Genomic DNA, 60,948 nt, shown 5'->3' on the forward strand with positions numbered 1-60,948 from the left:
AGCTAGAGCGCTTTGGCAAAAAGTGCTTCATGGCCTGCGACGTCTTTTGTACCTCAGCGAATCTGTCCGCGAAATCTTTGACGGACGATCCAAAGAGGCCAGTAGCAGAAACGGGGGTGTCGAGGAACACAGAGCGCTCCGAGTCCGGCATTTCTGAAAGCGTCAGCCAGAGGTGTCTCTCAGCAACGGTGAGAGAGGCCATGTTCCGCCCTATGGCCTGTGCAGCGGATTTCGTAGCGCGGAGAGCGAGGTCCGTAGCGCTCCTTAAATCCGCCACGTTGACTGCTTCCGTGCCTTCCTCGTCCAGCTTTCGGAGAAGGTTAGCTTGGAAGATCTGGAGAGTGGCCATAGTGTGTAGCGCTGATGCAGCCTGCCCAGCGGCGGTGTAAGCGCGACTGTGCAGGGTGGAAGTAGCGCGGCAGGCTTTTGAAGGTAGCGCCGTCTTAGTCCGCCGTCCAGCAGAGGGCGGGCAAAGATGGGCTGCTACTGCCTCCTCAACTAGAGGGAGAGCGAGGTATCCTCTGTCTTTGGCACCGTCCACCACGGAGAATGCCGCCGAAGCAGAGGAACGTAGCCTGGCTGAAAAAGGGGCGCTCCAAGACTTTGCCAGTTCTTCATGAAGCTCAGGAAGAAACGGGGCGGGTCTTGAGGGCGTGGAAACGCGGTCCCCTTGTAGAAAACAGCCGTCCAGACGGTTGCGTGTAGGCTCGGCGGGCGCGGACCACTCGAGGCCGAGGCTCTCTGTGGCCTGTGTGAGCAGACGCATCAGCTCAGCTTCAATGCTTGCCCGTTTTCCTGACGACTCGCGGGCAGAAGAAGGGGCGAGGTCCACAGAGCTCGCCCAATCCTCGCTGTCCGAAGCCAGGATAGAGCAGTTGTCCTCCTCGAAAACTGCCGCTTCTTCCTTGTCATCTCCGGCGGAAGCGGCGGCCAGCGGCGGCCACTGTCCGGGAGTGAGAGACTCGAGAGAAGCAGACGGCGAAGCTGGCAGGCGCACCGGCGAGCTTTTCTCGGTGGGAGGCTCAGGGATCCGCTGAGCACGGCGCTTTTTACGGCGCGGCGTCGAAGCGGGAGGTGCAGGCTCGTGGAAAGTTGCCATGCGAGTCCTCAGAGTCGCCATAGGCATAAGCTCGCAGTGAGGGCATCCGCCGTCAGCGAGCGCTAGAGCCGCATGTCCTTCACCCAGGCAGGAAACGCAGATGACATGGCGGTCCCCGTCGCTGAGTGGGGCTCGGCACGAGCCACAGGATGGACGAGACATCTTGAAAAAGACGCTCTGCTCTTTTAGAGAAGGAGTGTGAGTCGCGGCGGCGAACACACACAATGCAATAAAAGGATATAACGCCGGATAGCGTAGCAGGAACGGTGGTTGAAGGCGGCGCGGCCAGCGACTCCAGGTACCGGACTCGTCCCGCTGAAATGCTGTTTCCACGGCGCGGCTTCTTCTCTCTGGATCCAGCGATGCGTGAGCTCCGCTGAAGAGATGAAAAATCGGTAAGCTAGCCTTTCGATGCTATATTTATAGCCCCAGGCCACGCCCGTTTCGGCGGGACGTGACGTATGGGGCGCGAAGCGCCCCCATTGGTGATGACGTCACGATAGGGCCTTATCGATAGGCTGCTGCAGTTGCCGCAGGGCAGCCAATAGGCGCGCGAGCTGTCTCGCCTATGTCTGCATGCTGCCGCAACGCGTTTTACATTATTTCAAAATTAAGGATAATTTTTGGGCTTCAGTATCTCGCGGAAAAGAGATTTCCCCTAGCGTAAGATATTACGCAGTACGAGAGTACCTCTCGTAAGAGAACAGTAGGATTCGAAACAAAAACGACTCATATATGCTCAGAGTCAATTATTTATTTTGGGAGACAATAACTTTATTTATAGTGCACTTTCGACTTTACAACTTTGCAGAACGTTTACATTCACAAACAACTATAGACCTAGGGGAGCGCGGGGCACAACCTAACGCGGGGCTAGTTGTAACACGCTTGTTTTAAATACTTCCGCACATGCTTGGATGACGAAACTTTGTGTATTTACTAGTTGCCATATCAACACTATATAGGAATATATATATTTTTTTTTTTTTGGAAGATATCCATAGACATTTATTAAACCATAGCAAAAGTAAATTTCTTACTTAAGTTAATTTTTCATCTCTATTTTTTGTGTAAGACAAATCTGATATAATTTTAATCTCCAAGATGTTATTTAACAGTTGAGATAGTTCTTTAATGCTTCGCTAACTAGCAGAAGACACTAGCAGGGTTTAAATCCCAGTTGTGCAGGCGGGGGCATGTTGTAACACTGCGTTACAATGTGCCCCTATTAGAAATATGCTATTATATTATATACTTTTATTAATTTTATTGAGAAAACGTGAGAAAAAGGTGAATAAAGACTGAGAGTCAATGTTCAGAAATTACTAATTATTTATTTGTTTTTGAACTATGTTGTATAGCTGTTTTCATGTGTTCGTAGTCAAAACTCAAAAATGAGTTTATATTTAATTATTAAAAATTGCCATTATTTTATATGAAAAAGTTTTTTAATTGTATTTTATTTAGAAAATATTTTAGTTTGTTTTGTATATTTTTTTATTAGATCAGATAACATTTTAAGCTGTCATATGTAATGTTACAATGTGCCCCACACATGTTACAATGTACCCCACATGGGGCATGTTGTCACATTTCACTTCCATTCTTTCGGGGTATATCAAGAAAAAAGTATATACTGTATTAATAAAACAAAAACACATAATTGTACTAGACATGTGGGGAAAAATAAATATTCTGAACCATAAGTAGATTTACACAAACTGAGAAAGTCAAAAAGCGTTACTTTGTGCCCCGCTCTCCCCTATTACACACAGCATGAAATGGAATATCCGAAAAAACATAATTAAAGATTTAAAACGTGATTTGGCCTGAAACTTATGAAAAATACCCATCCATTTAAATTACAATCTAGAGCGCTTATCTGGGCTAAAAAACAACAACATTTGGGTAAAAAGAAAATCACAAAGAATTGGCCTTTTGCCGAACATAATTTCCATCACATAACAGATCGGAAAGGCATTTATTTAATTTCAATAAAAATGAAGAAAATATTCTAAAAGTGGAAATAAAGTGTCTATCGTGTGTTTAATTATAAAGTGTTTATCGGTTTGGTTAGGGGTAGGTGTAGGGAGAGCTTTTATTGTTCCAATAAGGCTGCATCCATTTAAATATTTGAATAAATATAATAATTTACACTCTATGTTATTGTTGCATACCGTTGAATGTACAACAATTAGGTGCAAATAGTAGCCCATCTGCCATTATAAATATAGCATATTTACACTTAGCCTAGTGCAAATAGCCGCTGCCAATAGTTAAACCTTTAAAAACACATCACGAGACTATTGTATTTTGCGTTCGGTTCCATTTCATTGCACCCCGTCGCCCGCGTCTTATTATATAACCCCGTTTACCTGTTCAAAGAGACGCTCAGGTGAACAGGATCACGTGACCCTGTTTTCCCCACAGTGATTCTGGCGACAGACTCCGTGTAACCGCTGCGCACCTTCCGCGTTTACACGCACTGGCAACATCTACAGTCTCTGTTTCACGGTTAAAGTGCGTTAATCAACTTCATGACAAACTATTTTACAAGTACACTCTTTCATGAAAGGATTTATCAGAGGACTGCGATGTGGCGTTGTCATTTCATTCTGTATCTGACATGTCTAGCGTTTACTCAGTCTGCGGGTAAGACCTCATTTAAATCTATCTATCTATCTATCTATCTATCTATCTATCTATCTATCTATCTATCTATCTATCTATCTATCTATCTAATGGATATTATATAGGGGAGCTTGTGACTAATTGTTAACAGTTTTTGAATATGTGTTTTTCAATTTCTGTATAGGTAAACTTAAAAGTTTTTTTTCTGCACAATTATATTTGTATTTTTACTGCTATTGCCCCTGTAAAAATATTTGGTTCATTTTACACATTGATGTTTTAGTGGGTGAAATAGTAAAAATACAAAAGTGCAAAAATGTCAAACAATTTTTTGACTTGCAAATATTGCAAATAATCAATTAGCCTATGTAAATGTAGGCTATTCCATTTAAAACACATGACAACTTGCCCTGACATGAAAATACTCTTCAACCTTTATATCACCGTTGTGTTATTGTTTTCATTTGTTTATACAACAAAAATATGATGATGTCCTGATGACCCTGTATACGTTTAAGTTGTTTTTCCGGTTAATAATGTTCATGCTGTACAATTATTCAGCGCCTTGTTCGTCTACCAGAATAAACCTGTAACGTGAACTTTGTACCTTTAACACAGCTGCTCCTGTTTAATGATTGAATGAAGTTACTGGCTGCTGTGCAGAACAATAATCTCACTCAAATATTACACAGATCTTAATACTGGCTCCATAGTGACTATTCAATATGGACAGATCAATTCTTATATCCAAAGGCATTAGTACTCAGCCTGAAAGTAATTAATAATGAACCTGTTATAACAGGTTTTTTAGACTGTAAAGTCCTATCGAGTGCATTCAAACAGCTTTTGTCAAACCTGTTGTCAATATGATACACAAATCACCCTTCCGCCTATATGAGCATACAGCATGTTGACTTTTTGGTGTGTGTTTGTGTATGTAAAGCACCTCAAATGACCATCTTATGATGAACCTGCACGGGTAAAAGTGGCCATAGAAAGAGCAATCCAGTGTAAATTTGTTCTGGAACAAGAGAATGTTCTGGAACAGTCAATATTTGCTCTTATAGCATTGTTGTTTTCCCCCCTCTGCCACTCCTTTCCTCCCTAACTCTGAATCATTGGTATTTACATGTATTAGTTTACTTCATATTTGTGTCTAAAGCTATACTTACAGTATATTATAGATAGTTATTACTATATGAATTGCCTTGGAATTGAATCTTTGACATTTAAAGCACCGAGCTCTACCAGTTGAGTTATAGGAACTAGTTATTTCTACCTGATTTGAATACACAAATTTTGCTCTACACTCTTATTTTCATACTTGTTTACTTTATATCTAGCTGCATATCAAATATATGAACTGTTGAATGTAACAAATTTCCAATGGATGAACAGCTGATTTCATATTTTATTAGATTGTTTAACAGAGTGATTGGCACTAAGGCCTAAAACTCAAGGACACAAATGCTGGGTTTGCACATTGCAAGAGCTGGTCCCATTCTACACACTTAAACTACTAAACCTAGTGTATACTAAATAGGGATGCAACAATAATAAAATTGTGGTCGACTGATATAAGTCAGTGTTATTTTCATCTTATAACCAATAAATGGGCGACATTAAAAAACACTAAAAACTAAATTCATCACACATTTACAAAAAATGAAAAAATTGTTATTCATTTTGAGATTTGCTAAAGATACATTTAAAGGTGCGGTCACATTTATTGTTGTTTGGCCAATCATTTCAATAGGGATCCATGTAATTATGATTTCCGTGTGAATTCAGTGAGTTAAATTCAAGTCAAGTCAAGTCAAGTTTATTTGTATAGCGCTTTTCACAATACAGATTGTATCAAAGCAGCTTCACAGTATTAAATTTAAATAATAAAACAAAGTTTATTTCAAGAGGAATTTATTGATTGATAAAATTAAATTAAATATCCCCAAAATATCCCCAACTGAGCAAGCCAAAGGCAACAGTGGCAAGGAACCGAAAAACTCCATCAAGTGACCTAATGGTGTCCTAAAACTCCATCAGGTGACCTAATGGAGAGAAAAAAACCTTGGGAGAACCCAGGCTCAGTCGGGGGCCAGTTCTCCTCTGGCATTTATGAGCTAGAGGCCGGATTGTAGTTTGAACTGTGGGATTATATGAATGCCTGGCTGAAGAGATGCGACTTTAATCTAGTTTTAAACTGGGAGAGCGAGTCTGAGCAACGAACAGTATCAGGAAGACTATTCCAGAGTTTTGGAGCCAAATGTGAAAATGCTCTCCCTCCTTTGGTGGTTCTGGATATCCTAGGTATGACCAAAAGCCTTGAATTTAGTGATCTTAAAGAGCGCGATGGATTATAGGGCGATAGAAGATCCGTTAAATAGACTGGAGCTAAGCCGTTTAGGGCTTTATAAGTCAGTAGCAATACCTTGTAATTAATTCGGAACTTTATAGGTAACCAATGCAGTGATGATAAAATCGGTGTTATATGATCATATTTTCTTGATCTCGTAAGAACTCTAGCGGCGGCATTTTGGACTAACTGTAGCTTGTTTATTGAGGATGCAGGACAACCAGCTAATAAAGCATTACAGTAATCCAGTCTCGAGGTCATGAATGCATGAACTAACTTTTCTGCATCAGAAACTGATAGCATATTACGTAGCTTAGCAATGTTTCTAAGGTGGAAAAAGGCTGTTTTTGTAACATATGAAATATGATTTTCAAAAGACAGGTTGCAATCGAGTATAACACCCAGGTCTTTTACTGTAGCGGATAAAGTAACAGGACATCCTATGATGTTAAAGTTGTATTGTGCGAGGTTTTGTGGGCGGTTTTTTGAACCGATAAGTATTACCTCTGTCTTGTCTGGATTTAATAAAAGAAAATTACGCGTCATCCAATCTTTTATATCTTTAACACACTCTGTCAATTTGGAAAATTTAGCGTTTTCATCCGGCCTTGATGAAATATATATTTGAGTGTCATCAGCATAACAATGGAAACTAATTCCATGTTTCCTTATAATATTTCCAAGTGGCATCATATATATTGAAAATAACAGAGGGCCTAACACAGATCCCTGCGGCACTCCATAGTTTACTGGAGTTATGATCGATTTTTCTCCATTTAAATAGACAAAATGGTAGCGGTCAGATAGGTATGATTTGAACCAGCTTAGTGCTTGTCCTTGAACACCAGTATAATTTTGTAGTCGATCTAAGAGTATTGTGTGATCTATAGTATCGAACGCAGCACTAAGATCAAGTAAAACTAGTATTGAGATACAGCCTTGGTCAGAAGCTAAAAGTAAATCATTTGTGATTTTAACGAGCGCAGTTTCAGTGCTATGATGCGGTCTGAATCCAGACTGAAACTTTTCATAGATATCATTTTGTTGCAAGAAAGAGCCCAGTTGAGCGGACACCACTTTTTCTAATATTTTAGACATAAATGGAAGATTTGAAATGGGTCTATAATTTGCTAGATTATTATGATCTAATTGTGGTTTCTTAATGAGAGGTTTTATAACTGCCAGTTTAAATGTTCTTGGAACATGACCTAAAGATAAAGACGAGTTAATAATATTGAGGAGAGGCTCTTCCACTACAGGTAACACTTCTTTCAGTAGTTTAGTTGGTATAGGATCTAATAAACATGTTGTTGTTTTAGATGAAGTGATAAGTTTATTTAACTCTTTTTGTTCTATAGTTGTAAAGCACTGTAATTGTTCTTGCGGGGTGATAATTGAAGCTGAATTATAAGGCGCGATTGAAGATTGAACGTTTACAATTGTGGTTCTGATGCTTTCTATTTTCTCAGTGAAGAAGTTCATGAAATCATTACTACTGAACTGTAACGGGATATTTTGTTCGGGTGACGTCTGTTTATTTGTTAGTTTAGCCACGGTGTTAAATAAAAACCTTGGATTATTTTGGTTGTTTTCTATTAGTTTGCGGAGGTGCTCAGCCCTGGCCGCTTTTAGGGCCTTTTTATAACGTGACATACTGTCTTTCCACGCGATTCTAAAGACCTCTAAATTAGTTTGTTTCCATTTACGCTCTAAAATACGGGTTTCTCTCTTTAAAACATGCGTAGTATTGTTATACCATGGTGCTTTATTTTTCTCTCTGACCTTTTTTAATTTAATAGGTGCAACCACATCCAATGTTCTAGAGAGAATGGTGCTCATAGTGCTAGTTAGTTCTTCTAGTTCATCTGTTTGTTTGTTAATTCAGTGTTAAATTATCAGTTTTAAAAAAAAATAATTTGAATCAGGGATGATGGGAAAGGTTTTCTAAAAATGTACAGTGTGTTCAACTACATGCCCGATATTGACCAATAAATTAAAAGAAAAAAATCTAAAATCTGATATGGTGCCGATATATTTTAAAGGTGAACTAAGTAACCTTTTTTACCTTAACTGAACAGCTTCGGAGTCATTGGAATGGTTATATTACTTATTTCGGGTTGAATGGTGGTCGTTTCGCACCCCCCTGGTGCCCGTGAGCGGAAAATACGCACTTGCAACTTTGAGCCGGCGGGCCGCCGGCCGCTGCGTCAGGAAGTCTCGCGTGATATCAGGTCTCGCGATGTAAACAATTGCTTTACGGCCAAAAGAAATCTGCTAAAATGCTGTCATTATTGCGCTCCCTCACGCTGTCCGAACCCGAATGAAGAAGACGTTTTAAAGAATGTCCCATCTGCTTTGATGTCGTTGATCTATAGCCTCTGGTGTCACCAGAGTTTTTCACCAACGAGTTTTTACAACAGTGTTGTCAAATATCTATTCCGAAGCTGTGGGGGGAGCTCTAGAGAGAAACCTGCGAGCAAAAAGCGAGAATACAGCGAAGAAATCCCGAAGCTACTGAGTGCTGCTTTAAATCCCATTACTTTGAGGACTTAAAGGGACAGTTCACCCAAAAATGAAAATTCTATCATTTACTCGCTCTCAAGTTGTTCCAAACCTGTACGAGTTTCTTTATTGTTGAACACAAAAGAAGATATTTTAAAGAATGTTGGTAACCAGACAGTTGACGTTAGCCATTGACTTCCATAGTATGTATAAAAAAACTAAAAAAAACTATGTACAGGCATTTCTTGAAAATGTTTTTCCATCATGTCACATAGAAACAAATTAACAACTGTCTTACCTCGAGTCCTGAGATTATGTGTACAGTGGACTTCAGATAAAGTGTTTGGTAAAGGTCAAACCAAATGACCATCTGACCAGCACAGCATGTCCAAAGTTTGTTGGTTGAAGGATTTATGGACCTTCTCCCAAACTCTGCCTACGTTGAAGTTTTCCAACCATTTCCCCGGAAATCTACAGTACATGTACAATATTTATGTAGGCAGTGATTTCTATTAAACATCAGTGTCCTTAATGGATCCATCACCAACTGAGCTTTCAAATGAATCTTCATAATGAAGGCCCATTAAATACATTTTTAATGAACCCATTTCCATTTATTTATTTATTTTTTGCATAAAATACCATATCCATGAGGGCAGATGAAGAACATTTTGCTCAAACATGGGAATATGAAGCAGTGCTGATGAGAAAGCCTCACCTGTGCATCAGAATAGAGTTTCACTCATCTCTCTTGAGATTAGATATCCTCCACAAGACTCAAGCTAGGTTACGCTAATAAAGAAGTCATTGTTTTTAGCTGAGAGCCTTTCAGGTGTGCTCATTTCATAAAGCTCTAACTGGATTCAGAATCTGGCAGTTTAGTTGTGACGCAACTTATAAAAAGTCACATTTTATACATCGTAAAGGCCCGTTCACACTAAGGAAAACAGCTATTACCAATAATGATAAAGATCTACAGCATTTTTTTTATTTTATTTTTTTATAATAGCACAGTCCACACCACAACTATAACGATAATGGCACAGATGAATGATATCATTGGAATCTCTTTCACAAAGTTTTTTTTTCTAGCTGATAAACAATAAAAACCTTGACAGCCAATCAGAATCCTTTCTGCTTTGAATGTTGAATGGCATTTAAAGTGGCAAACGACAAAACTGCAGAGCATGCTACAATAAATAAACAGATTGGTATTGTGCGTTGGTGTGGATACAAATATTGTTATCATTATAGATATCTTTGTTCTTGGTATGAATGGGCCTTAACACACTGATGCTCACATATTTCGAATTTTTCTCTCTCAAAACAAAGATCTGCTTTGTAGCAGCGTTCCAGACTTCAAGCATGATCAAACTCAGTCGGTTTCTGGGACGCTTGGCCACAGCGTGGTCCTCCAATGCAAAGCCTCCATGGGTTTGAACCGCACAGGTTCAGACTGTAAAGACCACCTGGAGTGGATGAAAGACGGCACACCGCTTACCAACCTCACCATCTACCCTCAAAATATACAAAACTGGTGGGTATATGATGCAATATAATGCTCAGCACTGGGGACATGTAGTGTATCAGTTATTCAAATTTGAATATTGTAATGTGGCCCAATAAACTGAAAATATAGAAGAAATGTAGATACTTTATGATGAAATTAATCTCTTTGACTGTGAAGTACTGACTAGCGTACTGCATCATGCAGTACGTAGTGTAGTATACACTATATACTCTATATACATACTAGTGTAGTATACACTATATATCTAGTGTAGTATACACTATATACTATACTTAAGTGCATACTATTTTTTTTTAAATAATGTGAAAGTTTAAAAAATATGTGCACTTGCTAAACATTTCAGTCAGTTGTTTTTGCACAACCTTTTTACGTTGTGCTTATTTCAGCAAATGCCAGCCAGATATGTTTCTGAATTATTTTAATTTTTTTTGTTTTAATTCGATTTTTTAACCAAATTGTCTGAAAAAGAGTCTATTTTTCATCATTCAATTAAATAATCAGTTAAGAAGGATATGTTACACATTTAGGCTATGCTGAGGTGATTTATGGCTCATTTAAAGGGTTAGTTCACCCAAAAATGAAAATTATCCCATAATTTACTCACCCCTAAGCGGTGTTTGGTGTTTTAAGCCCCCAACGGCTCCTTCCAGGCAGCGAGGGGATGGGTAGGTTTAAGGTTGAGGTTAGGGTTAGCTGCCTGGAAGGAGCCGTTGGGGGCTTAAAACACCATCGAGCCCCTTAAGCCATCCTTGGTGTATATGACTTTCTTCTTTCAGCCAAACACAATTGGAGTTATATTAAAAACTATCCAGGCTCTTCCAAGCTTTATAATGGGAGTGAATAGTAACTGATATTTTGAAGCCCCAAAAAGCGCACCCATCCAACTAACCCTTTAAGTTGAGTGTATTGAATGTGGTATAATGCATGTTATACCTCACAGCGTGCTATTTTGTATATGCCACATTTCGTAATTGTAATAGGAATAATTCAACTTAATAACAGTTTATTTACACAATATATATATATATATATATATATATATATATATATTATTTACACAGTATATTTCAATCATGACAACTCGATCATGAAGGAGTAGTTTTAGCATGTTAATGAATATGGCAACGCTGTTAGATCTGCTACGCTGCTGCGTGAATAGACATTGAACCAGACTAACCAGGGAACACCAGAAAACACTGAACCAGACTATTTAAATGCCAGCAATCTCATTGGTTGCAGGACCAGCAGAGGCTTCAGCTTGTGCCATGTAGTAATGTTGTGATTGGTTGCAGATTGCATGTAAAAGACCTATCAGCTTGTGCCATCTAGAGTTTCATGACTATCCAAACACTTGGCAGGGTCACAGATGAGGGTCACATCATTAAGAGCAGTGATCTAACACTGACTCTGAGAGATCGGGCTGATTTTGGGGTGTATTTCTGCGTGGTGAGGAACAGCACAGCGCAATTCAACGTAAAAGAATACAGTAAGAAAAAAATGCCTTATTTAAGTCTTTTAATATTACCTCCAGATTATACTTATTGTCATATTCGTTATTATCCACCATGTAAGAATTCACATGTGACACATTTGTAAGAATTTACAAATTCCATAAACATTATAATATAAAGTGTGAAATATATTCAGATTCTTCTCTGCATTTCTGTGTATATGGTTGATAATAATAATTTAGATTTTTTTATCCCAGAATCCCCAAGTCACAGCGGGATAATAATAATTTTGATTTTTTTATCCCAGAATCCCCAAGTCACAGCGGAGCAGTGGTTGCGTCGGTGGTCCTGTTGGTTGTACTCGCTCTTGCAGCGGTGGTCTATACCAAGTGTCGACTCAACTTTAAACTGTGGTATAAGAATATTTCTGGAGAGTATGAGCTTAATGGTAAGTCTGCATTCTGTTCATTAAAGCCTTTTATAATCTTTCATAACATTGCATTATCATTTCATAAAGATGTTTTTGCTGTTTCTCAGATGGCAAAATGTATGACGCCTACATCTCATATATCAACAATGAGAATGACAGGAAGTTTGTCAATTTTATCCTGAAGCCTCATTTGGAGAACAAGTACAGTCATAAACTTCTACTCAACGACACAAACATCCTTCCTGGAGCCGGTAAATCTTACAACTATATTCAGATTTATGTGGGCATAAGTTAAATCATGACTCCAGTCTTCAGTGTGATGATCATTGTAGCTGATCACAGACCTGTTGAGCGCATGAATGCAGTGATCTCATCCCTGCAAAACAATTTCTGCACTCTCAAGAATGCTTTCATCATAACTAACAGTGCAAACATGATGGAAAAAAGATATTCGTTGATTATAACCGGAGTTTTGGCGAGAGTCCTGTTTGATCGCGCTGTTTGATTGATAGCTCCAGCGATTGTAAAGGGAGCGTTCTTTGATTGCTTATATATAATTTAAAGGGATACTTCAGGATTTAGCATTAAGCTTTGTATTAGTAGAAAACCTTTAGTATTTTCGAATTACCGTGCTTTCCACCCTCATGTCCCCCTGAGATGAGAGATTTATGTATTTTTTGTCTGGAAAAAATCCTCCGATGACGCAAAAATCGTCATTTTGCGTCATTGGAGGATTTTCTGGCCAGAGGCTAAAGACTACAGCCAGCAGGAGGAGCTGTCCCACATGTGTTCAACCCGCCCATAGGAGGTGGGATCTCACTCACAGAATGTACACATATTTTCAGCCGTCTTTCTTTGGAAGCTAAGCTAGCAGGCTCTTGCTCTGTGGAGAAAGCTAAGTATTAAGAGAAAGCTGAGTAGTAGGGGTTACCATCCTCTTTTTCCCGGACATGTCCGGCCGTCGAGATCGTCCAAAATGTCCGGGATTCGGCTTTTGCTTTCTGCAGTCGCCATTCATTGTTTACATGCACACCTTTTGTTTCAATCTAACTGAATTCATTCCGATTGGTGAATCTGAATGTAGTGTTTACATGAACGCTAATTAAGTGATCGGTTGATGTGCGTTTTAACATTGCTAAGAAAATTCCCGCTCCTCCGTGAGAGATACGAGATCGGTGCGTCTCAGTAATGACGCCACCGGCCTCGCGCCGTTCTCCCGCGCCCCTCAGCCTCGTCCTGCTCGCCACAGTAAACATGATGAATGGCGACTGTAGAACGCAAAAGTCCAAAAATCGCAAAAATCCCGGACATTTTGGGCGATCTCGAAATCCCAGGCAAACTAGTCACGGAGTCTCACTAATAGCCTAACCTTGTTGTTTTCAACTGCGCTCTCTAACCGGGAGGCGTGGCTTGGGAGTGGCCTCGTAGAGCAGCGAAGCAAGTGCATTCTGGGAGTTGTTGTCTTTCATCCACATAAGCCAAAAATACATTTTCTGGCTTTTCTCAGTCTAGAAAGCTCCAAATTCAAAAATTTCTTCACATTTCTTCTACATAAATGACCTATTTTGAATACACATTCATCTTTCCAGAGGTGAAGTATCCCTTTGATCTCAGTTTAAATAACAGATTATTTTCATCCTACTAAGAGAAACAAAATGAAGTTGACCGTTTAGTCACTGGTTTGATTTACTGACGCATAGACAAAGAACATCTGACTGTACATGAATCATTACATATCAGAAATCACTGGTCACAGATCATATTAGGCATTATAATTAACACAGTTACTTACATGTTGCCGCATTACTGTCAAGTTCATATCGTAAAAGCCTGTTTGCAAAGCCTGCGCCGAAATTGCGACTGATTTACCAAAAAATCCACAGTGAAATGTACTGTATACAAAATAAATGATGCTCAACTGAGACATTCACATTGTTGAAAATAAATAACCACATTTTTAGACTAACAAGGAAACTGAGTTCTGAAACTTACAGAATATTCTTATTGTATGATGACCTCTTTTATGTGACCCTTGACCACAAAACCAGTCACAGTCTCACAGGTATATTTGTGGCAATAGCCAACAATACATTGCATGGGTCAAAATTATCGATTTTTCTTTTATTCCAAAAATCATTAGGATATTAAGTAAAGATCATGTTCCATGAAGATATTTTGTAAATTTCCTACCGTAAATATTTTTGTGAGTGGATGCAGCACAATCGCGAACATAAATGGACAACTTTAAAGGAAATTTTCTCAATGTTGCGATTTTTTTGCATCCTCAGATTCCAGTTTTTCAAATAGTCGTATCTCAGCCAAATATTGTCCTATCCTAACAAACCATACATTAATGGAAAGCTTATTCAGCTTTTTTATGTATTAAAAAAATCACACATGTGACTGGTTTTGTGGTCAAGGGTCACATGTGTCAAAAGCTCAAGGAAAATTTTATTTCTCAGTTCATGACCCCTTTAATTCATTTATGGATTTGGCAGACAAAGTAACTTACACTCCATTTAAGTTTTCTTTTTCTGCATTCACATTTTATTAGTTGCATTCCCAGGGAATCGAACCCATGACTTAGGTGTTTCTAGTGCCATGCTCTACTGTTTGAGTTACAAGAATACTATTTATGTTAAATAAAACATATTTATTACCTATTTTAAAATTATAATAATGACATATTTAACAGACAGCACCGGTTTTGTTTGTATCAAATTAAATATGGTCTCATCTTTGACTTAGGTCTATTAATAGTCTAGGAAAATACACACTTTAAAGCACAACATATTGCGTCTTATTTCCTCAGAGCCGTCTGCAGAGCTGCTGATGAACATTAGTCGCTGTCGACGGCTGATTGTGGTGCTTTCTCAGGCATACCTGGAGCAGGAGTGGTGCACCACCAACTTTAGGTGTCATGTTACTTGTTTGGACTTATATGTTTAGTTTGAGTTAGTTTCCTGTTTTGTAGTCATTACTCCCTGATTATTTGCATCTGTGTCTTGTTAATCTGGTTTTCCCTGTGCATATAAGCCCTAAGCTGCGTCCTAAAATTGTGTTTTAATGTTCAGACAGGGTCTGTGGCATCTGATGGAGCTGTCAAGGAAGCCCATTTTCATCACATTTCAGTCGCAGCAGAAGCAAATAAACCAGGACATCAGTCATCAGCTGAGACAACACCAACCTCGAATCACAACAATCACCTGGGGCGCACACTCCATGGTGAGACCCTCACACTGCTCAATAAATCTCTGAGATTTAGGATAAAACCTACCTAATCATACTCTTTCCTTTCTCACAGACCCCTTCTTCAGGGTTCTGGAAGGAGCTTGCGTTGGCAATGCCACGTAAGATGACGTTTCACAGGGAATCGGCGGGCGATCCGCAGACTTTGTTGCAAGGTGATGAAGATCCGATGCTCACGCAGCAGCCTGATTACCTGGACTGCAGACCGGACCCAGATCCCGCAGGAGACCTGGGTACGAAACGTGCTTCTTGAACCAAAAGAGTTTATCTTCTTTGAGTGTCATTACAACTCAATGATATATGATCTGGGTCAGTGCTGGATTAGGCTTCCTTTAAAGGCACAGTTCTGTGATATTTTGAAGAATGTTTGAAGAACGTTTCTTCAAATTATTTGTGATTGAACTCTCCATTTAAGACAAGCTTTACTTTGCCATACAGTTTTTAACCTTATAAAGAAAGCCTACTGCATTATATTTGATGGGAATTTCTATGGTCTAATTATCAACAAATTTGTTTTACACAATCTACGACATGTCTTCTGTCGTCTGATTAATAGTTTATACTGTTTTAATTTTATTTTTATGATTTTTATTAAGTAAATCAGGCTTTTGAGGAGCGTTCATTTGCATTGCATTATATGTTTCCCCTCCACAATAAAAACTACAGAGCTTTGATCATAAAACTAAGCATTTAAAGGGTTAGTTCACTGAAAAAAATATATATATCCCATTTTCTGACCCTCAAGCCATACTAGGTGTATATGACTTTCTTCTTTTAGCCAAACACAATCAGAGTTATATTAAAAAAATACCCTGGCTCTTCAAAGCTTTATAATGGGTGTGAATGGTAACTTCGATTTTGAAGCGCAAAAAAGTGCATCCATCCATCATAAAAGTAATCCATAGTGTAATCCATAACCCATAGCTCCAGGGTGTTAACAAAGGCCTTCTGAAGCCAAGCGAAGCGATGCGTTTTGTAAGAAAATATACATATTTATAACTTTATAAGCTATAATCACTGGCTTCCGGTAATGGCCGTACGCGAGTCGAGATCTGGCGGAACAGTGACCTCTGACCCGCCACATGACTCGTAACGTATAACGCATTGCTTCGCGTCACTTCAGAAGGTCTTTATTAATCCCCATGAAGCCGTATGGATTACTTTTATGTTAGACGGATGCGCTTATGAAGCCAGAATATTTTTTTATATAACTCTGTTTAGCTGTTAGAAGAAAGTCATATACACCTATGATGGCTTGAAGGTGAGTAAATTATGGGATAATTAAAATTTTTGGGTGAACTATCCCTTTAAACATCATCTATATGTATTGTCTAAAGATTCAATAAAAATAAATTAGGTTCCATTACAATTTTTTTTTTTTTTTTTTACTATCATTTCATGTGTCAGGCTTTACAGGATTTACAATATAAAGGGTTACAACATTATATTGTACATATACAATGTGTTTACCTCACAGGTTTGCGTTTGCCCATCTACAAAACCTTTCCCTCCAAAGCTCCAGTGCTTCCTGCAGGTCCAGGTGAGACGAATGAACCCAGACCCCCAGAGATAGATGTATCTGACCTCGGCTCGAGGAACTACGCCGCCCGCACAGACTTTTACTGCCTGGTCTCAGAGGACGATATATGAGACACACACTCCTGTTCCTTTTTGCACTTTTAAGTCACTTTCCCCTCAATGATTTCATGTTACTGTTTTTTTTTTTAAAGTTTTTTAATCTACACCTGTACAGTTTTGCATGCACACTTCTAAATGTTTTTATGAAAAATGTTTAATAACATTTCATGTATAGTCATAGGTATGTTGGTTGTGTATATGTTTTTAATAAAAATCTGGGGTCCATGTTTTATTTGGTTTTGACTTCATTATAACACCCCTACATCTGAATATGCCTACTTCCCTACTATACAGTAGGCGAAAAACAGTATATTATAAAACAGTATGCAAACGTACCTAACGTAACCTTGGTTCCCTGAGAGGAGGGAACGAGACAATGCGGCAGTAGCTGATGCTGTGGGGAAACACTTTTCTCTGAGAAGAATGAAACCCTATGAAATATCGCAGGCGAGGATTCACCTGTCAATGGCATTCAAGAAATAATGGAACTCAAATATAATTTTTTTTTTAAATATGAATATTAAAATATTAAATTAAATACACCTACTGTATAAAACACATCAGTATCTGAGATAATCATTGAACTGTCAACCACGACGTTACAGAAATATTTGTTTAAATAAATAAAATCCCGTCAGTTACAACATATAATTTTGACTTTGTAACTATATTAATATTGTAAAACAGCTATCATTAAATGTAAAAAGATGCCAAATCTGTTTCTTGAAAATGAATTTACTTTTCAAAAATTACTTAACTAGATCTGTTAAAGATCACTTCGTGTGGAAAGCATCTGCTGTTTACTAACATCTGATAGACGTCTTTAAGATGTCATGCTAAATCATAAACATCTTAAAAACGTTTTCTAAACGTCTTTTTGACATCTGACAGGAAACGTCCTATAGATGTATTGCAGATCAGCAAACACTCTAAAAAACATGTCTTCCAGATGTAAAAACACACATCAAATAGACATCTCCGTGATGTACGTGTGCTATCAGGGTTATAGCCTATGGTCAAATGCTTTGAAACGATCTGTATTGAACAAAAATAAAGGTGACTTGGCTCGACTTTATTTTCAGTCATTAAACTTGATCTAGTTTGTCATCATTGTATAAATTAAACCTTGGCTATTGCAAAAAGTGTTCTGAGCTGTTAAAGTGATACTTGGTGGTCACTAAACCCCAGCAGAGAATGTTTATGGATTCTATTCGACCAGTAGAGGGCAGTATATTAACATCCATATATTAGCATGCTACTTTTGCGTTAGCAGCCTAAAACCAAAATGTTTAAACTAACACAACCTATATATCATTTAGATCCACCAATGTATTATCAAAAATTTATAAGGAAATTTACATTGACAAATCCTCATAATGCCTTTGCAGTGACACTGTATCATGCAACAACGTGCTGCAGTTTGTATAACTTTTGTTTTCACAGAATTGAGTACATAGTGTATTAGTGCATAGTCATTTGGGACACAACGTATCTCTTCAAGTTTTAAGTTCTGAATGGATGATAAATGTCATCACTGCTCAACTGCCATCAGTCAACGCTAGCAAAAGAACAGTCTGTGACACTCAGTTTGGGTGTGATGTAAACAGTGAACGTTTTGTACCCTGCAATTTTCCCTGAGCTACATATCTGCCCTCATCATCAGCCAGAGCTATGTCACGTTGAGGTCAAAATTCATAAAACGTTGAACATGCAAGACTAAGAAAGGCTTTGTTATGATTCAAATGTCACCAATACCCTCAATACACTCATCAATACTCTCAGAACTCAGACATTATTGGACGATCTGTGATTTTGATATGTTGTAGCCTAAATGTGCCGGCTCTTCGGGAAGTCATCAGGTTTGCAGGGTGTGGCAGATGACTGTTCATGTCGAAGCAGAGAGAAAGTATGTAAATAGGGGTGGGTGGGTAGAGGTAGAAACAAACGCAATGCGCAAAAGAAAAGGGCGGGGTGGGATAAAGACATTTTTAACCAATTTTGCTGACTTATGAGAAACATAAACTGGGCTGAAATCAGCAGGAATTGGAATTTTGGAAAGTTTTTTTTTTTTTTTTTACATGAATGCAAATTAGATTCCCTTAAATGTTTTTTGCACACTGTCCCTTTAACCCTCTTGTGCACCTTATTTAGGGGTCATACTCCTCATGGTCTAAGATGACCTTTTTCGGTAAAATCAATATGTATTTTTGTTCCAAAAATATTTATTTTTTATGTTATATTTTGAGGCAATTTTATGATTCTAAGTAATATTTATGCAATAATTATGATCCATTTGTTTCCAAATTTTTACAATACAATAACAATTCAAATTATTTTTTTCAATGAACTGCATTAAGGTGTGCTTTTTTCTGCATCATGGCTGATTTGTAGATTGTAGATCATTTTTGTTATTATTATTTCCCATTCATTTCTATCATTTTCTATCGTTTTAGTAATTTGAACCTTTTCGAAGTCCATGTTTTGTGTGTGTGTTTTCACATAGAAAGTGCCACAAAAGTCACCAGGGGTCATACCATTCTGATGAAGTAAAAATAAAAAAATAATAAAAAAATTGGCAAAAATGCACCATAGGATTAAGATTTCAATACAGGATCTCGACAACATGAGGTTGAAAAAAACACAAACTCACTTTATTTCCTTTTTATTGTGTATTTTACATAAACATAGATCTATGGCACTCGCGCACATGCATTTAACAATGAAACTGAATTGAACTGAATTATAAAACATACTAGACATTCGATCATCAAAGGCTTTGGAGAGAGAACATTCCATGCATTCCTTAAGGCCAGAAAGTCCAAGGCCTCTGCATGATCAACTCTTGATCCAATAAAACAAAGTCTCAGATATTTAAAGCTGCAGTCCGCAGTTTTTCCTCTTTGTCGCCATCTCTGTTCGAAATCTGCAATTGCAGTTATTTACGGAATTATCAACTTTATGTGGGTTGTGCCTCGGCACGGCACAGCGCGGATGAATCCAATGTTTTAGGAGAATGTGCGGCTGTCAGTCGCCGCGCCGGTGTGGATTCTGTCATTCGCAATCACAGATTCTACTTTTTGGAAGTATGACCAACATAAGAATTTTTACCGGAAAATGTCATCTGAACAAGTAACATCCACTTTGTTCTGACTATTACGGGAAAAAAGCATTGCAGTAAATCATGCTGATTAAATGTAACGATTGCTAATCATATCATGTCAAACCGCGCAAATTATACTTTGTTCTCAAAATGTTAATGTTAACAACATCAGCATTGCGTGACTACATTTAATGCCCTTCCGATATTATCCTTGTTTTCGCATGGGCCGGTGGCAGTCTCTTTTTTTCTGTAGCCAGTCCGAAGTCTTTTGCGTTTTACAACGGGTCTAGTTGTCACTGGTGATTGTCGTTTGAACCTTTTAGTACCATTATTACAAGCTTACCGTTTTGAATCGAGCTAAGGCAAGCAGAGAGTTTTGAACACTGACTGGTTATGTACAAATTTATTTTGGATAATTTTTAACCCCAAAAAGTTACGGACTGCAGCTTTAAAGATTGCAAATCACTCATAACAGTCTATTAGACTGTGTTAACAATTTGACAGATAAATAGAAATTGAAAACACAGCAACCCAAACCAAGCATTCAACATTTGGCAACCATGATAAAAAAAGTTGTGAATAAACAAACAAACACTACATGTGAGTAAAGTTGCTTACAGTCAAAATAATGCACATATTGCACCATATACAATTATGAAAAATAAGACATTTTTTAAATGAACAGAAATTATTTAAAAACAATCTCTGATCCCTGTGGCATCAACCATTAAGTCAATAGGTTTAAATGAAAACATTTCCATTCAAACATTCAGATGGTATTTTGCCATGTGTCCTCATATCATTATAGTTATTATTAAACCTCAAATATCATTTGTACAGGAAATAATGATACACAATTTCTGTACACACATCAAAGAACCAAAAAAAAAAAAAGAAGAAGAAAACCCATTAGAATTGAATCAGCCAAGTAACAAAATAAGCAACTCTATTATGACAAAAAGGCTGATTAACAGCCTGAATCTCTCCGGCCTGTGTTTACAATATTTATGTGTTTTATAAGACATATGACAGTCTTCTCAAATAATCTATAATATTACAATTACAATTTTCATGCAAAATTGTCTTCCCTACCATTACAATACATATATATCTATATATATTTTTTACAAATATCTAACTATTTTAAAAAGAGTGATTAAATTCCCAGGATATAATTATTATATCATGGATAGTCTGTGGTCCTATAATACAAAAAAGAAAGAAAAGAAATACAGGCAATAGCCAGTAAAAAAAAAAATAAAGACAAAAAATATTGCAATAAATCCCTGAGGATTTTGGGGGGGAAAAGGCTAAATGTGTTATCCACATTTTCATGTTTCAAAATATATGTTGCACTTCTGGCAGTATTTCGTATTTTCTTTATCCATTGTCCTTATTAAATATCTTCCTATTTCACAATCTGGTCGGTTTAGATCTCTATAAAGTCTTCTTTCACGAACCCTTTCTGTAAAACACAAGCAGAAAACACCACAGGAGTGAGTGACACTTTGAATCCAAACAGGCACATAGTTGTACCAGGTAGCAACACATGGCTACCATCCCAGATCTGAAGGTAGAAGAAAGAACATGGTTTTTTTCTTTCACCCGTGGCGTTCTATGGTGTGTTTGGACATGCTCACAAGGAAATCACCTGAAATCCCCATTTCAGGTGTGGCTGAACCTCTACCTCCCATATCAAACACAAGGTTGTTTGTGTGTTTTGGAAAAAAAGCAACTCCAATATGATAGTTTAAATAAGCAGGCTGTTTTGCTTTTGATTATTTAGTATGATAGGTGTTCGTTTGTGTGAATGTTTGTGTGCATGCTGCTTTTTAAACTGTCTGCAAATTACTGGAAAATGTCTAGAGGGCAGGGCGGGAATGACAGCAACTGTGATGTACAACTGTACTAGTACGTAACATGCTAAACACAAACAGAAACGGACACATTCTGTGGGTGGGTCTTTATAAGCTGACTGAAACGGATAGAAATACTTAAAAGTTACAATTTTGTCAAGTAAATGCGAGTAGGACTTGTGTAAGTCGCTCCTGGCATTGTGAGTGGTTTCCAGGGTGTTGCTATGTGGTTTCTAGGGTGTTCTTAGTGGTTGCTAGGGTATTGCTGACTGGCCCACATCAAAAACGTTCACTGCCATGTCTATAATATTCTGCTCTCTATTTATGGCTTTTTTACATCTTTCAATGTTAATCGATGGGATTTTCCCTCACTTTTCAAAAATCATAAGTTCGATCATTTAGAAAAGTGTGGGTTTGTCAAACCGCATGATTTGAGTCATTCATGACTAAAGCATAAATGGTGTGGAAGCAGTTATGAATCAAAGTTCAATACTTAGACTGTCCAAAATCGCCCCATATACACTTAAGTAGGCCACTATTTGATGGGACAGCGATTAGATGTTCGAAACCATAGTGGCCGTTATCGAGTGCACTCATTCAATCCCATAATGCACCGCAATAACGAGTGTATAACCGATGTACAATCAACGGCTAGAGAATACCCATATGGCACTGCGAGAGTCGCGTGACGAATTAATTCCCGCGTCTGACCAGAAGATGGCGCCCGCAGCTGAATCATCCATCTATTCATTTTCCCAACCGCTGGTCCAATGTGGCTACAGCGTAATATCATACAGGTATAAATACCGTTTTAATTGGTTATTAAATTGAATTGAATTAAGGTTTATTGATAGTTTCAATGACAGAGTTCAAGATAAATCTTTTTTTCAGTACTGGAACTCCCAGTTTGCTAAGATCCAAATATTTATTAAACAGCAAGTACGAACTATGCAAAAGCGGATACCCTTCCAGTGCACAGTGTATAGGGAGCGATTTCAGGAACAGCCATAATGTTTTGCTAGAAAATATATAAGAGGTATTGGACTTTATACTGACACCTACTGGTGTGGATGAATCATACAAAACCAAACCTTTTATAAATACAAATACCCATGTAGAAATGTTTTTTTTTTTTTTTTTTTTGCCGTATTTGTCGTCCTGATTAAAGAGAGATTAAGAGTCCACCACCAAGTCTCTATGATATTCTGGTCTGTAGATATGGCTCGAGTTGCTCTTTCAGTGTAAATAGATGGGATTTTCACACATTTCAAAAATCGTAGAAAAAGAGAATGATTTGTCAAACCACATGATTTGATTCATGAATGAAGCACTGTGTGGGTAGCCTGGTAATACCAAACTCTGCTCGTTCGCTTTGCTTCGTAGACAGAGTCTGGAATGGCATAATAGAGAAGCGTTTTCTCTCTCGCGGGGGGGGCGCTTGTCTGAAGTTTAAAATCATTGGTTACCCGTAAGCCAATCACATAACGTTTGGTTATGGCGTGTGTTATGCGCCGGCTCAGCCGCATCTAACTTCCACTGTAAACACATGTATGATGCGAAAACAAAACCATCGAGCGAAATACCGGAGTGAACATAGCTGTGAACGACTTTTGCAGATTATGTGAAGTAAATCTATGCATCCACGGTACAATCAGAGTCTACGTCACGGCTCTCAGCCCGCCCTCTGTTCGTTGATTGGCCCGGCTGTTTTCAGGCCGGAGGAAAACGGAAAGCTATGACGCTGTCTCAGACTGAGTACAGAAGCGAAATGAAATTGAGTGGAAGTACGAAGTCTGACGTAGTCATGCTACTGTGTGGGAACAGATATGCACTAAAGTTGAATATTTAGTGTTCTACTTGAAAATACAACAGTTATCTTGTACTTTATACTGACACCTACTGGCGCGGATGAATCAGTTCACAATACCATTGTAGAAATACTCAATAGATTGCAGCATTATCCGCCCCTTTTTTCAGCAGTGTTGGTTCCTGAAGTATTTTTAGTCATTCATTTTTCCCATAAGGATTTTAAAATAGTCTTTGTTGAAAAGTTATAAGCCATGAACCAAACCAATAAGCTTTGAGGTGAATCACAACACTACAAACTTTGATTTGAAGCAAAAAAAATTAAATAAAATCGGACAAAAACACAAAGGTACAAGACTGTATTAAACTTCTTTAGTTAGGGAAAGAACTACAATCCCATGAAGCAAACAGCATTATCAAATTAAAAACGATGGAGAAATATTAAACTACTCATTTACAAACGTTGATTATATGTATAAAAACTATATATTTTAAAGTTTATTGCAAAATACTTATGTATATATAAACATTTAAATATTTTGAGAGTGTAGAGAGATCAACTTAATACGTATTCGCAGTGCTTAATGGGAGTGGGCGGAGCTAAAGAGCTATTTATTTAGACTGATTTTTCTTCTCATTTTCTGTACAGCATCATGGGTAATGTAGTTTTTCACCAGGAATTCCACTGTTAAACACGATTATTTAAAAAATAAGCTGAAATAATGTGGCCTGATGTCTTCAGCAGAAGCAAATTAACAACGATGTTGTTAATCCATAACAACATCGTAGCTCACAGTAGGTCTGTCTTTAAAGGTGTATAAGTTTCAATTTCCTTTTAGAGAAAATGAGTTTTTTCTTCCGGAACCGACTGCTGCACACTATTTACAGGCGTATTTGTTGCACAAGACCCGCTCCATGTAGAATATGTGAGTGTACGTAGATTTTTTAAAAGATTTAAAAAGAAAAAATTGTATGTGTATCATTTATATGGTCATAACACTTACACTTTTGTAATCTTTGTGTAGTTTCTTGTACTGGAACATGTTGCTTAGCACTGTCGCCGCTGCTGTGGAAGCTTTACGTTTGGAAGGACTGGGTGAAAATTTAAATTGCAACGTTAGTATGGAAGTAATTTAATTTTGAGAGATTGTTGTATAGTCGGATGAATTTTTGTTTTACCTGCCGTCATGGGTGTTCTTGATGCCCATCAGTTTCGACAGACCTTCGAAGAAGGATATGTCCCGTGCCGCCACCATGCTGCTGGTCACCAGGTTGTTGAGGGCTCCACAGATGTTCATCACCACGTCACCTGACGGCTCCCTCTGGCGACCGTCGCAGGGTAGTTTGTCGACCAAGAGCTGTACCGCCTGTACAGCTAAAGTGAAAGAAATTGAGCAATGAGCTTCTCTAATGCTTCAGAGGTGCGATTGACTCCAGTTTTGTGGCTAGAGAAGGAAGCCTCACCCATATCGTTCTTGTCCTTGGCATGACGAGAGAGGTTTCTGAGGAAGCCGGTGAGAGAACGGAGCTCTGCGTCGTTGTCGGTCTTTAAGCGATCCAGAATGACAGGCAACATCCTTTTCTGCTCTAACGCCACACGACTCATAATGGACGCCCACTGAGATACAAAAAAAGAAAAAGAGAAGTTTAATAGTTGAAATGCATTTACTATAGGCGGTTGCTAGACAGACGGTTGTGCGCACTTTTCCGAAACACACACGTCTCAGACAGCGCATGAATACTAAATTGAATTCTACTTGCACTTGAACGGACAAATTCACACAAAAATCATGTCAACATGCCCCGTCTTGACATGCTAACAAAGTCGGTTATATCTTTAGTGAATTTGAAACAGTTAAGAAAGACAATGCAAGTGTATCAATGTACTGGATCTGTGCGTTATGTCTTAAAGTGACAGCCTTATATTCCTGCTGTCTGTATTTTTTTTGTTAATCAAACAACAAAAGACAAAGAAATCACTCACTGCTCTTGACTAAATAGCTTTTGTAACTTTAATAAGGATTGATCTCTATTTAATTAATAGAGAGACTTGGTGGTGGACTCTTAATCTCTCTTTAATCAGGACGACAAATACGCCAGAAAACAACAACAACAAAAAAAACATTTCTACATAGGTATTTGTATTTATAAAAGGTTTGGTTTTGTATGATTCATCCACACCAGTAGGTGTCAGTATAAAGTCCAATACCTCTCCTATATTTTCTAGCAAAACATTAAGGCTGTTCCTGAAATCGCTCCCTATACCCTCATTCACTGTTCCCTACATTAGTCCATTAGTTCACTTGAGGGAGTAAATCAAAATGAGTGAGTGAATTCGCACACTGAGTGCACTGGAAGGGTATCCGCTTTTGCATAGTTCGTACTTGCTGTTTAATAATTATTTGGATCTTAGCAAACTACCCGAAAACGGTGACCCTAAAAATGTGATAAAAACCGAACCGTGAGTAATTTGAACCGTTACACCCCTAGATGCCCCAGATGTTTGGCATTGGATGTAGGCATTTCTAGCAAGTTTCTCACATATTCTGGGTAGCTGGAGCCAACATAACTGATGAAGTGAGGTAAATGTCTTACCCTCTTCTCTCCGGCAGTGATGTTCTGCAGGGCTCCGGCTGCGGCCTCTCGTGTGGTCGAGTTGACCACACAGCGCTGAAGCACCTGATTGTACACATCCACTATATCAGGGTGCCAGAGCCACTCTATGTTTTTGGGCTGCCGCGACACTTCTTTAAATGTGCCGAGGTCCTGATTTTGTCTCTGGAAGTAAAAAATTAAATATGAGATTAAGCTTTAGTTTTTGAAATAGGAAACAGGAATTTGAAAGCAGCTTCTTCCTTACGTCTTTGGCCTTCTTGCTGTTAGGGGTGAAGCAGCCCATAGCTTCTCCTTTTGAAGAGCCCTCAGCTCGGCTTGGACCCTCCAAACGCAGCTGAACCGAGGGGGCAATCTCACTGTACAGCTGAAAGGACAGATTCCTCAACACACACACCGCGTTCTCCACACCCTGAAAGAGGAACACACACATGAATGGCCATGTAAACACATCATTTGCAAGCAGAGTCAACAACAAAGGCAGAAATTAAAAATGTGTGTTACACAATTACCTTCTCTTCCACTTTAGGGTCCAACCAGGATTTTTTAATATAGCCAACCAGAGCATCTATAAGGCCATTGGTGTCTCTCATCTGTTTTCTGGTCTTCTCGTTCACTGAGCTCAAGTTCCTGTACAAGGAAGCAGAGGATTGAAATAATGTCTTAGAAATTGAATAATTTCAATTTGAAATTGAAATATCAAATGATATATTATGCGTTATATATTCTCACTCCATTCCCATGGCTATCTGCCACACCCTGATTGCAACATACTGTATATATTTAATTTTTTTAAATACATTTATTTGTAGTCACCATTATTCTCAGTGGTAAGTCTTGTTACATTCTCTCAATTAAAGTATATTTTCAATATACTTATATATATATAGTATATTTATTTAAAATAAATAGAAATAGGCTTTATTTATTAATTTTCTAAAAATAACAGTCCCAAAAATCAGCTTTATTTTCAGTAATTTTCAAAAAAAATTATACAAATAAAAGGGTAACACTTTATTTGAAGGTGACGTTGTTATTAATTACTACAATTACTTACTATAGTAATAACAGTACATTATACATCATTACAAGTAACTAACCCTAAACCAAACCCTAACTGTATCTCTACAGTAAGTACATTTAGTTAATTAATATTACTTATTTGAGTAAGTACAATGTAACTGTCACCTTAAAATAAAGTTTAACCCAACCCAAAGTGTTAAAAAACAGGCTTTTCCAATAAAATAAAATAAAATAAAATAATAATAATAAAAATATTTTTACAAAATAACTGTCCTAAAACTAGAATTCAATTTAATAAAAATAACAGTCCTAAATATAGGCTTCATTTTCTAGAATTTTCGAAATATAACAGTCTTACATTTTTTTTTTATAACAATGGTCTAAAAATAACAATCCTAAAATTTCCTAAAATATTATTTATTTTCGGGTTGGGTTTTGGATCGAAACATGACTCTTAAGTGTTCTTGTTCTCAGGTTTCCTAGCAGTGACGTGCCTAGAGGGGATTTTCATTCACTGAAGTTGATGAAGTTCCTATAGGAACAGGAAGTAGTAAAGGGGAACTCAAAAAAGTGTGTGTGTGTGTGTTTGTGTGCGTGTGTGTACCTGAGACAGCCAGTGGTGTTGTAGAAGATGTCGGTCTCTGAGGCGCTCAGCTCAATGATGTCCTGTTCCCCAGTGCCAGAGAGAGGAATCAGAACCTTCTCCGTCAAATCGGTAAGAGTGTCCCGTGCCAACCTTTCTTTCAGGTTATCCTTAGAGGACAGATTCCACAGAATACCTACAGGGAATGAGAGCAGGAGAGAGACAGATAAAGAGGAAAAGAGCATGGGAAAGTGCCATGGGAAATAGATAAGAATTTGATAAGGAAACAAACAAAAGAGAAAAAAAAACAGATCAAAAATCACAAATTGAAATTGCATGTAAATGATTTACATCCTCCTTGACTTTCGTAATGATGTCATCCTCCTAAAAGCCCCCATGTTGTGCCCATGTAGTAGTGGTGTTCTCATAGATACATGTTTATTGATGTTCCTGCACATCCAGACACGCACAGAGCCGTAAGCACTGGCATAAACCTGACTCACGAACCTTCGCTACAGGAGTCCGCTCATTCCACGGCACATGTCGAGACAACGCTGAGCAATAATTAATGCAGCTTGATGCAACCCTGAGAGATCGGTCAACGCCCTACATATACACACATCTAGACTGACTTTGAAAAAACCTGTTGACTTCTGTGTGTGAGCTGCGCTTCATACATCGCTACACGATTAGACAATGGACCTTTTTTCCCTGCAAAATTTCTCAAATTTCACTTGTGAATCATGTGATTGCACATTGAAGGGAAAGTTCCCCCAAAAACGAAAATGCTGTCATCATTTACTCGCCCTCGTGTCGTTTCAAACCGACATCTTCGGAACACAAATGAAGGTCTTTTAGAGATTAATATTTGGAGATTAATGTTGGAGATTAATGTTTCGTAAATCAAATTTTTTATGCAAACCAAGAACTTATTTTTTGGGTGAACTATCCCTTTAACTCTCAGCTATAATCTACATAAAGTGTTGGTCACACTTTAGATTAGGGTCTAATTCTCTCTCTAAACTAAGTAATAACTATGACTTTTGCCTCAGACTCATAATTACCGCTTATTAATAGTTAGTAAGGTAATTAAGTTTAGGTATTGGGTAGGATTAGAAATGTAGAATATGGTCATGCCGAATAAGGCATTAATATGTGCTTTATACGTACTAATAAACAGCCAATATCCTATTAATATGCATGCTAATAAGCAACTAGTTGATAGTGAGAATTGGAACCTAAACTAGAGTTACAGAGTATTTTTTATGCAGGCCTGTTGTAAAAGAGGATGTGAAACAAGAGGCTGATAAACAGATCAATCCATGTGCTCAACTTGAACCTATTACGAAATCTGCATGACGAAAACTTTCATCCTTAAGCGAAATTCCTGATCGCTTGGATTTCTATTGAATCCAAAACATGTCGAAAAAAAGTAAATTTGACCGGCCCTTTAGGCTTCTCGTGTGAAAATTAAGCTTTGCTATGCAGCCCAAGAAATCAAATTCACAATCAAAGCACAGATGAAAACGTTTGCGTCATTGGCCCTGTTTACACCTGGTATTAAGATGTGTTTTGGTTGATCGGATCACAAGTAGACGGTGCTAAATACAGGTGTAAATGGGGTCTAAAACATTTTGAGCTACCACTTCCAGAGGTAGTCGAAAACACATTTGACCGGGTTGCTTTTATAGTGTAAATGCTCAAAAGACCGTCTACTCTCCGTCTATTGACCTAACGCGTAAACTTCATGGGAGGCGTGCAAGCCAGATGGGATTTAAACCAGACGGGGTCTCGGTGCGCATTCATATGTACATTTCGCAAGCTTATTTTGTATATTAGATCAGAAGATCTGAAATAACCCATACATTTACCCACCCATAGACCCTCCCCTTGAAGAAATCAGGACAGAAGTGGTTGAAAGTGGACAAAAGAGACGGATTAAAACACCAGGTGTAAATGGGTATGTGTCTCCCTCGTCTACTTATGATCCGATCAACCAAAACGCATCTTAATATCAGGTGTAAACAGGGCCAAAATAATGAAAAACACGTGTTCCAATGGCAATTATAATGGCAGTAAATTTAACTAGAACAACATGAGTGAAACGCCCACCTGTGATGTTCTTGCGGAGTTCGTCGTCTTGATCATTTAGGGCCTGTATGAGCTTGGGGATCCCGCCGGCTTCAATAAGGGCCACTTTGTTCTCCATGTTCTCATAGATGAGGTTCCTGGTGGCGCCGGTCGCGTAGCGCTGCACCTCTTGGTTCTCACTGTTGAACAACTTCACCAGGCGAGGAATTCCCTCCACTTGGTTCACCTGAAAGAAACACAGACGTTCTAGTCAAATCGAAGACACATTTACACATTTCAGTTGAATGTTTCTCCAGATGAAAAGCAACTGCATACCTGTTTCTTTGCATCATTATTATGGTAACACTCATGTTGGATGTAGGCAGCTCCCATCATCTGAAGGCCAGGATCGGACTGATCAAGATATTTAATGGCAGAAGGCATGTCCATGTTGTTGAGTCTATACAAAAAAAAAGTAACTTTTATTTAGTAAATGTGTCCTGTAAAGACGGTGATATTGCTTAGCTGTGTATGTTCATATTGTAGGTTTTCTTCAAGGACTTTAAAATTTTACCCAGCTAACAGGGACGTTTCTCAGGACTTTAGCTAACGTTCTGGCAAGGTTCTCTTAAAAGTTATGAACCAACGTTCTTCCAGTAACACTAATAAAATGTTTGCTCAAAGATATCTGGTCTTGTGTTCTCAAAACATTAGCACAAAAACGTTATTTATACGTCGTTCATTGAGTGGTTTTTTTTTTTCTGAAATGTTTTCGTTGCCATTTTTGTTACTTCTTGTTTCAGAATGTTCAGAACACCCTAAAGTAACGTTCCCATAATGTCTGAAGAGTGATCAAATGGAATGTTTGCCTTAATGTTCACATAACCAAGAAAAAATATTTAAAAAAAACTGTACGTTTTGAACGTTCAGAGACTTAATGGGAATGTTAGCAAAATGTTCTTAGCGTGTCGTAATAGCATGTGAACTTTAGCAATGAGCTTCGGAGCTTATGTAGGGAATTTGGGTTAGAATCCAAGTTTCCCAATTCTTCTACCCATCATTTCTTGTCAACGCTCTTCTCAATGTTCCCAACTATTGTTAAAGAATAACACTATTCATTGCGATTTGAGCCTAGAGTGGAGCTTGAAGAAAAAGGTTATTCCTTTGTCAAGTAATTGATAGACTAGCTAATCTTAGCTTCTTAACTAGTACTACTTCCATTTTAAGAGTCAGCATTATTTGAAAAAAACTTTTGCTTAAGAGGACATTCCTCTCTGTGTGTTTGTGTATGCTGGTGCATGTCGCTGGAGTGCTAGGAAGTGTGTGTGTTTTTTCCCAGGGTGTGTGAAGTGTGAGGTGGCTGGACTGGTTTGGGTGTGCCTGCGCAACAGACTCGCTCTTCACTTTTTACACACATATAGGCAGGGCTGGGCAACATCAAACACACACACACACACACACACACACAGTTTTAGCGCAACAAGGACAGATAAGCTAAGTGTGGGTGTACTGACAGGCTGTTAAAGCACAGTATGAATAATTTCTTGCTTCAAAGGTCAGTGCTGCACTCACTGTGGGTAATCACTGTTAGCCATACTTGCACACCTAGCTTAGTGTTTTAACGAGAATAGCTAACAGGCTAATTTGCAAACAGTAATATGCAGTGTTTGTTGTAAAACATAGTGTGGCTCAACTATAGCTATGATGCATAATTCAGGGAATTTTGACCGGCAGTAATATAGAAGCGTTTGGTAAAACATGTAATTTGTGGTTGAACACATGTTATTTGTGCATTTTAAGTAATTAGACCTACTTTTAAGTTGCGTTTTACTCTAGTGGTGCGTTACGCTAACGGTGCTAGCATACTACTTTTGCTTACATCTTTAAAGTAATTTAAAAGACAATTTCCAGATGTTTGGATACCAGACACCCTTAGTTAATAGTTACTGCTGTTAAATGAGCAGTATATTCAAAATCTTCTCTTCTCTGGGGTATATATATATATATATATATATTTATTTATTTATTTTACTATGCTACCATGACTTTTTTTTTATATAATCCAATTTGAAAATACATTTTCACATTACTTTAATTAGATTATGTTCTACTTTTTGTAATCATTAACTTGATGGGCGCAAACCAAAAGATAAGATTGTTCATAATTAAATCTGGTGTTAGCATAAAAACTTAATGACCCTTATGTAACACCTGAGTGAAAAAAACCCTCAAAACAATAAAATCAAATAAATTCTTCCTTGCCTTGACTTATTTTGGACGTTTTGCTATTTCGCTATTTTCACACACCTAAGGTAAGTGTTCTTACCCGCTTAGATTGCCTGTGCTTCCATTGAAATCCATGCCATCAAACACATCCATGCCTTTCCCAACACTATGCATACTCTTTACGGAGCCGGCACGCGACAGCCTTCCCTGTTGCACCAGCGCCAGGTTCCCCTGGGAGCCATTGAATCCTCCAACACTTCCGTACATGCCGGATGATGAGGCATTGGACGTGCGACTCGTTTGCCGATTGTTGATTCGGCTGATGGTGCGGTGGGCGGGGCCTTTGTAGGAGTGCCGGCTGATGTAGACTTCCTGCTCCATGCCTCCTCCGCCGCTAGAGGCGAGCGTCCCGCTGATGGAGCGTTTCATGGGCGGTAGCGTCATGGAGCTGACCTGCTGCTGTCCGCTTTCAAATCCGTTCACTCTAGTGGTGTACATGGACTTGCGTGGGAAGGTTTTGGCATAGCCGTTGCTCGCGGAAGCCTGTTTTGTATAAGTGGCATTACGTTCGGAAACTAGGCTGCCGTCGCAGTCATCCTGTGCCACCCAAGAAGAAGTAGCCTGGCGTGGTATGGATGCCACATGCATGGAATGCATCGACATCGTCTCCGGGTCGCCCCCCATTCGGCTGAAGGAACGAGTTATTGCACCGACCTGCTGCAGTTGAACTGGGCCACCTCCAGTTTGGTAACCGGCAGTTTGGTAACCGCCAGTTTGGTAACCACCAGCTTGGTAACCGCCAGTTTGGTAACCACCAGCTTGGTAACCGCCAGCTTGGTATCCGCCAGCCTGGTAACCGCCACCCACGACATCTTCCTCGTAATATGCCCCGCTTCCGCCGCCACCTCCTCCTCCTCCTCCTCCTCCTCCTCCTGCTCCTCCTGCTGTGTAACTCATTTTGGCTCTTGGGGCGAAATCAATGGCAGAGCGGGATGAGAAACCAGCACTAGAGTACTGGGATGGACGCTGGGCCTAGTAGAAACAAGAAAATGATGAATATTGAATATCTATAACAATATCAACTATAGCTATCGATTGATTGAAATGTTATCGAATTACATATGTTGATTCATGATTTATCAATACAAATGATATTAAAGGGTTGGTTCACCCCAAAAAATGTATTCTGTCATTATTATTTACCCTGTAAGACATTCAGTCATCTTCGAAACACAAATGAAGATCTATTTAATGAAATCTGAGTGATTTCTGATCCTCCATTGACAGTCTAAGCAACTACCACTTTCAAGCCCCAGAAAAGTAGTAAAGACAACAATAAAATAATCCATGTGACAATTTTATGAGCTCTTAACGCATTATAGTCCTTCTTGTCTATTGTGGTCTCAAAACTCTGGCCAGTTGATAATACCTAGAATATCAAAATCAGCTGCAGGTGGTAGATCCTTTTTAAGCACCTAAACTTAGGAATAGTCTTCTGTCACTTTAAATCTAGACTAAAAACACATCTCTTTAACCTGGCATACACATAGAACATTATACATTCCTATTATTCAAATCATGTAAAATGATTATTAGGCTACATAAATTAGGTCTGGGACTGGGAACACTTCCTATAACACCTGATGTACTCGCTACATCATAAGTAGAATGGCATCCACGCGAATATTAGTCTCTCTGTTTATCCGAGGTCCCTAAGTTAATAACTAATAATTTTTTACAACGGAAATCAATCAATCAAAAACTTACTTAAACTGGACAATGACTTTCTTTTAGAGCAGCCAAAACAATCTTTGTTGCATTCATTTCCTATTTTCACTGTAAAGCTGCTTTGAAGCAATCTGGATTGTAAAAAGCGCTATATAAATGAAGGTGACTTGACTTGACCTGACTTGAAATTGGTAGATGTGTAGCCTGTCAATGGAGGGACAGAAAGCTCTCAGATTTCATTAAAATATCCTCATTTGTGTTCCGAAAATGAACGAATGTATTATGGGTTTGGAATGACATGAGGGCGAGTAACTGAATTCATTTTTGGCTGAACTAACCCTTTAAATCACATTGATATTTCTGGAGAAATGCCCCAAGATTAAGATAATTCAGATATATGATAAGTGCAAAAACATTAGGGTGATATTTTAAGTTTGAATTATTGATGCTGTCCCTAACATTTCCCGTATCCCACCTCAATAGCAGCAAGAGTGTTTTACAAAACAACATGATAGTATTTAAAGACACCTAATATAAAGTGTGAGCCATACATTTAATGCAATTTTAATACATTAAATCAACAGCCCAAATTTAAACACAGTATTACTCAATAAGAAAATAACTGAAAGTGACTCTTAGCGATTTGTAAGCTTGTGACATTTCATATGAGGTTGTTGAGTAGAGCTGGCCTGTGAAATATCACACCTAACTAACACAATCTCCATTACTCATTTTCAATATTTGGACAAGATACACGTCCATACAGTCACACACACAAAAAGATTTCTTTAACTTAGCTCAATGTGTTATATGTCTTTCAAACAAGCAGACAACAATAAAATATTTATGTTTATAAGTGGGAAGAATCTTACCATCATTTGTCTGCCGAGGGAATAGGATTTAGAGCTGAAATTTGGGGTGACGTTTTGGCTCATTGTTGAAAATTTTGTCATGGTTGTATAATCTCCAGACTCTAAGAGAAGAAAAATACAGAGAATTAATAGAAATGTTCATCGGAATGGGGATTTTTGACTGTGAAAAACATAATGGACTAGTTATCCTCCCAGTGAACTTTCTCAATGTGTTATCACATTCTACAAGTTTCTGAACACAAGCGTCACACATAGCAGCTCAGCTACAGTGTATTTTAATCAGGAAAATAAATCTCATGACCTTAACTTTTCATTAAATTACCCGGTTGGCATAGACTGAAGCTATTAACTATAACCAGCTAAAATTAAAGATCCTCATTCTAAGAGGATGGCTGATCTCTAAATGTTTTGCCACTTTTTTCCTTTAGTTAAAAACAAAAACCAAAAAATTCTCCAAAACACTATGACCAATCAGGTAGCATTGACAAAGAAAATCAGCTAGATTAAACTAATGAAATTTCGTGAAACTATTAACTATCCACGCAACTATGAACAAAGCTATTGTAAGCATTGTAAACATGCATGCACATTATTTAATACAACAATTAAACAAATAACTTTGTTGTTTTGTTTCCCTTAAACCATGTTTATGACGCCTTTGTACGCAAGTTTGTACACAAACATGCATTTTTTTCTTTGATGGAACTTAATCAAACAAATGCGTTTTGATTCACTTTAGTCATGTTTACGATAGCTTTATGTAAACATGCATGTTTGTACTTTCATTGAGCAGTTAAACAAACAAATTGGTTGTTTTGTTTAAATTTAGTAATGTTTACGACAGCTTTTTGCACGCAAGTTTGTATGTATACATGCATGTCTGCTCCAATTAATTAAACAACTTTGTTTTGTTTCATGTTTTTGATGCCAGTGTGTATAAGTTTGTACATCTACTTTGTAAACTTGCACAAAAGTTATTTGATAGTTTGTTTGCTTCCTTGTTGACACCATAGTATGTACATTTGCATGTCTTGTTTGAATGGCATAACAGTCTGTGTTTATTGATAGCAGTGGGAAATAAGTTACAGAAGTTCAAATGTAAAGCCGAAGATTCGTGCCCCGTAAAGACATCGAGTCTGTAACTTTACAGCCGAGTCAGTGTGCTCAGCATATGCACTTGATGACACTGCAAGTACAATGTGAGGTTACACAAAATACTGCAGTGCAAGTTTACAACAAACTATTATGTTCTGGCTCAGCAACAGATGGGGTTGCATCTATGGGCATGCATGTACACGCGTTTGAGAACGTGAATTTGGGAGTGGTATAAGCGTTTGTTGAGTGAATAAGTGTAGAGTGAGTTGTAGACAACAGTGGCAGAATAGACAGAACCGGTCTGATGACTGGGACACTCCCGATGTCCCTACCCAAAAAACACACACCCTTTTCCCTGCCTCGCCCTGCCCTAGTGCATAGCTGATGCAAACACAAATAACTTTACTGAGTTATTTGCACCAGAAGTCAAATTTTGAATGTTCAAAATGCATTGCTTTAAAACAATCCACTTGACCTAAATGTCAAAAAAAATTTAAATAGTTTCTCTCAAACTCTTGGCGTATGCTTGGTATTCGCCATTGTCAGATCTAGTTAAGACATTCTCAAGACGTCCTCCAAGAAGCCTTGGGCCAGTAACAGGAATATGCAAGGCTGTTCGAACTTGTCAAAATGCAGGTACCTCATAAACCAGGGGTCCGCTGGTTAATGTATCCGCTAAGCACCAGAGGTTAAACCCTAAAAATAGCTGCGGCAGACCTTCATAAAGCCAGGAATTCAACCACTTTTTGTCCTAACCACTTAAATCAAGCAAATGCATTTGAGTGCATTCAATGGATGGTATACACACAAATGTATAATGAAGTTTGGGTGTATTTACAATCATATCGTTTCACTAAGGTTGTGGAATGAAACAAAGAGTTTGGCTTTCTACATTGAGAAAGAAAGGTTAAATTATTTGGCTTTTCCGTCATGGCAATTGATATTAACGGCATTATGATTGACGGCACCAAATTGTGCCTCCCTTTTGTGCGATGCTAAGCACTTTTTTGTTTAGCGTGGGTTGGGTTTTTTCAAAGGAGAGCTTTGAAACTTTCACTCTCACTTAGTCGTGTAACAGGAACTGAGATTACACTTGAACCTTGCTCAACTCGCCCCTGTAAATGATTCACATCAGACCAGAAGTATTGTATTACTGTCTGCTCTGCAAGTGCCACTTATTTATCCTTTTTGTAAAAACCTTTGCTTATATCCATTCTCATTGATGCAGAAAAAAAATCGTGAATTCAAAACTTTCCCACCCTATTTTATCCCCTTCATTTTGATCGCCATGTTCAAGAACAATGGGGAAAGCTAAATCTACCACGCCTGATGTGAACGAACCACCATTTATGACACTGTTTTTTAATATCAACTGAAACAAAGGTCGCCTGTATTCAACTTAGTTTAGCTTAAAGGTACATTCAACTTTGTCATTCTGACACGCATTATGTACAAATGCCGTGTGATGTTTTGTCTTAGTTTATTTAACAGAAATCATGTGACCACAGTTTTGCAACAGGCAGTTTTGTCTCATAAATATTTAATGTTTTGCATACACTGTAAAAGTATATTGCTGCCTTAAATTTTTAAGTACAACCAACTTGGATGTTTAAGTCATTTCAAATTAAATTACACTAAACTGACTTTGACTCTGACTGAGTTGAATCTTGTATAAGGTATTAAAAATTGCTTAACTTATTTTGATAAGTTCAAGCAAAGTAAAATCATGTGCTGTCATAACTTTTTGATCATATAGATAGATAGCTTTATTTAATGCCATGTCAGCATCTAGGCCATTTTCATGGCAAAAAAAAATCAATTACAAAAATACAAATTATTGAACATATAATTTTCTTTTACAGTGTTCTTAAGTGTAAACAACACAGTTCATACTGCGCCTGTGAATTTAATAATAATGCATTTGCTTTTGAAATCAAATCAAATCAAGGATAAATCAAAAAAAAAAAAAAAAAAAATCCCTAAAAGTTAATAAAGATGAAATTCAACTCCGGATCATTGTTAAATGAAACCGCATACTGTATAAAAGCACAGCACAAAGTCAGATGATGAGCAGATTAATAATTCAAAGGCTATTGCGTTATTGTAGCTGTAATACAATGAGATCAAAGTGCACGGGGACACACCTGAGGCTGCGTATTGTGACGAGGATCCGTTCTGGCGCGGGAGCGTGGGCTTCTCCTTCAGTCTCATGGTCACCTGCTGGTGCACGCGCTTAAATCTCGCCTCATCCTTTGCGTGAGACCCGCCGTGCGCGAGCTCGTTTTCGGACGGGACCGCGTAAGTACTGACGGTCGAATTGGGCTGCAACGCCGACAGAAAGACGTTCTCCGTGGTCACGCTCACACTCATTGCGAAGCGACGATGGTACCGAGCTGAAAAGTTACAGTCCCACCAGAGAGAGTGGAAAAAGATAGATCCCCGCAATAAAGGCGTCTTCTGTTAGTCAGCTTGTGTTTCTCTGCGCTGATGCTGGAACTGTGAGGCGACGCACTACTGACGTTTGATCTGAACTCTGAGGCTTTTTCGCAGGTGGGAGTTAAAGTGGGCGGGGCTTAGGTGAGTCATCGGTTACCTGAGCCAGGTACACTCATGAACGAACAAAAGGAGGCTCTTCTTTAGTGTTTTATTTGAGCAAGTAAAATGGAAATATACGTCCCATTTATATTTTTCCAAAATATGTTATAGGCCTATAATATATATATATATATATATATATATATATATAGCCCACTATTAACATACTGTAAAAAAGTATTGCTATATATATATATATATATATATATATAGATATATAGATAGATAGATAGATAGATAGATAGATAGATATCAATTGATATATCATTCATATATCAATTCAACTTTTTCTATAAGCTATACAAGATTCAACTAATTATTTTAAGTTAGTTTAATGTAATTTAAGTTGAAATGGCTTAAAAATCCAAGTAAACTTAAGGCAGCAATTTTTTTACAGTATGTTAATAGTGGGCTATAGGCCTTATTCTTTTCCAATTCAGTAACAAGAATGAGTTTTTTTTTATTTTATTTTTTTTACAGTATTTCGAAATAAATTATATGTTTGAATCATGAAAATAATAATAACTATTTTTAGGTTACCTGACAAACATTATTTGCAGTGTAAATTTGAAAAGTAGCCTAAAATTAAATAACATGACACGTTTTTTTCACGCATACAGCATACTTTCATTACAGTTAATACTTAAATAAATACATTTTGATTCGTTCTTGTCGTCACTGCAGCGATAGTTCGAAGAGAACGCGCTCTGACATGCAGGTGACGTATGTCTCCGTTTGAACAGGTTGTTGTTGTTGTATCGTCGCCTAGCAACGAGAGAAGCCGGGAAACGGGAGCCTTACTTTCTATGAAACTGCTCAAGCACTAATGTAAACCATCAGATGAAAAATTACGATAGGCTACTTTTCAACTGAATTTTACCAAAGGCATAAACTCGATTTAGCTTTAGATTTGAAATTAGATTTAGATTTAACAAAGAAACTCAATATAATTATTTGCAGTTCTGTGTCATTTAACACAAAAAATAATTTCAAACCTTGAATTATATATATATACTAGGCCTATTTCTTAATGCAGATGGTCATCACAGGAAACTTCATTGGAAATGTCATCATTTGTTAAAAAAAAAAAAAAAAAAAAAAAAGCTTCATTTGTAACTTTCCACACAAAGTTATCAAGCCCGTCAGTCACTGAGTCACTGCCTGTGATACTAGATTTCTGTTCAGACAGCATTTCCATGCTTGTTCACAAAACTGAATCATGCTAGGTCATAAGAGGACAAGGACAAATTTAACGCTGAAAACAAATAGAAAGTGTTTGCTTTTATCTTGTACTCACCAATCTTTGTACTCACCAATCAGCAGGATTTAGTGAGTAGTTCCAGTACTGAGAAAATGTTGTTGGGCTGTATATTTAATGATCTCTCTCTCACAGTTCGCTTGACAGAATCTGACAGATGTCACAGAGAGGCAAGAAGATATAGAATCAGCAGTGACAACGCCCTTATCACTATTAAAACAATACGTGTCTGTATTCATGATCACTATTGTGGTTACCAATCCCCTGAATTAAAGGAGGTGTGTGTGTGTGTGTGTGTGTGTGTGTGTGTGTGTGTGTGTGTGTGTGTGTGTGTGTGTGTGTGTGTGTGTGTGTGTGTGTGTGTGTGTGTGTGTGATTAGTTGACAGACACACAGTTGTAGCGAAGAGAAAAAGACAAAATGGGCGAGTCTGCAGATGTAGGTGTGATGCAGACAAGGCGTGAGCAAGGTAAAACAACCTAATAAAATACAGTTTCACAGAAATAAATAATAATACAAAATAAAAAATCGGCAGTTGTGGATACCAGAATAATTAAAACTGTAATAAAAATGTTGTTTGGTTTAACTTAAAAAAGTAAGTTGTTGCCTTCAAATTTTGAGTTTATTGAAATGAAAAATTTAAGTTACTACAATGAAGGAGATTGGTTTAATCATCAGAATCTCAAAATATTATGTTATCTAAAACCACATTATCTAAGTTGATTTGACGAAAGAAAAAAAGTTGTGATAACAAATCATGAATATATATATATTTTTTTTTTTACTGTGTGGTGGTAAAGAGAAAACCACATGATGAATCAAAGTTCATCGCAAGTAGATTTTTTCCACAAACTGATGTAATGTATCACACACAAATACTGTGTTGTTTCAACTCATGTTTGGGTAAAATATGGACAAACTATTGGTTTAAGAAGTTAATCTATAGGATAATTTAAACCAACAGTTGGGTTTGTCCATATTTGACCAAAAACATGAAACAATCTAGAATTTTTTAGAGTGTGATGTAACATAAAACTGACAAAAAAAGTAGAATCATAAATGTTCAAATTAAAAACCATCAGATGTGATGTGTCAGGGAATTCTGGGAATGTCAGTTTAAGGCTTTTCACTACATTATTGCTATTTTTTACGTCTAAAACGGTACATTTAACAGTACTTCACTGTAAAATTACATGAAACGTAAGGTTAGGTCTATTTAAATTTTCCCCCATATATATAACTTACTATTAACCAATTAACAGGTTTTTACAGTCACATTTTTACAGTCTTTTACAGTTAAAATTACAATAATGTTTTTACGGTGGCAGCTTTAGCAATGACCAAACTTATACTAATCACCAATTTTAAGCCTGACCTTTAAATACCTCTACATATTATTATGTTAGTGTGACAAAGCAAACGTACATAGAAATCTTTTGTAACATTATAAATGTCTTTTACTGTCACTTTAGTTCAATTTAACGCTAAATAAATAAACAGATATTTTGACTGATATTAACCAACCAATATAACAACGTATAACCTTATACAACTAACTTTCAGTCTGTGAATCACTACTGGCATTTGTTAGTTTGGACATAGAGTGAAATATTTTAATTTTAATTTTAATTAAAGTCTTCCATGCCATTATTTAATCATATTTATATTGAATCATATTGAATCATATTTATAAGACAATCAGTATTTCAGTGAGATGGCATCCACTAATGATGATAGTGTACAGTAAGTCCTGAAGTTCTGTGTTATCATGAGTCACTTTGAGAAGTAAAGGTGAATATTTTATAGAGATTTCCTCAGGCCAGGGCAGGTGTCAGAAGAGTCATTCAGCCAAAGACAGAATCACTTGCCCTTCCCTATGAGAAAGCATTTTCAACTGTTGTACCACCTTAATTCACCTTAGACGTGGAGTCTGACAACTCTCCAGTAAGAATATGCCCTGTGAAACGTGTACTGTTGATCAATTATGCTAATATAAACTTCTGTCACGAAGCATAAAGACACTATTTGAAATGCATAAACTACTTATATATGGTTTAACAAATTGATCATCTGCCAGTGTGATCAAATCAAAAAGTAAAAGCATAACTTGGTATAGGTTTCTTTGTCATTTTTAAAACCTTTCCTTCCTTTCTAAGTAAAGTAATTTTTTTTGTTTTTATTTTATTTTTATTTTTTTGTTTGTTTTTTGCTTTGGATTGTTTTGTTGTGTGTTTTTTGTTTTATCCTTGCTTTGTGTTGTGTTTTGAGTTATTTGTTTGTTTTGTTTGGCCTTGCCTTTTTGCTGTATTACAGTTTATGTTGTTTTGTTTTTGTGTGTTTGTTTTATCCTTGCTTTGCTTTGTGTTTTTGTGTTTTGAGTTTTTTGGTTTGTTTTGCTTTGCTTTATTTTGTTGTGTTTTTTTGTGTTTTGAGTTTTTAAGTTGCTTTGCTTTGTTGAGTGTTGTATTATGTTTTCATTTTTGCATGCTTGTTTTTGTTTTTTGCTTTGTTTGTTGTTGTGTTGTATTAGTTGTGTGTTGTTTTTTATTGTTTTTTGTTTGTTGTTTTATTTAGATTTGTTTTATTTTGTTTAGATTTTATATTGTTTTGTTGTATGTTGTGTTTTGTGTGTGTGTGTTTTGAGTTTTTTTGTTTGTTTTGCTTTGTTTTGTTGTGTCTTGTCTTGTATTAAGTGCTGTTTTAATTTCATTTTTTTAATTTTATTTAAAAAAAATGTTTTATGTGTACTGAGTTTAATTAATGTAATGCTAATTATTTTGGGGCCTATGATGTAACTGCAATGAATAGTTTCTTCAGAACTAACCACCGAATTCCATCACCATCCCAGTTATGCCACGTGATTATTGTGGTTACAAGAATCGAAGTATTAGATGTTAGACATTTTAAAGAGAACACTCTTTAAAAGTTTTTTTAGGTTCAAGAAATCATGGACAACACAAACAAGCAAAAAAAAAAAAAAAAAAGAATAATAAATAAATAACAATAAAAGCAGATGGTCTATTTGTAGAATTATTAGGATTCACTGCATTTGCAATTATGATGTACACATTATTGATTGAAACGTCTGACAAAGAGTTGTCAGTTTTGCTGTGGAGACTATATTGTATTTGTTTTTACCAAAGAGATTGAGCACAGATTATATGGCAGTGTCTACTGTCTAGAAGAGCAAACACAAAACTACTAGGCCAGAGATCTAGACAGAGATAACCATTTTTATTAACTTTAATGATGTGTGCCATAAAGACAAAAGCAGTAAAGCGACAGTAAACAGACACTTTGAACAGGCTTAGCAGCATTTATATCGACTAATTGCTCGACTAAGTGAATATAGAATGAAGCCAGATTTTTCATCAATTAAAGTAGTTTAGAAAGTAATCATTTGTAGCCTGACGTCGTCATATCAGATTCTAGTCTGAAAATGTTGTGGGCGGGGCTAAGTTCGGCTGGCATCCAGGCTAAATCATTTGGAAGATAAATAGATCAATATTGGCAAGCACAGTTGCGTCAAAATTTTAAAGTTCCCCATAAAAAAAATAATAAAAAAAAACTTATGTAGACAATTGAAACTTCCAAATGCTCACATAACATCTTTCTTTTTTTTTTTTTTTTAAGACATTTATTAGATAATAATTATCAACACACACCTAGCTTGGGGCGTTTCATCAGTGATTTAACCTGAAATTAATTCTCAATAACTGTTTACTAAGTTTCACTGGGTGTGGTTCTGTTCAAATTCACATAAAATACAAAGAAAAGACATTGCGGTATGATTACAAAATAATAATGTTGATGTTAAAATTGTTGAGGTGAAATTGCCATATCTTTAAATCATAGTATTTATCAATGAATAAATGACATAGATGTCATCAGGTTCCCGCTCATCGTTGTGACAGTGAATGTCATGGAAACCTATAAGCATATTATTCACAGTGATGAAATCTCAAGCGTGAAGTATTTTTGATGAGGGCTTTGATAACATTTGAATGACTCACACTCAGTTACTGTCACTACAGTATGGCATTTGGTACGGTACAGTATGGCATTTCCGGCCAATGACATCCAGAGAACTGGAACAGGGAGTAGACGACGACTGAGACATCAAGTTCACTTGATTCTGCGAAAAGAGGTGACACAGGGAGGGGTTTCCAGAATGGGAAGTGGGGTGATGTGTGTGTGTGTGTGTGTGTGTGTGTGTGTGTGTGTGTGTGTGTGTGTGTGTGTGTGTGTGTGTGTGTGTGTGTGTGTGTGTGTGTGTGTGTGTGTGTGTGTGTGTGTTTTAAAAATAAAGGTTCCAAAGGGGGGTTTCAGAGCGATGCCATAGAAGAACCGTTTTTGTTCCCCAAAGAACCTTCAGTAAACAGTTCTTAAAAGAAGAACCATTTAAAATTCTAATGGAATGGAAACATTCCAAAGGTTCTTCATGAACCATAGATGCCAAAAAAAATCATTGTTTTCATGTGTACAACATTCTCATTATTGGTTCTATTAAATGGAAGTGGATGGGGACCATGATAAAAATCACAAAATAGCCTATATATTTGTAGAAATATTTTTTGTGTGTGTTTCACTTAAAAAAAAAAAAAAGAGTCATAGACCTTTGAAAGACTAAAATGTGCTAAAGCTTAATGTTTAATTTGTCCATTTAGGTTGGCTGCATACAGTAGGCTTTGATTTTGAATCTGGATAATGCTTTTATGTAATATTTACTTTCTTCCACGGAACAATGGAGTTATGACTGACGGTAATTTAATCCAGTTAAGCTGTCTCATGTTTTCACTGGGAAGTGTATAGGCACTATGACAGTGTTATGTGTTACTTTAATCAGATTACATTTTCCTATAATAAATCCCATTAGTCCTGTCCATTTAAAATACCTTACTTTTGTTATGAATGTGTGACTGTAGAATTTAAGAGTTTGTTTGACTGTCTACTGACGCCATCTAGAGGCTTTATCACGACTCTCAAATTTTGTTCTCAATTTCAAAATATGCCTACTTGATTATTTATGTTGTATTTATGTATCTGGTTACAACTTACCAGAATATCAGCACAAACAACAAAATCGGTGACAGGGAAAATGTAATAAAAATATTGTGCCAATAATATAATATAATATAATATAATATAATATAATATAATATAATATAATATAATATAATATAATATAGAGGCAAATATATAATGAGATATTGCGCAAAATAGGTAATTAGTGCATATGGAGAAACAAGTAATATATAAAAAAATAACCAAAATACCAATAGCATAAAATAAAATAACAGTGCAGAGTAAACTAAGAATATATAATATAATAGCCTATAATATATAGGCTAATATAATGAGATATTGCGCATATATCAATATGTGCAAAATATCAATAGTGCATATGGAGAAATAAGTAATATAAAAAATAACAAAAATACCAATAGCATAAAATAAAATAGGCTAACAGTGCAGAGTAAACAAAAAATACTATAATATAGCATAATAGCCTATTATTTAGCATATTATATTATAATATAATATAGCATAATATAATATATAATGAGATATTGTGCAAAATAAGTAAAATAACAATAGTAGGCTACATTATGGAGAAACAAGCAATATTAAAATGTTTACAAAAATAGCCTACCAATAGCATACATTGAAATAACAGTGCAGAGTAAACTAAAAACGAAGAGATCAACGAATAATCCAACGAAAAATTATTCACAATTCTTTCTCAATATTTTTCGCAATTCAGTTTCTGTTGGTAATCCTTTATAATCGTTCTGTTATCTTCTTTTTTGTCATCCCCGCTTTAACATTTTCATATAAAAAAGTATATATTTATGCTTATTCAACAACATAGATATGTAACCTCTCTCTGTTGTTGTTTTCTTTCTTTTCTTGTTTCCTCTATTCCTTTTTATGCTTTATATTATGTATTATCCCGGAAATAGACCATGTGACTCGAGCTGAGCCAATGAGAATCGCCGCAGCTCAGCTCAAGTCACCTGAACAAAAACACTATCCATCTGTCACATGACTCGTTTTTTTGACAGTTTCAGCGCATTTCTCGTGTAGAGCGACACACACCTGCAGTCGGACACTGAAACACGACTGAAGCGACAGCAGCATGAGCATGGCTCACCCCGGCACGCACTCTCCTGGTCTGCGGGTCTGGCTCTTGCTGGTGGTGGTGAGTCGCACAGTGGAGCCGGTGTGCGGAGTCTGGCCGCTGCCGCAACAGATCCATCAGTCCCCGGACAGATACAGTCTGAGTCCGCAGCTCTTCTCCTTCACTTACGGAAAGGACTCGGCAGCTCAGACTGGATGCTCCGTCCTGGATGCTGCTTTCAAAAGATACTTCTCCATCATATTCCCTGCCTTTACAAAAGGACCAGGTTGGTTTATACCTGAAAATGAATGAAACTAATGTACTTCCGTATAGCAGTATCATCAGTGTTGGTCATTTAATTTTTTAATGCTTTCATTTTATGTAAATTGTATGCCATACAAATTATTTTACATGTTTTAAAAGGAAATTTTATGTGTAGCTATATGTGCACAAACATGTTTTTCCTGTTCTGCGGTCTGTTTAAAGGGGTGGTTGATTATGATTTCACTTTTTTAACTTTAGTTAGTGTGTAATGTTGCTGTTTGAGCATAAACAACATCTGCAAAGTCACAACGCTCAAAGTTTAAAGCAAAGGGAGATTATTTGCTTTTAAAGAAATAGCTTTTTAAGGACTACAACAAACCCCGTCCCCAGAACGGATTTATAGATTATCATGACAGAATATGCTAATCAATGACTAGAAGATAACTACACATACGTTAAATAAATTCATCAGAAAGGTTGTCTACATGTTGTCACTTCTTCTTTAGTCTCTCCATCTTTGTCTGACTCTGGTTTGAACATAAAAGGCTAAAAGTTTTTTTAATTTTCAGGACACAAGTTGTTGTAGCCCCGCCCCCTGTGCTGGGAGCAGCAGCTTATTTGCATTTAAAGGGACAGACACAAAAACGATGCGTTTTTGCTCATCCTCAAAAAGCGACAATTTTAACATGCTATATAAAAATATCTGTGGGGTATTTTGAGCTAAAACTTCACATACACACTCTGGGGACTTCAGAGACTTACTGTATTTTACATCTTGTGAAAAGGTCATTATACCACCCCTTTAAAGTAACACTTTTTGACTGAGTTCAGGCAGCTTGTGTGCGTCTAAATAGCTCTTCATAGTCAAATGAAACAATTTTGCAATACTAAATCATGTGTGTTGATATGTTGATGCTTATTTGAGCAGAAAACGGGCTTCGTTACTGGTTTGAGTCAAAACCCTTTGTGGTGTCGGTGAGTGTCAAAAGCAGAGGATGTGACGGTTACCCTGATGGAGATTCAGATGAGAGCTGTGAGTGTTTCCTGATCATTTGATCTTTTATTTACTTTGATCATTTGTGAGAAAGTCTGCTATATTAGAAGGTGTAATTACACTGTCCAGATTAAAAAAATAATATGTTTGTGCCATATTATAAAGCATATGTGATACGCTAAGACATTCCAATGAGATTCTTAACACGTTTTGTTGTTGCAGATGACCTGAGTGTTTCTGATGGCCAGGCTGTTCTGAGATCAGTGACTGTATGGGGTTCTCTGAGAGGTGTGACTCATCTTGCATTTTATGCTTATTGTTTTTTCCATTTGTGCATAATTCTTTGCTTGACAGCACTAACTATTTGTCTTTTTCAACTTATGAAACCTGAAAATCAGGTCTGGAGTCCTTCAGTCAGCTTGTGTACCAGGATGATTATGGCTCTGTAAGTTTTGTGTGACGTATTTAGTCATGTGATTGTCGCGGCATATTAGCATGTTAAATATGTTCTTTTAATCGACTTTTCCATGCAGTATTTCGTCAACAAGACAGAGATTGTAGACTTCCCACGTTTTGCATTTAGAGGACTTTTACTGGACACTTCAAGGCATTATTTACCCCTCCATGCTATTTTGAAGACCCTGGTATGTATGTATTACTGTATTTAAAAATATTTAAAATATTTTTGTACTATTATACACTAGCATTCAAAGGTTTGGGGTCGGTAAGATTTTTTAAAATGTATTTGAAAGAAGTCTCTTATGCTCTCAAAGGGGGCATGATTTATTTGATCAAAAATACAGTAATAATATAAAATAGTATTACAATTTCAAATAAGTGTTTCTATTTTAATATATTTTAAAATGTAATTTAATCCTGTGATCAAAGCTGAATTTTCAGCATCATTACTCCAGTCTTCAGTGTCACATGATCCACCAGAAATCAGTCTAATATGATGATTTGCTGCTCAATAATTTTTTTTATTATTATAATAATGATGAAAAGACAGCATTTATTTAAAAATAAACTTTTGTAACATAATAAATGTCTTTGCTGTTGCTTCTGATCAATTTAATTCCTTGCTGAATAAATGTTTTAAGTATTGTGAAATAAATCAATTAAATGTTAATTTTCCTTAGGATGCTATGGCTTACAGTAAACTCAACGTCTTTCACTGGCACATCGTGGATGATCCTTCTTTTCCGTATCAGAGCCGCACCTTTCCTGACCTCAGTAATAAGGTAAAGGGGCTGTAATTTTTGTTTAATTTTCATCGAACTTTATTTTATTTTAGCTTTATTTTAATTAACAAGTGATTTTTAAAAAGAGTTTTAGTTGCCAATAACAACACTGGCATATCATTTTCTTCTAGGGAGCTTTTCATCCGTTCACTCATATCTACACGCAGTCAGATGTGATGAGAGTGATTGAACATGCGAGAATGAGAGGCATTAGAGTCGTACCTGAGTTTGACTCGCCTGGACACACTCAGTCGTGGGGGAAAGGTACACACACACACACACACACACACACACACACACACACACACACACACACACACACACACACACACACACACACACACACACACACTGCCTCTCTGGATTACAGAAGAATAAGATGAAGGAGAAGAAATTAAACACAAATGTGATGTTCGTATAGTCGATATTGTATCATCAAGGGTAAGCAACAAAGACATTGGTTAATAAAGTGAGATTAAATACATAAAGTAGGTTATTTGTGTTATGTAGCATATTTCATTATTGCAGGTTTGCGGAATATTCAGAGTTTCCAGCTGTTTTGATAGTTTTGAGGAATACTGAATCTGTTTTTGTGCAAGTGAGATGAGTAAATCCTGCTCGCATTTAGTCTAGACCTACAATAACATCATGTTTACTCGGCACTTACACCTGATTTCTCTCAACACTGGGACAGGAGAGCTGTCAATCAATACATGGGAAAACAAAGTAACTTGTGTTACTTATTTGAAAAAGTAACTCAGATATTTTGTTGTAAATTTAAAAGTAATGCGTTACTTTACTAGTTACTTGAAAAAAGTAATCTGATTACACAACTCGCGTTACTTGTAATGCGTTAAGGCCAACACTGCACACATCCCCTAGAAGAATAAGAAAACAAATATTATAAATGATAATTTTAAAGAATTAGGGTTGTCACAATACCAAAATTTCAGTATTCGGCACCAATATCTGGTACTAATTTCGGTACCAGAGTAAAAACCGCATCACAGTCAGTCATCGCAGTTTCTGATTCAGTTCCAAATTTAAATACGGTTGTCAATCATTAAACTTTGCAGCGTACTGAGCAACATGAAAAACTAAACTTGCATTCAGATTGTGAATGGATAATAAACAGAAACCAAGAGAAGAGCGAGTTTAAGCAGATTCTGACTGACTTACTGACTAGCACCTCTGATAGGCCATTGCTTTCATGCGCTCAACAGATATGATTTTCATTGGCTACAATGCTCAACGCTTGTAACAACATGCTGTAAATAGAACCTATCACTGGGTACCTAATATGCCCGGTTTTTGTATTACCGGTACTGCAGAAATGCTGGTTCAGTCAACTTTCTTTTTTGTAAAACACCAACTGGTATCATTTGAAAACCCTACAACGAATAACAATGCTTGTCCTTTATTATCAGGACAGCCAGACCTCTTGACACCTTGTTACAGGGGAGATGTACCCTCTGGTTCATTTGGACCCGTCGATCCAACGGTAGACACCACTTATAAGTTCATGGAACGCCTCTTGAAAGAGGTGAAATATGTCTTTCCTGACTCATATGTTCACTTAGGAGGGGATGAGGTCAGTTTTGCCTGCTGGTAAGCTCTTTTGACATGTTTTGGGTGCCTGCATTAGCAAAAAGGTGGTGGGATCTTTTTATGTGAAGATTTTAACAAAGTTATTCTCTCAAACAGGCAGTCCAATCCCAATGTGCGAAAGTTTATGGCAAAGATGGGCTTTGGGAAGGATTTTACCAAACTGGAATCATTCTATATGGAGAGGTGAGTAGAATAGTGAGAGTGTTTCAAATTTCAAAAACTACACACACTATCGGTCAAAGTTTGCGGTCGGTAAGATGTTTTTTGTCTCTCATGCGCACCAAAAATACAGTAAAAACAGTAATATTGTGAAATATTATTACAATTTTAAATTACTGTTCTCAATTTTAATATATGCTAAGATTTTCAGCATCATTACTCCAGTCTTCTGTGTCAAATGATCCTTCAGAAATCTTTCTAATTTGATGATTTGCTGTTGAAAACAGTTGTGCTGGAAACCATAATGCATTTCCCCCCCAGAATTATTTGATAAATACATTAACATTAAAGTTAATAAGAGCAACATTTATTTAAAATAGAAATATTTTGTAACATTATAAATGTTTACTGTCACTTTTGATCAATTTAATGCATCCTTGCTGAATATAAGTATTAACTTTTGAAAAGTAGTGTACATATACCAGGATGCAGCTACTTATTCTTTATTATTAATATTTTTCTCGTTTTAGAATAACAGCATCACTTGTTGTCTGCTTTTCCTTCAACTGATCCTTTAATAAATAATTATAAATATATATTTAAAACATTAAATAATTTAATGAATATTTCAAGTTTAATTTTAACAAGTTTAATCCCAGATTCTAAAATTAATATTTCTAATATGTGTTAAGCCGTGTTTGAAACCATTTAAAAAAAAACTGATATAAGCACACTTGTGACTCTGCATTGATTCAATTCTGTTTTAATGTTTAATATATTAATTTTCTTGTGATCAAATTATGAACAAACTGTTTATTTTACAGATTTACTGCATAAACATAAGAAATAGAGCATTCGTGAACGCAGTGTCTATGGTTTTTCTATGTGTCTTTATGTCTCTCTTTATGTTCTTCTTTAGTATAATGAACATGACTGCCGCTCTCAACAAAACCTCCATTGTCTGGCAGGACGTGTTTGACTACCATGAGCGAGTGAGTAGAAATCTGCTCTACACTGGATGCTTTCAAACCTCACAAAGCAGGGCGTGTGGTTTAACTGGATCGAGACACTTCTCTTCTAGCCCAGATCGAAGTACGTGGTGGAGGTTTGGAAGCAGGGATGTTACCTGTGCGAGATGCGCCGGGTGACTAAAGCAGGGTTAAAGGTCATCCTGGCGGCTCCTTTCTACCTCGACCTGCCGATACCCACTCACAGCTGGGCCCGCTACTACAGCGTGCGGCCCCTAGCCTTTAGGGGTCAGAGCATGCGTGCAAAACACTAACAAGTGCTAGAGATTGCAGTGCTGTGTCAGTGCAGTGATCATTTTTCTAACATTTTAATTCAGTCCAGTGTGAAAGTGTGTTCTGTGTGAGAATAAGCATGACTTTATCTGTTATTTTATTAGTATTTATACACTATTATAGTTTGTATTCATAATTTTATTTTTAGATTCAGCTTTAATTTAAATTAACTTGAAATACATTTTTAATAGAGTAGGTTTAGTTAACAGTAACAACACTGGACTTTCTATTTTGATATTATACCCCTTTTCAATAGGAATTGCATCAAATACTTAGTAAATAAATATTTTAAGAGAAACATGAGAATGTAACATCTCATGTGCCCCGCTGCCCTCTTGCCCAGAATGCTGCATGAAATCCTGTCGTTACAATCGTTGCAAAGCACTTTCTTGCCAGAAGGTGTCAACCAAGAGTCGACTTTTGAGGTGAAACATGTCTGTGTACATGTAACACAAGACCAGCCTCCTAGAATATGTAAAGCAAAATGAAACAAAAAGTATTTTTTGTTTGTCAGAACTGTGAGCTCTGGTGCTTTTTTGGACTTTTTGAGTTTGAGTCTAGCTTGCAACATTTTTTAAATCTCGTTTCCACCTCTTCACCCCATCATTTCCTGTCCTCGCCTCACAATACTCTCCATAAAAGTGAAAAAAGCCAAAAAGTTGTGCATTTATACACACACACACACACAAAAGAAAGAAAGTCAGAACTGTGGATTAGTGTTTAAGACATTGAGCTCTGGTGCTTTTTTGGAGTTTTTAAGTTCAAGTCTAGCTTGCAACATTTTTTAAAATCTCGTTTCCACCTCTTCACCCCATCATTTCCTGTCTTCGCTTCATAGTACGCTCCATAAAATTGGTAAAAGCCCCAAAATTTTGCATTTATGCACAAAAAAAACATTTTTTTCATGTCAGAGCTGTGGATTAATGGTTCATATCCTGTCCTCGCTTCACAATTTGCGCCAATAAAATGTGTACAATTTAAAAAAATTGCGTTTATGCACAAAATTACTTTTTTTTTGTATGTCAGAGCTGTGGATTAGTGTTTAAGACGTTGAGTTCTGGGGCTTTTTTGGCCTTTTTGATTTTGAGTCGAGCTTGCAACATTTTTTAAATCTCGTTTCCACCTCTTCACCCCATCATTTCCTATCCTCGCTCCACAATAAGATTAAAAAAATTGGTAAAAGCCCAAAAACGTTGCATGTATGCACAAAATAAATTTTTTGAATGTCAGAACTGTGGATTAGTGGCAAAAAATGTTTTGCATTCATGCAGCTTGATAAAGCAGAGGTTATTGATCAATCCAAAGAGGATAAAGTGCGAAGAGTGCAATGCGTGTGACCCAGTGTTTCCTGTCTGTACACTGTCTCAGATTCCACAGGACACGGTTCTGGAGATCTGGAAGGGTAAAGGTTACCAGGCTGAACTGAGTAAGATGACCAAGGCCGGGCACAGGGTTCTGCTCTCTGCCCCCTGGTACATCAACCACATCAGCTACGGCCAGGACTGGCGTATGTCCTACGCAGTGCAGCCCCAGAATTTCTCCGGTGTGTGGAGCAGCATGTTAGGCTGGGGGTCAATATTAAATATGAAATCGAAAAGCAAACGGGCGATTAAGAACCTGATGCCGTTTCCTGGTTCAGATACAGTTGATTCTAATTTATGGGCTGGCGGTTAAGTTCATTTAGTAAATCCAGTATACAGAATTAGTCAGTTAGCTCTAATTAATGACACTGAACTATTCTAATTAATGATAAACCAACTATTTAACTTTAACTTTTAATATAATGAACTATTTTGTTTGCTTTGTTGTGGTTTGTAGTGCAGTGCTGGTGTATTTTCAGTGTGTATCTGGTTACATTTGTGCATATTCTTCCATGTTTTAGAGACAGAAGAGCAAAATAAATGTATTTTCTTTTCTTTTAACTTAAATTTTTAGTATTTTTAGTGCTTAAGCCACTTTTTTTAATCTTATTTTCAGGTAGTTGCCAATGCAGCATTTATCATTTGCATTTATTTATAATTTTTTTAAGATTAAGTTTTGAGTTTTAAACTTAAGCTATAAAGTTATAGCGGTTATACACTTAGGTTCCAAAATAAGGTTTTCACAGTGATGCCATAGAGCCTTATTTTTTATAGTGTATTTGATTAAATTTGTGCATTTTTTTTCCTATGATTTAGGGACAGAAGAGCAAAAGAAGTTGGTGATCGGTGGAGAGGTCGCCATGTGGGGTGAATACGTCGACGCCACCAATCTGAGCCCACGTCTGTGGTATGAAAAAATACACTGACTCTAAGATCATTAATGATATTATTATGATTGTCGCAAAATCTTCGATTTTCAATCTTTGTGATTGTGTTTGTGAAGGCCTAGAGCCTGTGCTGCAGCTGAGAGGTTGTGGAGCGATGAAGAAAAAACTTTGAACGCAGATCTGGCCTTCCCTCGCCTGGAAGCGTTTCGCTGTGAACTTCTAAGGTATTGAAATAGATTCTTTATCAACCTCTATTAGTCACACTGTACACACACAAAATTCATTTCATATTTTTAACCCTATGAAACCTACTGTATGATACACAAATGCCTCCAAATGATCAACATGATCAAAACTTTGCTGAATAATCTACTACATGCCTTCTGTCGTCTGATTGTTTATGCTTTTTTATCAAGTAAAATACCTTATAGATTAATTCTACAAACCTCCACCTTCAGGTTGTGGTTCACACGTCTTTTTGCTGTCAAATCTTGACTTTGAACTTTTATGTTGTTAATAATATTTCGAGACTGGACTGAAGCAACTTTGTTGATTATCCGTACATCATTTTTTATATCATATATGTCAAATATGATACATTAGGCTTTTAAATTGCATTATGTTTCCTCTCCAGAATAAAAACGATAGAGCTTTGATCATAAATATCATCTTACTAAGACATATTATTGGGAGATAAAGAGTGACAACTGATATTTATATGCATTTTATGTAAGTCGTCTATTATACTGTTATAAAAATCTCATTGATTATAAGCTATTTGAATTTCATCTTACTTTTTGGTCATATAAACATCAGAAACTGCATCAAATTGCATATTTTTGCTCAGTTTGTGCCTCTGAATAAAATGAATGCGTTTCTTTCCTCCTCGAACACGAGCTCCATATTCGAACTATACCATGTTACTGTATATAAGCCATAAAAGCCTGACATATCAGATGTGATACTCAACTAAAACACATATGCAACTTTAATTTAGAATTTTATTTTAAATATGTTGTCTAATGTTTCAATAAACTGTTACATTTAAAACATTTCTGACTATTATTTCATATATCAGGGTGAAAGTGTATTATTTAAGATTTTCAGTGAGGAAATTGAGTTTTAAATGATAAAAATGTGTTTGTGTTCCTGCAGACGGGGGATTCAGGCGGAGCCTCTGTTTGTTGGCCACTGTAAGCATGAGTATAACGGGCTGTAAGCTCACCGATGAGCCAATAAAACTGAAGAGGGATCCATTTGTGCACTGGAATATTGCTTCTGAATTTGCACAATATTTTTTTTATGATCATGTAAACTGACTTTTGCTTAAGAAAATTTTATTTTGATTAATAAAGACTTCTGCAAGAATGATTTGCAAGTTGATCTTCTTTCTTAATAATGTATTTATCCTAATGTACAATGGCCCCAAAAAGTATTTGGACACTAAAGTTGCACTTGTATAAATGTTGGTATTAAATGAATAAATGTATGATATCAAAATATTGTCATAGTGCAGATGTAAAATTAAAAACTCAGTTCATCATTTATTTCACCGAGGTTATTTTTGTTACTGACTTCCCAAATTTGGAGAGCGGGGTGAGTTGAGCCAGTTTTCACTTGAGGTGTCTTTACAGCAATGCGTCCAACTAAAATATGTGCATACATTTCAGGATGTGGTGCATCCCTGGGAATAATCTCTTTGGGTCTAAAATGAACTCTTTTCAAAACACCATTTTCCAAAAGAAAGTTGTCCCTTGGCTCAACTTACCCCCAATGAGGGGTAAGTTGAGCCACACAAGTAAATTGTGCCACTGATTATGTTGAAGCAAAACTGATCATTTTCACCTCATATGCTATATCATGGGTGTCAAACTCGGCTCCTGGAGGTCCACTGTCTCCATTGATCTGTCCAACACTACAAGAGGACTTGTTAGTCCTCTGTTTGTCTTCTGTTTAAGCGTGGCATAACGGTTTTTGGTCTAAATTTCTAAATGTCACGTCATTTCAATGATAAAATATAAGATTGAAATGTAGAATAGAGTAAAATGGTCACATGACCGATTTTTTTTTTTTTTTTTTTTGGATGGTTGTTAAGAAACAAAGGGTGGCTCAACTTCCCCACAGGTTTAAATCACCCCGTTCTCCCCCATCAGGTAAATGGCTGATGTAAAGTAGCTACACATTTAATGAAATCGCCTGGCACTACGACACCAATCCCGTCTCTCCATCCTCACGGCAGCAGATCCTATTAACTCTGATGGGGTTTAAACAGGAGCTGAAGAAGGACACTGAGGCGCGGATGTCCGAAACGACACACTGCTGTTGTTATAGGAACCAATGCCTTTTTTTTCTTTTTTTTAATGTATTTATTAATATTTTCAATTACCTTTTTTATTTATTTTTAGCTTCAACTTATATTTACTTCAGTTTTAGTAAGTTTAGTATATTAGTTCAACTTCAACTTATTTTATTTCAACTAGCTGAGAGGTAACATTTCTAAATTATAAGTTTTTTGTCTAACTTTTTTTTTTCCAGATTTGTTTCAATTAAATGATTTTTAATAGTTTTAAGTTTTAGTTAACAATAATATTACTGTCTGGAACATTATTTTAGCATCTATCTATCTATCTATCTATCTATCTATCTATCTATTCATTTTTTATTTATTATTGTGGATTTTAGGGTCTAAAATTGTCTTAAATATTTAGTAATGTTAGTTATATACATATTAGTTAAAATATTCTCTCTCTCTCTCTCTCTCACACACACACACACACACACACACACACATATATATATATATATGAAAATGACATCTAATTGTACACATTTATATAATTTAAATATTTAAATTCTAGTTTAAAAACAAAACCTACGTATTTATCTTAATTTGTTTTCTCTTTTAATTGCAGTTTAACTTTTGTTCTACAATATTTTGCATCGATATTTCAATATATTTATGCAATCACTATGTTATGTTATGCTATGTTGTTATGTTATTTAAAAAAAAGTTTATTTCAGTTAACTAAAACAACTTTCAATAGTTTCAGTTTTCGTTAACAATAACAACAGTGTCTGGAAAACTCTTTATAAATACATTTATTTTTATTATTGTGAATTTTAGGGTCTAAAATTATTTTAAATAAACATTTTTCCACTAATTACAAAATAAATAAATATTAATTATTTAATAATGATGATAATCATACACACACACACACACACACACACACACACACACACACACACACACACACACACACACACACACACACACACACACACACATACTCACTCATATACACACACACACACACACACACTCATATATACACACACACACACACACACACACACACACACACACACATATATAGTATTTATATTAAAAAAGAGTATTATTTAAAAAAAAACAATTACATTTAATTTTATATTTTATTTAAATCTATTTTTTTTTCATGTAACAAGAGATTTAGTATTTCTAGTTTAAAGACAAACGCCTCCACATTTATCAAACACTTTTTTTAAATAAATGTGAGTCTTAATTTTAGTTGTTGTCTCTGTTAATTGCATCTTGATCCTTTTTTGACGATTCAGCAGCGAGTCGCACCTAATGAATAAGCCTCCCTGTGCCTTGCTCAGCACTAACATGGTCTTTTAACTTAAGTCCTCCTAATGTTTAAGTTACTTGCCAAAATGAGCTTACATGCCTTTGATATTTACTTAGACAATTGATTTTCTCATTGACGGGATTATGCTGCCGCTAGCAGATGGTACGGATTGGCTAATCCCAGAAGGCAACAGTGCCTCCCCATTCCCACCTGCCCTTTTCTGTTCCCCTACATCCACATGTCCAGTGTGAAGGTTGGTCGACTGACCCCTACATGACCTTTGCATGTGTAGACAATAATGACCTGGAATGACTCAAAAATAGCTACTCTTACTGTGTTTATACAGCAAAAACGACTCATATTAAGCATATCTTGCACATATTGTTGAAGCGATGATAAAACATCATCTAACAAAGTTAGATATCGCATATCAAATATGTATTGTGAGCAAAAGACTAGTAGCTTAAAGACTGTGCGCAGCTGAAGAGATTTCCCGCCAAATTCTCCTCACTTGGCAAGCGACTTGCAATTTCTCTGTCGGTTAATGTCATTCGGAAATCTAGTTAATAATCTTATTAGTTAATTAGAGCTAAAACATGGCGTGTTGTTTTGTGCCAATTTTTCCTCAGTACCTCAATAACACGAGTTCAGCGTTACAGCATATGGCCACTCGCTCGTGTCCATGAATGCGTTTAATCCCGGACACAAAGATTAATCACGATGAGTCATAGATTTATAAATCGCTGGCTTCCTTCCACCATGACAGGGGGCATTAGGGGCCTTTTATGAATATGATAAATGGCCCTAATTAGATTTTAGAGCTTATTCGTTTTTATTTCACGATTAGAGCCTATTATTGGCCACTGTATACATAAGCCATTGTATAAAGGACAGCTGCATTGTTTCACTCATATAGAAGATGCTCTAAAACTATGTGTAAGTTACTTAAATGATCTAAAAAGTGTTAGATGTCATTGTTTTATATGAATAAAACTCAGCAAATAGCTATAACAAATGAGCGTTCTGGATCATAAATGGGGGGAGATGTTGGATCTCTAATTGTTCACCTTGTTTGTTTTCTTGAAAACTCGCATCCGTATCCTGAAGTGATTATCTCCGTCTCTGTCTAATTTACTTTGCTCAGTGATCTGTGTGTAGTTTGTCTAGGCAGCTTCTTCATCTCTGATTTAAGCCATAAAGCTACAGTGAACTGAGAAAAGTTCATACAGGAGGCAACAGGGCATGTTAGGTACTGGTTTCACTGGTTTCAGTCAATAGGACATTTTAAATGAAAATTGAAAATTAAACATATTCAGACTGTTTTTGCTTTGTTTCGTTATTTTAATTGAAATTAGCATCCTCCCCCATTTTCATTACTGTTAATGCTAAAATAAAATAAAATCACTTTGTAATAAAAAAAATTATATTGAAATTGTAAATATTATACAAAACATTATTGATAAATTAAATGATCCTGATGTAAACGTCAGAATTGTAAATGCCTGTAATTTTAAACATTGTAGTGCAGTAAAAACTAATTACTTATGAGAATCTAATTAGATTCATCATTGAGATTAATGGGAGTTACAAAAATAAATAAATAAATAAATAAATAAATGCATAAATAACACATGCATAAATTAGTATTTGGGGGAAATTAGTTTGATTGCTATAATTGTAATGTTTGTGTTTTTTATTTTGTTTTGTGTTTTTTTTTTCTTGTATTTTGTTTTTTAGTTGTGTTTTGTTTTGTATTATTTATTTATTTTTTAATTGTTTTGTTTTGTATTGTGTGTTTTTTTGTGTGTGTTTTGTTTTGTTTGTTTTGTTTTGACCAACTTTATATTAGGTGTCTTTATATTAACTACTGTGTATTAACATTTAAATAATTACTTGATACAATGCACTTATTGTGTTCATACATGTTTTTACATGTACTTACAATGTAATACCTGCACGTAAATACAGCAGGGCAGGCGTTACTATGATCTGTAATATCTATAATGTATAATGACACAGTTGACCCTTCCTTCACACAGTATCCCACCTCAAAAGGAGCACAAGTGTTTTGCAGTACAACAAGAACACAGTAAGTACATTGTACCTAACAATTATATGTATATATGTATTCTTGTTTTGTTTTGTTGAAATGCAATCATGCCATGTGTTTGTGAGGTGTGTAAAAAGTAAAGATACCTAAAAGTGCTATTACCATAATAAACATTTTACTGTAGTGAAATCATAATCAAACAATAATGACACCTGTAGAAGCTAAATAAATATAGATTCATGTCTAGACTGTAAGTCGCCGGCTTGTTTCAGGCACATGTTCTTGCACACTGTAAAAGTTACCCTCACTCTTTGACAAGAGCTGACATTCAAAGAGATTATACACAAAGCGCCTTATGTGATGCACGGAGATGTGAACTTCTGTCAATACGCACTCAAGGACAAACACTTCACCTGCGGAAAACACGCGGCGATTTCTGCTGCGCAGGTGCCTGTTTCTGTCCCGTCCTATTCACTTATATCCCCTATCCTACACTTAGAATTAATAGAAAGCAAAATACAATATAATTAATCAACACTACAATGCATAAATAATAATGTTGTTTCATTCATTAAACAAAATCATCAATATATTTATAAAATAACAGTCAATTGTAATGTATTGTCTACAGTATTTTACAATATTTGTACACCAATTATTCAATATATTTACACAATCATTATATGATATTATATTTATGGAAGCTTGTTCCTACCACAGAATAAAAAAATTAAAAAAATGGAAATTGCGACTTTTTTCTCTCGCAATTCTGAGTTTATAACGTGCAATTTTGACAATTCCAATTTTGGATATAAATTCGCAATTGTGAGAATAAAAAATCTGAATTGTGAGGGGAAAAAGTTTTTTTTTTTTTTTATCCACTGCGGAAACAAGCTTCCAATATAATATAATATAATATAATATAATATAATATAATATAATATAATATAATATAATATAATATAATATAATATAATATAATATAATATAATATAGGCCTAATATAATATAAAATAGGCCTAATATAATATAGGCCTAATATAATATAATATAATATAATATAATATAATATAATATAATATAATATAATATAATATAATATAATATAATATAATATAATATAGGCCTAATATAGGCCTAATATAATATAATATAATATAATATAATATAATATAATATAATATAATATAATATAATATAATATAATATAATATAATATAGGCCTGATATAATATAATATAGTTTTTTTTTTTTTTACATGTATTTATTTACATATCTGTACATTTTATCTATAATAAAAACTGGGAGATAAACAATGGCAGTCTCATAATATTCTTTAACCTTTTATGAGTATCATGGTAGCCTACATGAATATATATTAAACTATGATAATACATCAATATTTTAAAACATGCTTATATTCATTAATTAATTAATATTTCTTACAATAAATGACCATAATTCCAGACCATTCATTTTCATTAATTCAGTCCTTTACATATCTAGGCTATTTATTTACCCTCAGAATAGATTTTCACGCAAACTTAGCACAAAGTTCTAAACTTCAAATATGACATCATGGGCCCTATTTTAACGATCTAAGCGCATGGTCTAAAGCGTACAGCGCAAGTGCACTTACGGCG

At 36.3% G+C, this 60,948-nt stretch overlaps 3 protein-coding genes across 5 annotated transcripts; 2 read left to right on the top strand and 1 right to left on the bottom strand.

Annotated features, from left to right (window-relative positions):
• The first annotated feature begins 3,515 nt into the window (after positions 1-3,515).
• Positions 3,516-17,111, top strand: sigirr (single immunoglobulin and toll-interleukin 1 receptor (TIR) domain). Its single transcript, XM_082160484.1, has 9 exons — positions 3,516-3,751; positions 9,918-10,122; positions 11,475-11,602; positions 11,875-12,015; positions 12,105-12,248; positions 14,810-14,912; positions 15,072-15,222; positions 15,302-15,479; positions 16,724-17,111. Exons 1-9 carry the CDS (start codon positions 3,637-3,639, stop codon positions 16,894-16,896), a joined length of 1,338 nt encoding a protein of 445 aa, XP_082016610.1. The 5' UTR covers positions 3,516-3,636; the 3' UTR covers positions 16,897-17,111.
• Positions 17,112-19,530: 2,419 nt separating this feature from the next.
• On the bottom strand, positions 19,531-39,914 carry pkp3a (plakophilin 3a). Of its 3 annotated transcripts, none has more exons than XM_082160427.1 (13): positions 39,765-39,914; positions 34,762-34,862; positions 32,262-33,193; positions 30,272-30,395; positions 29,978-30,182; positions 27,887-28,061; positions 26,772-26,889; positions 26,507-26,671; positions 26,242-26,424; positions 25,111-25,264; positions 24,826-25,021; positions 24,651-24,738; positions 19,531-21,449 (listed from the first exon to the last, which is right to left on the bottom strand). In XM_082160427.1, the coding sequence occupies exons 2-13, from the start codon at positions 34,840-34,842 to the stop codon at positions 21,414-21,416; spliced, it is 2,457 nt and encodes an 818-aa protein (XP_082016553.1). In that variant the 5' UTR covers positions 34,843-34,862; positions 39,765-39,914; the 3' UTR covers positions 19,531-21,413. The 3 variants fall into 3 exon arrangements, with proteins under 3 accessions (XP_082016553.1, XP_082016552.1, XP_082016551.1); XM_082160426.1 differs by having other exon boundaries at positions 39,749-39,905; XM_082160425.1 differs by lacking the exon at positions 39,765-39,914 and adding an exon at positions 38,001-38,384.
• A 5,795-nt stretch (positions 39,915-45,709) lies between these two features.
• On the top strand, positions 45,710-55,015 carry hexa (hexosaminidase A (alpha polypeptide)). The gene is made up of 14 exons (XM_082160470.1): positions 45,710-46,115; positions 47,022-47,126; positions 47,310-47,375; positions 47,486-47,532; positions 47,621-47,731; positions 48,227-48,328; positions 48,460-48,592; positions 49,756-49,936; positions 50,033-50,119; positions 51,015-51,087; positions 52,765-52,939; positions 53,574-53,664; positions 53,761-53,868; positions 54,800-55,015. Exons 1-14 carry the CDS (start codon positions 45,848-45,850, stop codon positions 54,861-54,863), a joined length of 1,611 nt encoding a protein of 536 aa, XP_082016596.1. The 5' UTR covers positions 45,710-45,847; the 3' UTR covers positions 54,864-55,015.
• The last annotated feature ends 5,933 nt before the right edge of the window (positions 55,016-60,948 follow it).

Source organism: Leuciscus leuciscus (genome assembly GCF_965113295.1).
Source record: "Leuciscus leuciscus genome assembly, chromosome: 25".
NCBI lineage: Eukaryota > Metazoa > Chordata > Actinopteri > Cypriniformes > Leuciscidae > Leuciscus > Leuciscus leuciscus.

Bases quoted from the DNA above. Each gene is read 5' to 3' on its own strand.
- sigirr (XM_082160484.1), top strand. From the start codon at position 3,637: ATGACAAACTATTTTACAAGTACACTCTTTCATGAAAGGATTTATCAG. The intron at 10,123-11,474 runs GTGGGTATATGA...AACACTTGGCAG, and splicing joins CCTCAAAATATACAAAACTG to GGTCACAGATGAGGGTCACA. The intron at 15,223-15,301 runs GTGAGACCCTCA...CCTTTCTCACAG, and splicing joins CCTGGGGCGCACACTCCATG to ACCCCTTCTTCAGGGTTCTG.
- pkp3a (XM_082160425.1), bottom strand. From the start codon at position 38,226: ATGAGTGTGAGCGTGACCACGGAGAACGTCTTTCTGTCGGCGTTGCAG. The intron at 26,425-26,506 runs GTAAGGAAGAAG...TTTTACTTCCAG, and splicing joins ACAGCAAGAAGGCCAAAGAC to AGACAAAATCAGGACCTCGG. The intron at 21,450-24,650 runs GTAAGTGTTATG...TGTGTTTTACAG, and splicing joins TACACAAAGATTACAAAAGT to AAAGGGTTCGTGAAAGAAGA.
- hexa (XM_082160470.1), top strand. From the start codon at position 45,848: ATGAGCATGGCTCACCCCGGCACGCACTCTCCTGGTCTGCGGGTCTGG. The intron at 47,127-47,309 runs GTGAGTGTTTCC...TTGTTGTTGCAG, and splicing joins TGGAGATTCAGATGAGAGCT to ATGACCTGAGTGTTTCTGAT. The intron at 53,665-53,760 runs GTATGAAAAAAT...GTGTTTGTGAAG, and splicing joins AATCTGAGCCCACGTCTGTG to GCCTAGAGCCTGTGCTGCAG.